Source organism: Mytilus galloprovincialis, chromosome 10 (genome assembly GCF_965363235.1).
Source record: "Mytilus galloprovincialis chromosome 10, xbMytGall1.hap1.1, whole genome shotgun sequence".
Taxonomy (NCBI): Eukaryota; Metazoa; Mollusca; class Bivalvia; order Mytilida; family Mytilidae; genus Mytilus; species Mytilus galloprovincialis.
The window spans coordinates 46,617,693-46,675,378 of NC_134847.1; the positions used below are offsets into that span (position 1 = coordinate 46,617,693).

The 57,686-nt window shown below is 31.7% G+C and overlaps 3 protein-coding genes and 1 long non-coding RNA gene across 5 annotated transcripts; 3 read left to right on the plus strand and 1 right to left on the minus strand.

Annotated features, from left to right (window-relative positions):
- Nucleotides 1-802: 802 nt before the first annotated feature.
- On the plus strand, nucleotides 803-3,505 carry LOC143047664 (uncharacterized). The gene is made up of 2 exons (XR_012969626.1): nucleotides 803-1,129; nucleotides 2,937-3,505. It is a non-coding gene; the product is annotated as an uncharacterized LOC143047664 (long non-coding RNA).
- A 4,528-nt stretch (nucleotides 3,506-8,033) lies between these two features.
- Nucleotides 8,034-30,561, plus strand: LOC143047665 (uncharacterized). Of its 2 annotated transcripts, none has more exons than XM_076220850.1 (2): nucleotides 8,034-8,149; nucleotides 20,741-30,561. In XM_076220850.1, the coding sequence occupies exon 2, from the start codon at nucleotides 20,766-20,768 to the stop codon at nucleotides 21,960-21,962; it is 1,197 nt and encodes a 398-aa protein (XP_076076965.1). In that variant the 5' UTR covers nucleotides 8,034-8,149; nucleotides 20,741-20,765; the 3' UTR covers nucleotides 21,963-30,561. The 2 variants fall into 2 exon arrangements, with proteins under 2 accessions (XP_076076965.1, XP_076076966.1); XM_076220851.1 differs by lacking the exon at nucleotides 8,034-8,149 and adding an exon at nucleotides 8,183-8,351.
- Nucleotides 27,309-33,261, plus strand: LOC143049500 (uncharacterized). Its single transcript, XM_076223113.1, has 2 exons — nucleotides 27,309-27,321; nucleotides 32,319-33,261. Exons 1-2 carry the CDS (start codon nucleotides 27,309-27,311, stop codon nucleotides 33,251-33,253), a joined length of 948 nt encoding a protein of 315 aa, XP_076079228.1. The 3' UTR covers nucleotides 33,254-33,261.
- A 6,249-nt stretch (nucleotides 33,262-39,510) lies between these two features.
- Nucleotides 39,511-54,867, minus strand: LOC143047667 (cryptochrome-1-like). The gene is made up of 11 exons (XM_076220853.1): nucleotides 54,540-54,867; nucleotides 51,161-51,269; nucleotides 50,357-50,499; nucleotides 49,814-49,998; nucleotides 48,826-48,914; nucleotides 45,607-45,747; nucleotides 44,732-44,902; nucleotides 43,761-43,901; nucleotides 43,178-43,329; nucleotides 41,959-42,161; nucleotides 39,511-41,546 (listed from the first exon to the last, which is right to left on the minus strand). The coding sequence occupies exons 1-11, from the start codon at nucleotides 54,707-54,709 to the stop codon at nucleotides 41,368-41,370; spliced, it is 1,683 nt and encodes a 560-aa protein (XP_076076968.1). The 5' UTR covers nucleotides 54,710-54,867; the 3' UTR covers nucleotides 39,511-41,367.
- Nucleotides 54,868-57,686: the final 2,819 nt, after the last annotated feature.

Here is a 57,686-nt window from a genome sequence, read left to right on the forward strand (position 1 = left end):
AAAACTAGTTATATCGTAAATCTAAATTGATTTATCTTCACAATGGTGTATAACATGTCTTCATTTGTTGTCGGAATCATCCAAAGCAATCCTACCAAAGTATGTCAATCGTAAGTAGTTTGCCAACCGCTGAAGAATTGGCAATAAACGCGTCATGGCTTCTTATATATCTCGGTTTCCGATTGGTCAATTTTATGGGAAAGTCTATATGATTCTCGGAGTTATCTGATCTTGTTTCATTTTCACACGTAAAGTCAAGAGAGAGTCTGAATGACATTAAGGTGGCTCACCCCAATAAGGACCCCCGGTAGAATTTTTTTATTTTCACATATTCTGTAGATTTTTTTATGCTGAATCCAAAAATGCAAAGAAAAAAGGGGGTCACCAGGCTCGTTTTCTCCTCAAATTGAAGCGAAATGTGCAATTTTGACCCTATTTCCAAACATGCCCACCCTTCCAACAATAACCGTTACATCAAATTCAAAGACTTTTAAAACCAAGTCAGTATGATTTTTATGTGAAAAAACATTAGAATTTGAAATGTAAACCTTTCCCTTGGTTGTTTTTGACTTAAAAATCCTTTTATTTTCAGATTAATGTCTAAATTTTGCATTTTCTAATTTTAGTTTAAGGCAAAAAATATTGGTTTAATCGATTTTTCGTAAAATTTCCCCGGTAGATTTTTTTTAAAAACAGATATGTCAAAGCTACGAGTTTTTCGAACATTTTAAGGTAAAATAAAATGGGGGTCACCAGGCTTTTAAAAAAGTTACGAGCTTTTGTTTGACCCCTCTACCCCATAAGGTCTAATTTCATTGCACTCCATTAATTACTTAATTGTGAATTCTTTATTGATGGCTTTGATAAAATAATGTTTGTAATTATATCAATAAACGATTGCTGAATATAAATGTGGTTATCGTATTACTGTTTGTTATCAAAAATGGAAATTTTGATTATTTTGGTGAAATACGGTAATTTTGTCTGGCGCGAGTTGCTTCCCTCTAATTTGGCGCCATTATCGGACCAGAGGAATTTCAAGGTCGCCATTGCCGAGCAGCATACTATATTGATGAATACGACCATGTACATGCATAACAGACATTGTGGCGAATATACAACGATGAAGGTAGAGTTATTACTTAAGAAAACATAGATTTCGATATATTAGGCAGCCAAATGTTATCTTTATAACGAAAAATACAAACTTGGGGGTTGTCTCAAAATACTCGCTACTGTTGAAAATCACTGCGGCTGAAACCCTGCACGGGCTCAATTTCTGTTCCATGTTTAATATTATAGATCGTTATAGCTGGTATCTTATTTATGTGTTTATTTTACCTTTTACAGACAAGTTGTAAACATGTCTGGCCAGTTTTGCGAAATATCCGTGTGAAACGGCCGAAGAGGAAGGGATGACATCTACTATTTTTACGCTACCGTTAGCAATGGTTAGTGTCAATGAATTAGTCTTTTTTAATCATCATTTTTAATAACTTATTTCGTAGCCAAGTTAGGTTCATATTAGTCCGAGATTAGCCCCAGCTTGTCTGGCAAAACAGCCGTTGGACGTCAGAGAAATCTCGGGACTAGGGTCATATGTATGTGGGGTACCCCATAACTTCCATCGGGACAGTTTCTACTCCTTGACCCCAACTATATTTCCCTTCCCATTTTACTCTAAACCCCCCCCCCTTTTTATTTCAATTCTTCCATCTCCTTGCCCCAAGACAAAATATATTTCAAAGATACCCTCTTTTCCCTGATCCCTCATTCCCCTGTCTCCTTACCCCTGTCCACCCCTCTATTAAGGTCTGGGGTTTGATTGACTTCTTTATTTTCTTGAGAATATGATATAATTGGCCTAATTTGTAAATGATAAACCCTACAGTAGGAGGCAAACGAAGGATTCATCTTTATCAATCACAATTTGTTTACCATTAACCCCCCCCCCCCCTAATTCTGTTAGGTATACAAAAATGTCTTAAGGTCTAGTAATAGAAGTATCAGGGTTAAACATGTACAGAATGTGGCCATAAGTATTTGTCACTTGAGATTTTTAGCTGTTCATATATATTGTATATAATATAAAAAAGAAGATGTGGTACGATTGCCAATGAGACAACTATCCACAAAAGACCAAAATGACACAGACATTAACAACTATAGGTGTATACATTTTTTCAAAAAAAAAAAATATTTTGGATTGATTTTAAGCATCCTGGTACCAATAGGAGCAGTATTATCACAGGTTTATTTTTTGGTTATATTTTTTTTTATGTCTCATTTTCATTATTTTCTGTTCAGAAATTCGATATACATGTATATTCAACCAAATTAAATTATAAAAAAATATTTTATGTTTTCTCAAGGGAAAACAAAATAAATGAAAACGAACCTATTATCAAATAAACACATATTAATTTAGACCATTTTAGTTCTTTTAAGGTTACCCTTGCATTGTCAGTCTTATCAAACTTGCATGTACATGTACCTCCCAAATTTGGTTTCTGTTCTCCAACTTCAGTTTGCCTCTACCAATGTTATGAAACTAATACACAATTAATGCATATATATATGCTTACTACATTGTACCAACAAACACACATGAAGTTTAAATTTTTGGTGGGGTCGCTTTTACTTTTCTAGAGTTATGCCCCTTTACAAATTAAAAAAATGCTGAAATTTTGTTCCTTTCTTTAACACAAGTTTGCTTCATCCAAATGTTCTGAAACTTATATGCAATGCTTACTACAACAACACTCAGATCAAGTACAAATTTGGGTGGTGTCACCCTTTTCATCCTTTATATGCAAGCGGCTGCTCATCTGTGTCCCATGGACACATTACCATTATGAACTAGTCTACATCTATATGCTTTTGAATGTCAATAATTGTTGATTTTCTGACAGAATTACTCTGATATTTAATTTCAGGCTGCAAGTACATTTGTACGTGTACATTGCAAATGGAAGGAGTGAGCTTGGAATGTTCAACTTTACTTGGAAACTATTGGCAAAGTACTGACAGAATTTCATGAGAAGCCAGTATCATATTCTAGTCTTGCAACCGGAAACTATGCGTAAAGTGCTGAAACTTAAGAACAACATTCTACATGTATATATGCAATATATGTTGCCACAATCCACTTAAGGAGCTAAGATCAACTATAAATTGGAACTACATGTATATGCTTTAGTGCTGTCAAAATCTTTAAAAAAATCAAATCAAAAGGACCTGCTTCACCTATATATATAGCTACCTGTCCCAATGATGAATACAGATCATATATATGAGTCTACTCTTATAAATAAAACAGTGAAGGAGAATAAAAATAAAGAAAATATAGAGCTGATCAGCTAATGATTGTACATGTACATGATGTATAAATGGCAACAATTCTTACATGTATACTAGTACATTGAAATTAATTATATTAATAGATGTTTTATAAATTTGATCTCATAGATATTAGAGGAATAAAATCAATCACGTTTCAAAAATTTGATTTAGTTGAGCCTTTTTTTTAACACCAGTTTTCATGACATATTATGGTATACCATTGACTGTCCGTCGTCAGCATGTCGGACATATACTCAAAAATAATAAATACTAATAGGTACATGTAGTAGTCAATATTGTGTAATCAATAGGTCATCTTCATGTATATTTGGTGTATAAAATGATTATTAAATGTCTTATCACAAATTAAAATATCAAATAAGAGGATGTGATATGATTGTAAATGAGACACAACAGACCAAATAACACAGAAATAACTATACCTGTAGGTCACCATATGGACTTCAATAATGAGTAAAACATATTCTGCATAGTTGGTTTTTAAGGTCTCGAAATGACAAATTAACAATTTAAAACATTTCAAATGAGAAAACTAATGGGTGATTTATGTACAAAATAATAAATGAATAACAAATATGTCTGTCTTGCAGGGTTTATCTGAACTTAACCTCATTTTCATGGACTTGAATTCTAAATATGTTTCAAAATATTTGGTTGATGGGATGATTGTTAGAGAGTCCGACATAGGGTGGGGGCTCATTGGTGGATTATATTGCAAATAACTGAAGCCAGCCCTGCTTTGGCAGTCAGTCCCCACATTGTCACTAGAGAAATAAAATAACTAAGAAAAACAAATTAAATCACGATAATTTCCTGTCGATATGCACATCTACATAGTATGTCCTTATTATCTACAAAGTTTCATGAAATTCTGTTGTGTGGTTTCAGAGGAGTTTCGATGACAAGCTGTTTGCAGTAGTATACTGCAGCAAATAAGTTCAAAGGGGCATAACTCCTAGAAAAATAATTCGTAATTTCCTGTCGATATGCACATCTACATGGTATGTCCTTATCTAAAAAGGTTTTATGAAATTCTGTTGTGCGGTTTGAGAGGAGATGCAGTGACAAACTGTTGCAGTAGTATATTGAAGCAAATAGGTTCAAAGGGGCATAACTCCTAGAAAAAAAAATATGTATATCTAAATAGTATGTCCTTATCTAAAAAGGTTTCATAAAATTCTATTGTGCTGTTTGAGAGGAGATGCGATGACAAACTTGCAGTAGTATATTGAAGCAAACAAGTTCAAAGGGGCATAACTCCTAGAAAAAGTTTGAATCATAATTTCCTGCCGATATGCACATCTGCATAGTATGTCCTTATTATCTAAAAAGGTTTCCTGAAATTTTGTTGGGAGGTTTGAGAGGAGTTGTGATGACAAGAAACAGGACTGATAGACTGGCTGATGGACGGATGGACGGGTCAAAAATGTTATACCCTGCGCCACTTCCTTGCGTAGGGTATAAAAATAGGAAGATGGGGTGTCATTGTTTATGAGGCAACTCTTCACCAGAGACCAATTTACATAGAAGATAACAATTATGTCCCCGTACGGACTTCAACAATTCATTAAACTGATATACCACATAGTCAAACAAATAAAAGTCCCAGAAATTACGTTTTTTTTTATATGACTGCACATAATGAAAATTAAAGTTGTGCATACTGAATGATCACTGGCAAGTATTTCAAGCATAATACGGATGAGAACATGCAGATAAGTATCAATTATGAAAGTTATGCAAAGTAAGACGGGAGCTAGATATATGGACTGCCATAAAAAAAAATGAATGGACAATTACGCTTGGTGCAAGTGTAGGCGAAATTCCCCCTTTTTACCCTACGAGGCTTCGTATGTATACATCCAGCTGTTTGAACACCCTGTATATTCAAGGGGTCATCTGTCAGATTAGTCATATTTCTATGTTAACCATACGATATGAAAATAAGCAGATGTGGTATGATTGCCAATGAAACAACTATCCACCAAAGTTCATATTTAAAATTCAATATTATAAATAAAAAAAACATTATCTCCTTTTATCATCACGCATAGATCGATGATTAGTTATGCATTTCTTTGCCACGGTAAGATCAAATCAGTGTTCACAAACAAAATTGTCATTCATATTTTTTTGCCGCTTTGACATCACTCAACTATATTTGTGATCATTTGTTTTAATCAAAAACTTTCCTTATTAGCTTACCTTTTAAAAAAGCATTTCAAAAATTTAGATTAAAGTTAAAGTTTGCCAACATCACCGGCTAATATAGCGTTCTTCAGGGCGTAGCTTTTAAATTACAATCCCGACTTTTCCTGAACCTAGTAGTAGTATAGATTTTTTTTATATATAAAGTCTTTAGTAGTGTTTGAGACTGCCCGGCACGCTGCCGTTGTATGTCCTAGCAAAATCCCGACATGGTGAAACCAAAAAAATTGCGGTTCTCCGCAAAGCATGCAGTATTTAGGAATTATATCATAGACCGATATATAAGGTCGGAATACTAGGCCAGTCCCGGTTACTTTTGACAGTGATGGATCCAGGGGAGGGTTCCGGGTTCCCCCCTTTTTTGGACGATCAATGCCTTTGAAAGGGGAAATATAGTTGGAACACCCCCTTTTTGTCCTGGGTTGGGAACCCCCTTTTAAAATGGCTGGATCCGCCCGATTGATCGTTGCTGGATCTATTAGTCTATTTTAATAACATTCAGTGCTCTGATTCAATTATTTTAGTTTTAATGCTGATATTTCTTTTTTTTTTTAATATGAACTCGGTTGACATATTGATAGATACAACAGAAAATTGCAAATCAACAAAATAACAATTCATAAAATAAGTAATAGAAAAGTATCATAAAAATAGAAAACATTGGTCCCGATGTCTTAGATTATAGGACTAAGTCTAGTGTTCCGGAAATCATGGAATTGTGATACGAGAAAAATTATCAGATGATTTTCGTGCAGGTAAACATATCTTAATGAAAATGTTAAGTATAAAGTCTGTTAGAAAATTGGCATTTTCAAATTTGTTTTGGTATAACTATAATTATCAAAATTTTGCAGTGGAAAAATATATCGCATACTCGGGAATAAACTCCTAAAAATACTTGGAAATAAAGATATTTCAAGTTTTAAATATATTTATGACAGAAACAAACTGTTATAAAACGCCAAACGAATTATATCATGATAACAAACCCGCCCCGAGGCGATGTTTTAAACCATACTATACGGGCAGAGACATAATATACACATATATGTCTCTGATACGGGTCACAAGTTTACCTGTTTTTGAAAGCTGTACGATGACATGAAGTTGTTTACATCGCTATCATTTGTTTACAGTTAATCATTGCGTCATTGGCAAAACATTTTCAAAAATAAATATCCCCGACATCATTTAATTCAACTGGTATTTAAGTGAATTCAAAATATGGTACGAACGGACCGAAGAGGCGACCGTGTAAGATGAGAATGCGTTTTGGGAGCGAAGCGGTACCAAATACCGTCGACGTCATACATGTGACTTTGTCAGTATTTATATATTCTTTTTTTAATGTTATGCTTAAATCATGTATATTTTTCTCCTTTTAAACTTTTATGCGAAAAATGAAGAAAGCACTGTGAATTTCTGACCGTTCGTATTTCCTGTTTTGAAGAACGTTTAGCCTCACTTGTTTACATCGTCAAGGGTGCTTTCATACACGCTCGCGTTCCAAGGTCGTCAAAGCTATTTTTGAGAAGACCCCTTAAAGCGACCGTTTCCAAGGCACTCGTCGTAAGAAACATGCGTTAAAATATGCGCATTGGTAAAGGGCCGAGCCACCTTAACGTCATGGGAAAAATTGTATCTGAAAAAGGAAACTCGTAATTTATTAGACATACCACAAATAACACTTGCGAGGATTTTTTTCAAGGTATCTTAAACAATTTAACTAACTGGGGATACATTCTATTCAGACAAAAAATAACATTTTTTTCTGCAAACAGTTTTTGTAATGCGAGACGTTTATTGCCAATTTTGTGTAGGTAGACGTTATAATTACGATTGACATACTTGGGTAGGACTGTTACGGAATCATCCGACAACAAAAGTAGGCGTGTTATACACCATTGTGAAGATAAATCAATTAAGATTTACCACATAACAAATTTTAGTGGGGTTGACAGCTGAGAAAATGGCATTTCGTTACCGCCTGACATTTTTCTAAATCACGAGTTAAGTACCTTGTGTTATATAAAGGTATATAGGATTTTTTTTCTGAGACGAGTGCCTGTGCATGAAACAACTGAAATAGCCTATATATTCTAAGAAAATAATTAATTTATTGATAACTGTACACTTGCAAAGAAGAAATTGTGTATTTAAGAACTTCAATTTTAATTAGAAAGATCTAGACTGACCAAACTGAGCACCATTATTTTAAAAATCACCTCATCAATTTACATTTAAATTTGACGATATTGCCCGAATCCTTCTTAATTCTTATAAAAAAAAAAGGCGTCGTACTTTTAACCCTCGTTTGAAATTAATAATTTTAAGATTTGAACATAATTATGTGTAATGCGTCTTCAACTTACGCTTTTAGACAATAGTACTCGTAGTGCTTTGATTCTAAGGGGTTTTGTAAAATTTAACACGGATTCAAATCGGATTGATGAAAGGTCAAGGTTAATTTAATCAAACGGAAGTTATTGACATTCTGATTTAAATGGGCATGTGTTATAAGATTTGAACCGCTCACCTGCATTATAATTAAGTGAAAATGATATAGTTTTAATTGCAGGTAAGCTCCCATTAACATATTTTAAAAAAAGAGATACGTCACAGTGTGTGACAAACCAGGGAATCTTAAAAATGAAGTCTGCCAACAGCTGATCATGACAGTGGTAGTGCTCAGTACTATAATTTCGCAAGCCCGTATACCACATAGCATTTCGTTGTCAGTAGATGAAGGAAGACGTTCCCCTCGTTGAAGCTTAGAATATGTGAGTAGTAGAAATATTCAGCTTGGCAACTGCTTCCATTATTTTGTAAATTCATGTTATAACCAGGAAAGATGAGGGTATGGCCTATGAAGCTATGTCATGTTACATGTATGTGTTGTAGACCTGGAGATATAAAGGTAGTCTAACTAGTTGATTTAGGGAAGATCTTCTTTGTCTCAATTGGTAAGATTGCTGCCTTGAGATCCCTTGATTGGGTGTTTGAATCCTGCTGGTACCATCCATGGATTTTCATGGCAATGGTGCTACAAGCATCTGCTAATGATACAAATCGTGTATGATCATACTTGCCAACTTTCACGATTTAGGCGTGTACTACACGATTTTGACCCTCTGTCCCGATTACAAGATCGTGATCGTCAAAATAGCCAAAAAACACGATTTTAGTAAAATTTACATGAAAATTATTTTTGTTCCCGATTTGAACTTTTGAAAGTTTTCCCAAGGGTGACAAATCGTGTCTGACAAATTTCATCCAATCAAAATTTAGTGATCACGCATTCACCAGTTGATTAATGTCGTCATAGTAAACAATCAAAGAATCCAAGATTATTAGGGATTTTTAGTTGTTTATCAAAAGTTATCACTTGCAAAATGGTTCCGTCACTGCCTAAGAAGAAAAAGCGTGTTGCTTCATGCAAATACTTGATTTGGGAGAATGATTTCAAGTACAGGGGCTGGTTGTCTAAATCAACGTTAGGATTGTCACATGCCTTTTGTAAAGTTTGCAACAGAGACTTTACAGTTGACCACGGTGGCCTTAATGATGTCTCCAAACATTCTAGTACTGCTCTTCACCAGAAGTCATTCAACGCACAGAACATCACCAAGGCTGTTTGACATTACAACTTGTGATATTGATCATATAATATATTTTGTGGTTTTTTTGTTATTAAATTATTAAAATTATTACTTTTTTAATTTGTTGACAATGTATCAGACAAACATAAAGTCACCTTACTGGTGTTTATCTCAACAAAAAGAATACAACAATCAAACAATTTAAAAAAGATGGGTTTATATAACAGCATCTTCAACTATCACCCCCCAAAAAAGAAGTATGTCAGCCACTTTTAGGAGCCAAATCATCACACGAAAAAATGGCGCGAAAAATTCTACCCTCAAAAATAGTGCCGCGCACAAAAACCGCCATGGCCATTTTCAAAAGTTGGCAGGTATGCATGATACTAATCGTGTTTATAGAAAATTGCCTGGCAGATCGATGTTAGATATGGTCATGAAGTTTGACCAGGTCATAGAATGACAGTTAAAGGTGTAGGGTGACATGCAGAGAACTGGCCCAAGGGTTTCTGAGGAGAAGTCTCAGGGTTGTACAGTAGTGGATCTGTGAGTTGCTCAGATGGATGGTAAGCAGCTTGAAAAAAGAAAAGGGGGAAGAGTGTTGTAGACCTGAAGATATAAAGGTAGTCTAACTAGTTGAGTTAAGGAAGATCTTCAATTTGTTAGAGCTCTGCCTTTAGATTCCGAGAGTGACGGTTAGAATCCTGCTGGTACAAATGTATCATCTTTTGATTTTCACAACATATGCATAGGCACTTGTTTTCTATCCATGGCTAGATCTACTAGAAAACAGGTGCCTATGGGCATGATTGGAGTTGTCATTTTTATCACAAATTTTAAATATAAATTCAGGCCTGGACAATAACCATAACATGCATAATGGAAATACAGTTTTATAGATCTTTATATACATGTTTATAAAGGTAAAGTAGATGTTGCCATGGATAGAAAATAAGTGTCTGTGAGCTGGGCCAAAGATTTTCAGATACTTGACATACAGCAGTTGCTTGTTTCTGTCTGTCTGAAAAAAATAGTAGGGTGTGGTCCCCAAGCCAATATGATACTTCCATGTGAAATTCTTTTTGTAACCACTGCATTTAAATTGCCTGCCTTGACTTGTGAGATTATCCCTTAGTGTGTTTATTTTCACTTTTAACTACATGTATGATATATACATGTATATATACAACATTGTTGATATTTTTGTCAAGTTGAAGATTTCATACATCATGTACATGTACATGTGTGTACCTCTGGGAAGTTGATCCAAACATTTATTTGTAATTTCTGAGTAACTTCAGTCTCATTTATAATTACCAACCATTTCAGAACTTGTATTTGGGTAGATTTACATGGATAAATCTTTTTTGCCAGGATATATCCTTTTTGATATTACCCATATTTCAGGGTTAATGTAACTTTGGGAAAAGATTGAAAATTTATACATGTCCAATGTATTTACATTTTAGTACAAATGTGGTTAAATTTACTTTGAAGGAAATGATAAATTTCCTCAAAATCTATTTTTTTTTCACAAGTAATTACTAACATGATGAAATTCAAATGAAAGTCAATGTCCACCATGATGTAAGGGAAACTCAAATTAGAGATAAATGTGAAGCAAAATTTGGTCTCGACTGTCATCTGACACTGTTATCATGGTTACATGAAGATCGATCACATTCCCATTCAGATTAATTTTTTTTGTGAAAAATTTGTCATTTCATACTTTTATTCAGTCTTCTAACTGTTTTTTTTGTTAAATGTACATGTGTTACAACCTTTTAGAGAAGACAGCTGTGTTTGAACAGGGAAACACCAACGAACAGCCTGTTATCATGGTTATAATGTAGAGGAACATGCTAAGAGGTTCTCAGCATGTTAAAGGTGGCAACTAACCTAAAAAAAAAAAAAGTAGAAAAGGAGGTGAATCATTTTTGTCTAGTGGGTCTCATTGGGGTCTATAAGCATGACACAGGATTGCCGATTTTTTGTAAGGGTGACACGTGAAAGTCAAATTATTGTGCCCTGAAAACGGGAAATGATGTCCTGCGGGATTAAAACAAAATTTGAAAATTGCTTACATAAACAGTGTAAGCCTGATACAAGAATCTGGCAAAACAGTAAGTGGGATCCCGGATTAGAACCCCCCTAATGAGACCCACTGTCTAGTTTTGGTTTCCAACTGACTATTATTCCAATTATAATAAAGATACATTGAGGGGAACTATTAATTTTCTGTTTAAAGTTTTTGATTGAGGTTATTTGAGTAAAAGTTGCTTCCATTTGCAACCCTAGTCTTCTTCTACTTCTTCTAAATGGTTAATCTTCAGTCGAAATTTCCACTTATGGAATGGAGGTTAACTGCAGGAATTGAAATTCCTTCACACATCAATTAAATTTGACTTGTAATACTGACTGGTAGACTTTTAAAAAGTTATTTTCTGAACAATTTTCATTTGGTTTACTTTTTCATTGAATACTTAATACCTATATATACATGTATGGTCAAGTGACATGAGTTAAGGATCATTAGTCAAATGTGCTCAAGAGAAGTCAACATTTTTGAGCCACATTTTTTGTAAATTTTTATTCCAAAATGTTGTTGACCATAAAATACAGTTTGAATTTTAGGTGGATTTGAAATTACTTTTTAAAAGTTGTGTGCCTCAAGCTTGCTCTTTCTATACTTGTTTTTTGTCAACATATACCTTGTACCTGTGGCACTAACCACATAATATACTCTTTTTGCACTGTTGTGTAATTTCAGTATATATTTTGTTGAACATGTATGCCAAAACATGTGTATTAAATAAGCAATAAAAAGTTGTCAATAAATGCATTGCAGATGGATTTAGCAGTTGTTGAAGGGACATCTCTCTTTTGCTTAACACTAAATAGGTTGATTTATTCACTTGTCCATCTGAAATACTTATAAATAGAAGGCCTTAGGAATGCTATAAAACAATTCTAAAGGTAAGAAAAAAGACTACGTCTACATTCTTTTTAAATTACCCTGACCTTACAAAAAACATGCATTCCTGTTAACAATATAATTAAGTAAGTTGAGGAAATAGATTATCTAACACATGGTTGTATTAATCAAGTATAATGATAGTCCAGCTAAGGGATATGTAGAAGTTATATTCTTGATGTGGTTACTGTAAATTCTGAAATTTTGCAAGGTTTTGATTATTGCGAAAAAAGGCAAGCTCAAGTTATAATTGCAATAATTCAATGTAATTTAAACTCACATTTTGAATTTTTTTCTACGAATTATACAAGACTTTTCTCAATACTGCAAAAATTGAAATTGTTTTACTCCAAAATGACAAAATCGCAATAATTTCTGAATTTACAATACTCTGGATTTGCTAGAAATTATGATACAGAAAGTTTTTCATATATATAAACTCAGGCCAAACCAAAAGATGATGATAATTATTTACAGCATTGAACTGGCTGAAAAAATATGGTAGGGAGCAAGTTGAAATGATTGAATTTTTAAAAATCTTTTACATTAACTATAGAGAAATGTTCTAGACTTGTTTTAGAGTCGCCATAAAATGTGTTACTGATTTTTTAACTTTTGAACAGCGGTATAGTTCATACTGTTGCCTTTATTAAGGAAAAGACATGAAATTTAGGGCCTGTCAAGAAGTAGGAAAAACAACTTTTTTATGCCCACTCTGTAGCCCAGGGAGCATTAAGTTTTACCCATGTCCTTTCATAGGTCTGTACATCACAAAGTTGGTTCCTGTTCTCTAACTTTAATTTGCCTCAACCAAATGTTATGAAACTTATATTCAACTAGAACACACCCGTATATCGCGGGTCCGTGACTGAATTAAAGTATATAACTATGCGCAAGCCTTATTTTAGTATTAGTATTGTCATCTGATAAAGTCATGCTGATTATAAGATACACAGTTTTCTCTGCTTTCAAATCTTTCTGTTTGAACCCGTCGAACTGGAACTTATCAATTATTGATAATATTAATTATTTGGAAAACAAAAGGTCCTGGAATGGAGTATTTTTTAATCAACAGCATTGTCCTATATTAGTTATAAATATTGAATTCTTTGATTCGCTGTTTTACGTCATGCCCACTAACAAATTGAAAACTGTACCTATATGCCTTATTTTAGTCCAGATTTTTTTAGTATTCGTATTGTTATCTTAGAAAGTCTAACTGATTAAAATACTACAATAGGTAACAATTTGACAAATAAGTAGTGTCAACCCTGTGATTATGACCCGTGTAATACTATATAGCATATTAATCCTGAATACACCGTTTGGTGGTGCGCCTGTCAGATGCGGAACGTACAGATAAGGTAATCGGTAACAGGTGAATATACTATTGGTATCGGTACCGGACTCGACCCGGAACTTCTTAATTATTGGCAATATTAATTACGTGGAAAACAAAAGGGCCTGGAGTGGTGTAATTTTTAATCTACACCTTTGTACTATATTAGTTATATATAAAGTTGAATTTTTTGATTGGTCGTTTTTACGTGATGACGGCTGACAAATTGGACCTCGTAATTTTAGTATTATAGATGCTTATATTACCACAAAATATAGATTCTAGTTAATACAAATAACTGTTCTAGAGTTATGTCCTTTCACAAATGTAAAAATTGGTGTACTTATGTATATATTTACACAATACTTAGGTTCTTATTACCACAATTTGATCTCAGATCAAATACAAATTTGGGTGGATCCACTTTTACGTTTCTTTAGTTATGTCCCTTTATAACTTTGTATGATATGCAAGTTGGGGCATTATCTGTGTCCCATGGACACATTCCCAATTTATTTACATGTATTATGTTGTTGTATAAATGACACATTTTCTGTCTGACCAGAACTTTTGTGGCACCTAGATCCTGAATCTTAAAGTTTATATGCAAGTCTGACTTGTCCTACACTCATATGTTGGTATATGGGTATTTCCACTTCATCAGGATTAGTCTACAACTAATTACCTGCTTCAGTTTGAGGGAGTGCAATTTTCAGAAGTGTTTTAACACTAAATAAAAATTATACTTATATTTTTGGATAACACCAGATACAAATTTATATGCCTTAAAGTATAAAAAAAAAAAGATCAAACATGTGTATACTGAACATTGTTGAAGTCCAGATAGTTGTGTGTGAAAATAATTGATTGATGGTTGCTTAACGTCCAGTGGCAAATATTTCATGCATATTCAGGAGGATGTGTGTGTGAAAATAGATAGATGTTATAATATTGCCTCTTTTTGTATAATTGTATCCTTTTATATATACTACAAACTAGCTTCAATCACTGTACTAGTACTGTTTCTTATTTAATGTCCAGCATTGTCTGTGTCCTACAATTGTCTTATCATTTAAAGATGATAGAATATCAAATATTGACACCTTGATAGTCCTAAAGTAAATTATACATGCCATAAAATCAATAAGACAATATCCTGTCTCAACTCACTCAACAATTTTTCACATTAGTTGAAATATTGTGGCCATTAGCTTTTACATTTATATATTATGGTACTTTCAGTCAAATATTTTATGGGTTTTTATACGACTGCAAATAAATTTTTGCATCATATAATGCTATATATCATGTCGTCATTGTCGTCCGAAAACGCATTTAGTTTCCGGACAATACCTTTAGTTTTAGTGAATGGATCTTTATAAATTTTTACCGGAAGGTTCATTACTACCAAAGGAAGGTTGGGATTGATTTTGTGGGGTTATGGTCCCAATAGTTTTGGAATTAGGGGCCCAAAATAAGCATTTTTGTAGTTTTCAAACAATAACTTGTGTTTTATGTGTATGAATCTCTCTGAAATTGTATCACAAGTTTCCATACCATAAAGGGATAGTTCGTATTGATTTTTGGGGTTATGGTTCAAATAGTTTAGGAATTAGGGGGCCAAAAAGGGGGCCCAAAATAAACATTTTTGTAGTTTTCAAACAATAACTTGTGTTTTATGTGTATGAATCTCTCTGAAATTATACCACAAGTTTCCATACCATGAAGGGATAGTTAGTACTGACTTTGGGGGTTATGGCTCAAAATGTTATGGAATAAGGGGCAAAAAAGGAGGAAAACTAGGTTTTTCTGGTCAATGGACAATTAAGACAATTTAAAAGCAGTGTAAGGGAGGTAATTCATAAACATTTAGCATACAATGTTGGGTATGTTTGGATTTACCTCCCTTAAACTACTTGTAAATAATGTATAAAGAAATGTCAGGTTTTGGACTAATTGCAAAAAAAAAGGGGGGGTGGGGTTAGTTATCAATTTTTTTTTCCAAATTTTTTAAAAGTTTGAAGAAGAATCTTTAATTGCACAATATTGTGCAATAGATTTGTAAGATCTTGACTTTTTTTTTGTGTAATAAACCCATATTATGTCAAAAATTTGATCACAATCCAAATTCAGAGCTGTATCAAGCTTGAATGTTTTGTCGATACTTGCCCCAACTGTTCAGGGTTTAACCTCTGCAGTCGTACAAAGCTGTGCCATGCGGAGCACCTGGTTTTAACAGGGTTTCCAGATCTATGTAAATCTGGATTTTAGTTAATACAGTGATGATGGAGGGCGGCCAGGGCCACTCCAGTTGTTTCAATCCAATAAATATTTAGAACCAATTTGACCAATGGTTTTCAAACTTTTATATGTTGTTAATGATGGTGGTCAAGTTTGGAAAAATTACCATTTTCACTTTTACATGGATTCATTATTATTCCTGGGATACCAATTTTGTTGATTTCGTGGGCACAGATAAACAACGAAATTAAATGTTCAAAGAATAACAATTTTCTTATAGACTTGTATGCAGACTTCAGCAAAACCACGAATTAAATGTCCACGAACATGTACAAGTTTTCTTTAATCCACAAAAATTGGTACCCAGGAAAATAAATAAATCCACGGTATACTGTATATTTAAGAATTGAATGCTTCTTTTTGTAACTTTATTGGGTGGTAAAAGCGTTGACCGAAGTACATTTTGTATGAAGCACAGAAGCGCTTCATTCTAAGAATGTGCACACGGTCAACGCTTTTACAACCCTATGAAGTTACAAAAAGAAGCATTCAATACTAATAATTACATTTTTAAGCTAGGATCATGAAAACACGATTTACATCAAGTTTTTATTTAATTTACATGTGCACTTTATTATGGGACCTCGTTGCATCATGAATGATAAGTTTTATTGTGTAATGCAACTGCTTAAGGAATAACACGTGATGTGCAGTTAGCCAATCAGAATAACGTATTATAATGAAACATACATCTAATGTAATTATTTGGCCATAATTTTGGTGAAGTTCGTTTTCATTATCTAATGGGTTTAACACAAATGCAAATTTTAACGATTTTAATTTGGTTAGAATACATAGCAAACTTTTCAAGAAATATTTTTCTTTGTGTTCACCTCGTCAGAAATTTAGAATAAGCATAAATAATATCATGGTCAAACAAACAATAAATCTTCAGACATTTCTGCATCTTATGGTATCTATTTTATAAAAATCGCTCAAAGAAGTACTTGGTAATATTTTTTTGAAAAATATCGATTTTAGTTGAAATGATAGGACATTTTTTGAGTGGGAACTCATTTTTGTCCAACTACTGTAGATGAAAGTGTCCAAATTGAACAAAAGAAAATAAAACATTCATAAAAAATTAGAATTGCAATATTTTTTATAATCTTAAGAAGAACAGAAGCAATTTATACTGATTAAATATGATATTGATTTAATTGGAGAATAGCAATGATACTAATTATGTAATATAAAGTAGGTTCAACACATCAATTCTGTGGGGTGAATTATTAACAGTTTAATTATTAGCTCACCTGGCCCGAAGGGCCAAGTGAGCTTTTCTCATCACTTGGCGTCCGTCGTCCTGCGTCGTCGTCCGTCGTCGTTAAATTTTACAAAAATCTTCTCCTCTGAAACTACTGGGCCAAATTTAACCAAACTTGGTCACAATCATCATTGGGGTATCTAGTTTAAAAAATGTGTTCGGTGACCCAGCCAACCAACCAAGATGGCTGCCATGGCTAAAAATAGAACATAGGGGTAAAATGCAGTTTTTGGCTTATAACTCAAAATCAAAGCATTTAGAGCAAATCTGACAGGGTAAAATTGTTTATCAGGTCAAAATCTATCTGCCCTGAAATTTTCAGATGAATCGGGCAACCTGTTGTTGGGTTGCTGCCCCTAAATTGGTAATTTTAAGGAAATTTTACTGTTTTTGGTTATTATCTTGAATGTTATTATAGATAGAGATAAACTGTTAACAGCAATAATGTTCAGCAAAGTTAGATTTACAAATAAGTCAACATGACCGAAATGGTCAGTTGACCCCTTTAGGAGTTATTGCCCTTTATAGTCAATTTTTAACCATTTTTCGTAAATCTTAGTAATCTTTTACAAAAATATTCTTCTCTGAAATTACTGGACCAAATTAATCCAAACTTGGCCACAATCATCTTTGGGGTATCTAGTTTAAAAAATGTGTCCGGTGACCCGGCCATCCAACCAAGATGGCCACCATGGCTAAAAATAGAACATAGGGGTAAAATACAGTTTTTGGCTTATAACTCAAAAACCAAAGCATTTAGAGCAAATCTGACATGGGTAAAATTGTTCATCAGGTCAAGATCTATCTGCCCTGAAATTTTCAGATGAATCGGACAACCTGTTGTTGGGTTGCTGCCCCTAAATTGGTAATTTTATGGAAATTTTACTGTTTTGGGTTATTATCTTGAATATTATTATAGATAGAGATAAACTTTAAACAGCAATAATGTACAGCAAAGTAAGATTTACAAATAAGTCAACATGACTGAAATGGTCAATTGACCCCCTAAGGAGTTATTGTCCTTTATAGTCAATTTTTAACAATTTTTATAAAATTTGTAAATTTTTACTAACATTTTCCACTGAAACTACTGGGCAAAGTTCATTATAGATAGAGATAACTGTAAGCAGCAAGAATGTTCAGTAAAGTAAGACGTACAAACACATCACCATCACCAAAACACAATTTTGTCATGAATCCATCTGCTTCCTTTGTTTAATATTCACATAGACCAAGGTGAGCGACACAGGCTCTTTAGAGCCTCTAGTTATACATTATGTGTCTCATTAGCCAACTCAATGGCTGGGTATTGATTGTTTTAATGAACATGTATATTTTATTATGTCATTATCAGTATTTGACACAATAATAAAATAAAATTTATTAATTATTCATTATGGTTAACTTGAAATATTGACTGATTCATTTCTTGTAATGATCAAACATTAGATCAGGGGAGTAATGGGGATACCTTCATGACTTATTACGGCGAAAATTCTTGCCAAATGATATTTACGTTAATTTTTGTTGCTAGACGATTAAATGTGTGCATTCTTTTAGACGATCAAAAAATCTAATGATTTTGAAGAATCACATAAAAAACTTTTTTTTTTAAAACGGTAACAATATTTATTTGAGAGCTCTGACGAATCATGATAAGGATATTATTTTCATGAATCAGTGTAAAATTTGATCAATTTGGAGGTAGCGGAAAATGACTGTTTGACGCCTGTCAGTAAAGCGCATTACTACCCTCATTACAATGTTAGATGCACTCAAATTCAACAGCTACTGTTTTGGGGGTAAAAACAGCAAAACTATTCCACTTTATTTAGCAGTTTAATCAAGTGAAAAATTCAATTGTATAATATACATGTATAATTAGAACAATACCTCACTGATTAAAATGTCACTAAAGGGAATGAAATCTAGACTATTAAATAAATATGTTATAGATAAACTGATATTGGTATCCTACTAAAATTTTGTCAGATTAGACCATGTGTATTCTTATTTTGATTTGTACTGTAGGATTTAGTCATTGTTAGTGTTTCATGTGGGTTTGTTTTAGCGTAGGCCAACCAATTTAGTTTAATGAGAATGTATAGACACCCGGGATTTGTTTTTCTCTCATAAATCTGACAAAAATTGTAGGCCGACCAATTTAATTCAATAAATATTTAAAGACACGAGGGATTTTATACATCTAACAAAAATTTTTTTATTATTGGACAAAATACAAGTTATTTAATATGTACAGTAATTTTTGTTTTCTGTTGATACTGAAATAGCAATGACATAAATAACTATTTTGGACAAATAATTTTGCCACCTGAAACAGTATCAGTCTATTTTGAAATGATGTATCATGCTTTCATCCTACAAGCATCATCATGTTATCTTCATATACATGTATTTTGGACAAAATTGAGATATTTTAATCCATTTAATATGTAACATCATGAACATGGTGTGGGAAATTATGACTATCAGTATATACCTATAAAGATTTATAAAAGTGCTGTCATTTTTATTCAGTCAAGTAGATTTTCATGAAAGTGTTTTGTTTTCATTTCATCAAGTATTTGCTGGATTATTGGATTTTATCTTTCAATCTATGACAGATACATTTTTGTAAGTTTGCTTTGTATATAGATATATTTTTTTTATTTATTTGAGACAAGAATGGAAGTTAATGAACAGAATACAATATTGTTATAATTTGATCAGATTTTCTAGAATATATATAATTTCATTTGCTGTTATATTTGTAAATGTTAAATTTAAGATATTTGACTTTTAAGCTGTTTTTTTCTTTTTCTGGATAACTGCTTGAAGGACTGTGCTTGGCAATAGGGTTTAAAAGGTTTGATTAACATTTGATTGGTTATGGATATCATGTGACTGATCTGTTGACCATCTACATTTTTTACATCCATCTTTTATTCATGTGTCTTCATTGAATGTTTATTTTTGTATAGTGCCCTTTTCTTTCTAGAAGTAAATGATTACTATTTGCTAGTATATATATATGTAGTATGAGTGTCAATGAGACAAAGAAGGTCAAAGTATGGTCCTTGGCTCACATCGAAGCATACAAGCCTTTTTTGCCTTGAAAAAAGGTATAACTAGATAAATTGTCAGCTATAAAAGGCCTGAAAATGACAAATGTCAAATAAGAAAACTAACAACACCGATTTATTTATAAAACAATGATCGAAAAAAAAATATGATATTCATCAACAAACAGCAACCATTGAATGACAGGCTCAAGACTTATTATTTCTAATACATGCATGCAATATTAATATGTTTGAAAACTTGTTATAGGATGTAGTCATGAACAGTATATATGAGGGTAGTAATGCCCTTTAATGTCGGGCGTCAAACAGTCATTTTTGGCTACCGTTAGCGTCAAATTGGTTAAAATTTTACCGTGTTTTGTCAAAATATCCTTATTGTGATTCATCAGAGGTCTCAAATAATTATCGTTACTGTCATTTTTGGAAAAAAGAAAGTGTACATTTTATCGTCATACACCAAAAATTAGTGTTAACGTCATTTGGCAAGAATTTTTACCGTTATTCTTCATGAAGGTACCCCCATTACGACCCTCATATATCTACATAGAATAAATGGGCTTTAAAGAATAATCTAAAATTTTCCTATTATTTCCCTTTATTTTACAGATACATGAAGTCAGTGTGATGAAGAATGGGTTGTATTTTGTCAAAAAGAGACGGAGGGAGAAATTCATTGGTATTCAGAGTTTACAATGTTGATGAAAATGGTATAAAACACAATCCTGGAAAAATTGAAATAACTGATACAGATCTTATTCTTCGTCAAAAAGGCAGAGACCATATTACATGGCCATTACGGTGCTTAAGACGTTACGGATGGGAGGAAGAATTGTTCTCTTTTGAAAGTGGGCGTCGCTGCTACACTGGGCCGGGAATTTATGCTTTTAAATGTAGACGAGCAGAGACTTTGTTTAGAGCTGTTCAGGAAAGTATAATGAGAGTAGGACAGGGAGATTTGTCTTCCAGTCGGGCATTTGATAACCATGGACATTCAAACAGTAGACCACCATCAACAATTGAAATGAGTGATTTGATGGCCTTTTCTATTCCTAATGAAAATACAGGACTTTCAAGTATGCGTGAAATGAATTATGTCAATCAGACTGTTGTAAACGAACATGAACAACACACATACCAGAATACAGCTCCTGTAAGAGCCAATGGCTCTGCAGCGTCCACGGCAGATACTGCTGCTTCTGCCCTGATAGACTTTCTACACAATCCATTGCAACAAACTGATCCAAAGTTAAACTATATTGACCCTGACTTTCCTACCAGTACTGAGAGTTTAACAAATTTAAATTTGAATATGAATGGACAAGCTTCTGGTGCAAGGCAGGACCAAACAAACATAAAAAGACGATTAGATTCTGACGGGAGACATCCTTCTATAGATATTATTGACTGTGATGACACAAACATGAATGAAGTTTTTGATCAAGATTCAGCGTTTGAGTCGGAACGACCAGCAGAATATATAAACGTGGGGCCATTACAAGATAATGGACGACTGGAATCCAAACCTGCAATACCCCCTTCTCCAATGATAAGGGAACCAGAATATACAAATATTAATCCTAAAAACACAGCAGTTCATCAGTTAAATTATATTGAAGTGGGTCCAGGAAATTTTTCAAATTCAAAACCCTCAACAGGGATTGTTTCCCCTTCTTCGATCGATGCAACTGTTCCCTCAGCACCAGGACCCAGTTCCTATGCTGAGATAGATTTTCATCGGACTAAAGCTCTTTCCAATCGTCAAGTGCTTGAACAAGATGAAGGTAGTCGAAAGACAAGACACAATAGCTCTATCAGTAATGCATTTTAATTTTGCCAAGTTGTTGTTTAGAAATTGATGTGTAATGATTATGGTGCTTTGTGATCATGCAGTACTGCTACATTGTACTATGTATGTATAGGTTCTATGTGTATACAGGCATTTCTGCTACACATATGTATTATTTATTATCAGGATGTATTACATATGTACATGTGAGACACAGTCTGTTGTCTCCATCACTTGTTCAAGTAAAAGTTCATTTTATGATAAAATAATATTGATTATATGTTTTGTTTCTTTTCACTTTTAACTGATTCATTTTAATGTAATTGAAACATAAATTTAACTGTTTTCACTCAACAAAAAGAGTTATAAATTTTATTATTTTATTGTTACTTGATTAAAGCTTATGTTTCTTTTTTTTAAACATGTTAAATATCTGTTTTATAAATCCAAAATAAATCTTGCAAATACAATATTTTTGCAGTTATAATTGACCATGTTGACTGAATATGGAAAGATTAAAGAACATTTGTGTATTGTAGTTTTGTGACAATGACATCAACATATGTATTAATTTTACAACATATGTTGTAATTGCTAATTTTGTTTTATATTTTTTTAATGCCAATTTAATTTTGGATTTTTTGCTACTCGATATGTTATGCCTTTAATATTAACATTGAGATTAGGGATCTCCATGACCTGTTTTATGATGGCACACCACCATCGTTAAAATATCTTCTGCCACTTTCAAATGATCCCTGCCACGTTTAATTATCTTCCACTATGTCAAATGATCCCCGCCATTGTCAAAATTTGTTGTCGTTTTTCTAGCCTCTGCCATTTCTGTTAGCAATTATAATCAATAAGAATATCTTTTTATGTCATATTGTTACTGTTAGGTTTAATAGTGAGAAATATAACATTTAACAGTTATCAAGATGTACACAATGTAAATTTTTACATGTTCAATGTAATAGAATTCCTGTGTTTATATTATATATAAAGCAAAGAAAAAGAAAGACTGTGTTGATTTACTCAATATTCAAAGTTAATTGAACATGTTGAAGGTGAATCCATTTCTGTTTATTTTGAAAAATAAATGTATAAATTAATATTTTACTGAATTTATGATTAGTATGAATTATTGATAATGTAACATTTTATTAATTATTTATCAGGTTTGTAAATTAATGTTTGGAGTTAAATGGGATCCTTAATGTATAATGGGTTAAAAGTAGAATTTATTATGTAGTAAGGGCAAATGTCATTTGAAGGTCTTAAAATATTATGGGAACAGTTGAAGACATAAGAAAACTTTGTTAAACATAACTTCTGCTCTCACAACAAAATGTCTGAAATTTTTTATAATTTTCTGCATGTTCTTTCAGAGGTGGATCCAGTCACTTTTAAAAAGGGGGGTTTCCAACCCAGGATAAATGGGGGTTCCAACCATATGTCCCCATTCAAATGCATTGATCTTCTGAACAAAAAGGAGGGGGTTTCCAACCCCCAAAAATGCCCCACCCCCAGACCATTCATTAGGAGGCTGTACCCGGTACTTTTACCCTCCTATGCTATTGACAAGTACCACCTAAATGTATGAATTTTTATATATGATATTCATGGAATAAATTGAAAAGTACCACCTAGAAACGTGGAAAGTACCAGTCAACATGAAAGATAATGAAACCCCTGCACCCCCTGGATCTGCCACTGTTCTTGAACACTTTTTCAAACATTTAATCAATTTTCAATCAATCAAAAAGAATTAGAATTAGATTTTAATATTGATGGTGAGGCATGATTGCTTTGATTTCTATTCAACATTGACCTCTTTTATAACCAATACTAGTTGTCCCATAATAATATGTTTGTAGGTCAATTTTTTAAAGTTAATTTTGATCTGCAAATGTCAACTACTTGTAACACTTTTAACAATGCTTAAATGTCGTATTTAATCTGTTGATCCTATTTGAATTGTAACATTATCACTAGTATGTAGTTATAATGTTACATGGAGATACAAAATAAATTGCTTTTATTCCCAAGACAACCATATTTAATAGGTGTAATTTACTCCGTAAGATGATATGTAATACTATTCTTACGAAACTTCTGTAAGATCTATAGGATCCTACGTCTAGGCTTTAACAAGGAAAATTTCAAAATATGGAAATGAAAATTTGAAAAAACAGACACTTCAAGTTTCAGTCAGCTATTTTCAGTTTGTGAGTTTAGTTGAAACCCATCTTTATTAAATTGATATTCAGGGGTGGGCCTGCTGGATTTTGAAAAATAAATTCTGGTCTAGTAAGACTTGAAAATAAATAACCTTGCCTGCAAACAGAATGAAAATGAATATTTTGGTCCTTTAAGAATCTAAAACTAATACCCTTGCCCAAAACAGAATGAAAATAAATATTTTGGCCTGGTAAGAACTGAAAATAAATAACTTTGCCCAAAACTAAATAAAAATGAAAATATATTTGAACAAAATAAATATGTACTAAAGTATGAATAAAACAAGATTTTCAAAAGGGGAAAATAATTATTCCATCGGAAAAATTGAAATGGTCACCTCCTTTATACTTACAAATGGATGAATATGTTTAGATAAATAAATTTGTATTAACGTTTTGTTTTCAATTATTATATTAAACATTTAAATTACCCATTATAGTCTGAATTCTGAATTAGTGAATTGGAATAGAGTTTGGAATTTACTGATTGTATAAAAACATTTTTGATACAATATAACATTTTTATTTGTTTGTGCATTTTACAATGGTCTAGTCACACAAGTTACAGTGTTCAATCAGTTGGTTTTTTTTTTTTAAATCATTTTAACATTCAGTTTTATAGTGCTTACCATGTATTAGAAATTTAGGAATATTTTTTTTACATGACAATGTTTAGGTTGTATGTTCACGTTGTATTATGACTTAATTTTTCGTTTTACTTTTATTATTGATTTTATTTGCTTGTACATTGTACATGTACAAATGTATATAATTTTTTTAATACCTTATGTAGGCCCATTTTGATAAACTCTGAATTGAATGTGAAACAATATTTCTACTCTTTGAGACAGATAAATTTTCAAAATAAAAAAATGTCAGGCTTGCAGAGCTTGTTAAATAATTAGAAATTATACTGTTATGAGTTGAAAAATGTTTTTTCACACAAGATATGGTTGTAGAATTTGTTTCTCTAATGATTTTTAGACAATGTGTTGACAAACTGTTTCTTTCTTTTTTAATTCTCTCTTGATAACAACCTCCTCTTGCTGTCCATCCATGTATGTATCAGTCACCAATTCGCCGTTTCAGAATCTAAAGGACTATGGGTAATGTCATTGTTTGTACACCAAAATGAAAATAATGTTACGTACGTCATTGGTTGAATTTTAATTGTTTAGAACATTTTTCACCAATCACAACCTTTTGGTGTACGCTTATGAAAACATTTCCCAGAATGCATTAGATTCTGAAACGGCAAATTTATCTGCCTATTCTTTTGTACGATATTCATTTGAATTATGTCTAGGGAGTTTCAGATCAAATTTTGAGTCAACAGACACAAACACCTTGATTAAAATTGATGTGATTCATTTAATTTTCATAAAATTTTGACAAATTTTTTAAAGAAATTGAACCACACACTTTAATATCAGAAAAAAATAGTTAGATATAAAATGTACTACAGGTTGACAAATACTAATTTTAATCATTGAGAAGCTTAATATATCTTTAACAATCGAATGTGATTAAAACGTTGAGCTGATTTTTACAGAGTTATCTCCCTGTAGTATTATTTACCACCTTTAAACACATTTGTCTTAGTAAGGTATTTAATCGTATACTGTGGATTCATTATTATTCATTGGACACCAATTTACATGGATTTCGTGGATAAAGATGAAACACGAAATTAAATTTTGAATGACAAATTTTCTAAAGGCTTGCATAAAGACTTTGGCAAAACCACGAAATTAAATGGCCATGAACATGCAAGTTTTCCTTCACTTATGAAAATTGGTACCCACAAAAATAAATGAATCCACAGGTAACCCCTTTTTGTATGGTCACATAATGAAGTTTGAATTTTATTTCTGAGGGATCTCAAAAATAGCTACTAGAAATGTTTTTAAATCATTATACCAAACATATTAGGGCAAGCATTGTGTGATTATACTATTTTTAGTTGTTTAAATCTTTGTTTTTATTTTATTGTTTTTCTTGCAGCTTTTATTGGTTGTGTGTCCCTTTCTATTAATGTCATTTTCTAGGTTGTGTCATGTTACAATGTGATCATTTCTGCTCTTCCAATAGTTTGATATTACAATGTATTAAATTTCAATGCATTTAATTTGCAATGTATAAATTGTATGAGATCACTTTTCCCATTCAAAATTATAAAATGATATCAAGTTTGACAATTCTCCCTTTCAAAAATGATTTTTGTTTATATTTGAAAGGAAAGATGTAACTGGTTGGATGATGTTTTAAACCAATCAACATTTCAGTGTATACTTTTGAAAATATTACCCAGAATGCATTAGATTCTGAACTGGCCAAATGATATGAATACATTACATGCATTGACATTTATTACATCAGAAAGTAGTAATTTGAACTAGTATGCCTTTTAATTTTGATTTTAGTTATTAATAATTGTATCAAAATTAATTCTTTCTTGTATCATAAAACAGCATATATCTTTATCATATTTGTATTATTGGTTTCATTATTTGAAAATGTATTGTCACTAAGGAAGAATTATGTCATCCAGTTTTACAATAATACTCAAATTTTCTAGCTTTTATAAAGGTCTTAGGTTCTGTGAACTAATCGTTGAGAATGAAAAGTGCAATATTTTTAGACGGTACAGGAAAGATGAACGGTGTGTTTATTTTTAGCCTACTTTCTTTTTTTCATGTGTGTTCAAACTAATGTGCAATAAATGTGCAAACTATCATCTACATCTTCATATACTTCTACTTCTATGTCAGTTTATTGATCATACTTACAGTATCATTTCAGAAAGAGATTTGTTTCTGATTTCTAATGACAAATAATGTGTCTAACTCTTTATTTTATGTACCAATGTTATCATAAATTTTATACCGCATACATTGTTATTATACTGTACAAATTGGATGATTCAATTAAAATCCACTCCGTGGGGGATGACACATGTGTATGGGATTTGGGATGTAGGGGGATGAAAAGAGGGATCTCAGAAATACAGGAAGAAAGGGGGAGGGTTAATAAAAAAGTGGGATTTGTGAAATGAGCACTGCTTTGTTAAGCCCTCTGAAAAATCTGTCTAACTAAAGTATCTAATGTGTAAAACATAAATTGAACTATCTCTAATATTAAAGTTTAAATGGTTTCAAATGGTAACTTTATATAAAAATAGAGATATGTTGTGATTACCATTTTATAGAGATATGTTGTGATTACCAATGAGACAACTGTACAACTAAACCAAATGAATCCTTCAACATTGAGCAAAACCCATACTGTATAGTGAGAATAGGTCTTGTAACTGTATACTATGAAATGCAATTCTGGTTTGAATTTCAATATTATCACATTTCTAACAATCAGAGTTATGCCCCTTGTCAATGACTGATTGAACAACTGAAAGTACCTTAGTATCTTAGCCTGGCTTTCCATCATTATTTATTATTTATACATGTATAACACCTTTGTATTTAAGCAGTAGTATCTTACTCTTCAAAAACATTTTTTAACTAGGAACCATAACTGTTTTCTGAATTTCAAAGGGATTTTTTTTTTCATTTGGAATGGAGGACTCAAAATTTTTGCAAAATACATTTACATTAATTGAATTCTAGATTATGTTGAGTACTAGGAAATACATTAGAAAAAGCATTGGTCAAATTTAGACATATTTGCTGCCTTGGATAGAAATCAATCTTGTGCAAGTGCATGTTTACATTAAACATACTTTGATTGTTTTATAACATTCAAATAGGAAATGAAAGCTGTATTTTGATCTATTTTGTAGGTTCCTTATATCAACGTAACTCTGAAACAGTTGCATATTTTGCATAGAGATGTTTTCATCCCGAATTCTAATGCAATTATTTTGTAACAATCGTTCTGATTGGATGACAGCAAGCGTAAAATTCTCTATCTCCTTGTCTGTAACTAAGGAAGCCGACATTTTGAATTTCGGAACGTATTGACATGTTATTTCTACAATAATAAGCAAAAAACTCACTTATTGCGCCTAAAAATCTTCTTTTTATCAAATTTTATTACATTCTGAAGCGGCACAGAAGCCAGAAAATGCACGGTGTTTGTGTTTGACGCCGGAAGCATACCTATGACGTCACCTAGTGTAGGGACCAAAGAAGATAACATCTTTTCGCGGAATTTTCTTTAATGAAGATTTTACACTGAAATAATGATTGAAATTTAATTATGAACTTGTTTTGCATTAAAATAGAGATAACTGTATTGTATTTGAAGCTTTGCGGATGTCAATCGGTAGTTTAACTGTCGCAAATACCTGTTTACCTGTCTCTGCTCCGTGTCGCCAGGTAAACTAATTTTGCGACAGTAAAACTACCAATGGACGTCCTTAAAGCTTCAAATACAATACAGTTATCTCTTAAATGGTTAACAGATGTATTGATGATCATTTGCATAAGTTTGATTTTTATAAGACGCAGCTCATATGTTTATTGTTTGTTTAATTTTTGAAAGAATATGCAGTTTTGTTTAAAATTCAATATGACTAGCCATTTGCTAACCTTAAGGTGGCTCGTGGGTACAAAAATTTCAGCAAAAATTAAACTTTTATTTTTTCACTATAAATTTTATTTATTACACTATTAGTTATTACTTTATGATATGGTACAAAAATCAACCCCAAAAATCGATTTGGTTTGGCCCCAGGTGACTTTTAAAATTTTTTATATCATTGAAAAAGCTCCAAATTATCTCTCTTTGGTACAAAAATGCCAATTTTTGGCATTAAATTTGAAATATCTTTTTCAACTCATCGGCGACCTATATTTTTTATCATTGTTTTCAAATAAGGTGTACATAAACTAAATAATTGTAAAATTTAAGTGATTTCTGTAATTAGGTTATTTTTTTATTTCGATATTACATGTACCTTTATTTCTCCTATTAGTTCAACAGAAAAAAAGGTCATTAACAAAAATGTATGCTTCTTCCGGAGGCAGAATGTGAGCTTAAATGAACGGTGACCCCATTTTTTTATTTCATTTTTCTTTTAAGTATATGATAAAGTTCATTTAAAAAAAAATATAGCGAAATCCTATATTAGAAAAAAAAATTGATTTATACCCAGGAGCCCCCTTAATTTTTATAAGACGCAGCTCATATGATAATTGTTTGTTTAGTTTTTGAAAGAATATGCAGTTTTGTTATACTTCAGTATGACTAGCCATTTGCTTACCTCAACTTAACTTTGGTACATTTGTACTGTATATTGAGTGAAATTGTGACATTTAACTTTTTGTTTAAGATGAACTTCTGAACAAATCTGTTGGTTCTATTAGGAATAATATTAAGACAAATATCCTGTTATCATAAATATTTATACATTTATAATATCTCTTTAGGGAAATTATAAGATTTAAAAAATGGTTTCTTAAAAATTGATTGTGCAATTTGTTTATGTACAGTAGAAATCATTAATATAATCCATGACATATTATTTCATTTATTGTTTGAATGAATTTTTTGAAGTGATACATATTAGAGGCATCACGAGAAACATAAGTTAAACTTGGTGTAAATAACAGAATTCAAACACCTACGTATTATGTATGTGTAATGTGCAATTGAATCAACATCATTTAGTCTTTGGTGGATAGTTGTCTCATTGGCAATATTCTTATTTTTATAATGAAAAATATTTCAAATGGGGTTATCTCCCCTTTACCAGAAAAATTTTGCAATTAGAAATTATGTGTTTTTATTGCGAATATCATATTCGTTACAGGTATGGCTGATGAGTATGTAAAATAAGTAAAGTACAACTTGTGTCAATTCTCAATATACCTCTAATATAACAAAAGGGCTAATGAACAAACATTAGACTGATGCTTGTATCAAAGCACTATTAAATATAACATGTGCCAATCAGCAGTTTTATTGATTAGGACTGCTTTATTATCTGGTGCAACTCAATGGGAAGGAAACTAGTGTTTTCAAACATAGGGCTTTTTATTTTATGTTAATACTGCTGTTTTTTGAAAGTCATCCCTTATAAATTATAACTTCAGTGAAACCTGTTAAACTGAAGTTCTTCAGGACTTTCAAAATTTGTTCTGTTTTGACCAATGCTCAGTTTTTCAGGTTTGCAACGCATACAATTTGATATGACTGTGCTTAAGAACATGTTTGGTTCATGCAGGTTTTCAGTTTAGTCAGGTTTCACTCTATAATTTGTAGATGTTTTGAGAACTTCAGAATTTGTCTAACATTACATATTGAATGATTACAATATAAATGTGATAATTGTGTGTTACATTACAATATAAATGTGATAAGTGTATGTTGTAAACCATACTGATATTAGTATGATTGTTCTTCATTGTTTAATCAAGCAATAAAATCATCAAGTGGAAAAATCTGTCAATTTTTGTCCTCCAATTAGTACATATTACAAATTAAACATCGTCCATTGAACCTTAAAAATGAGGTCAAGGTCAGATAAACCCTGTCACATAATGATCGAAGTTTTTAACAACCTTGAATGGCTATACATCCCCCATACTTTCTGTACCCTGCCAGACCACTATTCTATCATTCCATACACCAAAAATATTTGACCAGTAGCTTGGACTATTAAAAAAAAGACAACACCATGAAAACTTAAAATCGACCAATGAACCATGAAAAATTAGGTCATGGCCGATGAAACATGCCAGACACATACATCTTTCAATCATTCCATACACCCAATATAGTGATCTCATTATTTATAGTTGATGAATCTGAAAAACAAACAAAACCATGCCAAGTCATTCAAACTAAACATTTAACAACAAACCATGAAAATGAAGTCAAGATCGGATTAAACCTGACAAACATGTACACCTGACAATCATTGACAATCACCTGACACCAATTGGAACATCATTGCTTTTTGTATCTGAAAAACAAGTGCATGCACACGCTGAAAAGTCTTGCCTTCTTTACTAACCATTGATATCATGTTGATAGTCCTAAATAGAAAGCTTTACTACAACTATCACATTAACTTAACATGATCCAAGAAAATGAGGTCAAGGTCATATAAATCAAACGAGAAATACATGTACACCTTACAATCATTCCATACACCAAATATGCTTTAAACATAGTTAACCTAAATTAAGTTGATCTATTGTTTATAGTTTCTAAGAAACAGACAACCAAGAAAACTAAACATTGACCAATTAACCATGGAAATGAGGTCAAAGCTAGATGAACCATACCAGTCAGGCATACACAGCTAACAATCCTTCCATACAACAAATATAGTTGACCTATTGCTTATAGTTGTAAGAAAAAACAGACCAAAACCCATAAACTTAACACTGAGCACTGCACCGTGAAATTAATGTCAAGGTCAAATAAAAACCTGAGAGACCATCATATAATATTTCATAAACGAAATATAGGTGATCTATTGCATTTAGAAAAAAAGACCAAAACCAAAATACTTTACTTTGACCACTAAACCTTAAAAATGAGATCAAGGTCAGATGATACCTGCCAGTTGGACACGTACACCTTACACCAATTTTATTTCGTTGTAACACTTCCGGGACCAAATGAGATTGTGCTGCGCATGTCTGAACTTCAGTGTGCTGATAGCTCTTGGGCAGTTCGGACGTGGTTCGAATTGTCCTAACTTTAGATTAAATTAAATCAACAAAGTTGATTTTCATTCTATCATTAATAAAAATTTGATATAAAATTTAAATAAAAGTTAGTAATCACCGAATGTAATTCGGGAAAAAATTTACGACTTTTACCTGTTTTCGGCACATTGCCGTAAACCAGTTATTATAAAGAAAACACATGGCGGAGAAAATGATAGAGAAGGGGTCCGCCTCAAAAAGAAAGTCTTCGCATGAAGACGTTAGTATTACTGACGAAGATGAACTTCTGTCTGAAAAGTTTAGTTCCGTTTCCAGCGCGGCTGGAAAAAGGAAACATGACTCTACTAAGTCGAAAGCTTCCGCGAGTGGCGGAGCTAACACTTCAAATAATTCAAGTGTAAAGGGTAAGAAACCAGCGAAGGTTAATACTAATACTGAAACTCAGAACCCTGGCCCTTCTACATCTGCAAATATATTCAAACAAGATGCAATCATGACAATGTTGGTATCAATTTAAGAAGGTCAGAAAAGGCAGTCTGACGATATCAGGTCTTTAAAATACCGTGTAAAAGACATTGAAGAATATGATGAGGGTAATAATTATGATGATAATTATGATGAAGGTGAAGAAAACCCCCATGAGGATGGAGAAAATGTAGACAATGAAAATGAACCACCTGCTAAGAAGCAGAACAAAGATGATAATAGGTTTTCATCTATGTCTAAGAGATGTAGGGTTCAAGAAATTTATGATGACAAAATTGATGAGGTCTTGGCAAATAATGTAAATGAGTTGTTCAGGAATGGTATGAATGAGGAACAATACTCTGTTTTAACTAAAGATGAAAACAATGCCAGACCTGAAAATTGTGAAGGTTTGTCTGTAGTAAGAATAAACCAGCTCATGTGGAATGTAATTTCACCAGGAGCACAATCTGCTGATAAAAAATTACAATTTCTTGAAAGAATTATTGTAAACGCAGCAACAATTCTAACAAAAACTGTCAACAAAATGGCTCTTGACGAAAACGACAATGGTAACTCCAGTAGCGGAGAATACATTGACAAATGTAATGATGTATTGGCTTTGTTGGGCCATGCAAACCGCCAATTAAATATGACTAGAAGGGATTTTTTAAAGACCGAAATAATGGCAGAATATGTGCCTCTCTGCTCACACTCTGTTCCTTACACAAACAACCTTTTTGGAGATGACGTCTCCAAAGTTGCAAAGGACATTGAAGATTGTTCCAAAGTGGGAAACAAGTTGAAGTTTGGTAATGGCAGAGATAGAGGCGGGGGCTTCTTCAGAGGTGGTAGAGGAGGCCACAGAGGTACATTTAGCAGAGGTGGCTACCGTGGAGGAAGAGGTGGCTTCGGAGGTGGAAAAGGTCGAGGTTCCAGCCCTATTCCAAAAAAATCCCAGAGAGGAGGAAATCTACAGAAGTATTAGATACATCAAATGAAGTAAGTCATTGTTTTAAAGCTGGTGTATTGAAAAAGTTTTCCAATGAATGGGAAAAAATTACCTCTGACAAATTCATTTTAGATATTGTAAGCCATTGTCATATAGAGTTCATAGATAATGTTGAACCTAAGCAAGACATTTTTAATGTAAAATCTGTCTTTAACTCAAAAGAAAGATATATTGTTTCAAATGAAATTCAAAAGTTACTGGCAATTGATGTTATTAAAGAAGTTCAGTCAATGAAAGACCAGTTTTTATCGCCTATATTTTTAAGGCCAAAAAAGAATGGAGAATATAGAATGATTTTGAATCTTAAGAAGTTAAATGAATACATTGAATATCATCATTTTAAAATGGACACTTTTGAAAGTGCCATTAAACTTGTAACTTACAAATCATATATGGCTTTTATTGATTTGAGACATGCTTACTATAGTGTTCCAATTGCAGAGGAACATCAAACGTTTTTACGGTTTTATTGGAACGGAAAACTTTTTCAATACACATGCTTACCTAATGGGATTTCCTCCGCACCTAGAATATTTACTAAATTATTAAAACCTGTTTACTCTAGTCTTAGAGTTTTAGGTCATGTGAATGTTGGTTACATAGATGATAGTCTTTTACTGGGAGAGACTATAGAAGAATGCAATAAAAATGTAAATGACACAATTGAATTAATGTCAAAATTAAGATTTGTCATACATGAAGACAAATTGGTTTTTCAACCATCAAAACAAATAATATTCATGGGTAACATTATTGATTCAGAAAATATGATTATAACTCTTACTGAAGACAAAAAACAAAACCTAGTAAACATGGTAAAAGAATGTAAATGGTTACTGCAGAGAAACTTAGCTAAGATTAGAGATGAAGCAAAAGTCATTGGACTTATTTTTCTCTTTTTCTGCAGTCGAATTCGGTAAATTGTTTTATCGTAACCTTGAAAAGGAAAAAATTATAGCTCTAAAAAACTCAAACGGAGATTTTGAACAAAGCATGCTTATTTCTAATCAGATGAAAGGAGATTTAGAATGGTGGGTTGCTAATGTGTCTACTGAATTAAGATATATAAGCCATGGCAGTCCACAAATTGTGATTCAGACAGATGCCTCATTATTAGGATGGAGTGGCATATTAAGTGATAATGAAATTGGAGGTAGATGGACAGATGAAGAATAAAAAAATCACATAAATTATTTAGAAATACTAGCTATATATTTTACATTAAAATCCTTTCTTCGTCTGATCATAAATAAGCATGTGAAGGTTCTTACAGACAAGTCCATAGATTGCAATACAATTTCAAGACAGATTTGGTTGTAAAGATAATGACATCTGGTTGACATGCACTCATATAGCAGGCAAAGAAAATCTAGCAGACAAAAATTCTAGAGAATTTGATGACAAATTAGAATGGAAATTGGAAAAGTCTGTTTTTGACCAATTATGTGCTTTGTGGCAAAGGCCAGACATTGATTTGTTTGCATCTAGATTAAACTTCCAATTAGAAAATTACTGCTCTTGGAAGCCAGATCCATTATCTGCATTTATTGATGTATTTAGTATAAATTGGTCATATTTTCACTTTGTCTATTTGTTTCCTCCTTTCAGTTTATTTAGCCGGTGCATTTTCAAAATCAGAGAGGACGGTGCAAGAGGAGTAGTAATAGCTCCATTTTGACAGACACAAACTTGGTTTCCAAGACTAATGCAGTTGTTAACAGACAATCCAATCGTTCTTCCAAAGAACAAGAAGATTTTGAATCTTCCTCACGATCCACAATCTATTCATCCTTTATACAAGAAAATGAAACTAATTGCATGTCCAGTGTCAGGAGTAGCTTCAGAGAACGAGGATTTTCTAAAGAAACAACCCACATACTCATGTCGTCTTGGAAATCAAGTACAAAGAAACAGTACCAAGTGTATATCAGGAAATGGTTCAAATATTGTAACAAAAAACAAATCAATTGCTTTCAAACTTCTGTAGGAACAGTGCTTGAATTTTTTACAACTTTATTTATTAAGGAAGGTAATTTAGGTTATAGTAGTTTAAATCTAGCTCGAGGAGCTCTTTCGTCTTTAGGACTTACAATTGACAGTATTCCAGTTGGACGTCATTCAATGGTGATACGATATATGAAAGGAATTTTTAATCTTCGTCCACCTAGACCTAGATATGAATCTACAAGGGACGTTAGAAAAGTACTTCATTTTTTGCGTAGCCTATCACCAGTGAAATATTTAAAATTGAAAGATTTAACATTAAAACTTACGATGTTAATAGCGTTGACAAATGCAGCTCGAACTCAATCAATTCATTTAATGAATGTTAATCATGTATATAAAGTGAAGGGAGAATTTATTTTTGTTTTGAATGAACTTGTTAAACAAAGCCGACCTGGTTATAAGGAGCCAACTGTAAATATACAGGCTTACCCTCCAGATTAGGAGACTTTGTGTATATACTGTGTATAAAGAATATGTATTTCGTACCAAATTGTTTAGAGGGAAACATGAACCGTTACTTTTAAGTTATGTGAAACCACATCAGCCTGTTTCAAGAGATACAATTTCTAGATGGATAAAAGTAGTAATGGCAAAAGCTAATATGGACACAACAATTTTCAAAGCTCACAGTGTTAGATCTGCATCAGTTTCTAAAGCAAAGATGAATGCAGTGCCTATTTCTCGTATCTTACAAAAAGCAGGATGGTCAGATGCAAAAACATTTGCAAAATTTTATAATAAAAAGATTGAAAAATATGAAAATTCTTTCAGCTTTAATGTGTTGAAGAATTAATCATAAGGTAAGACATTATATATTTCTTATCTTCAGTATTCAGTTTTATCAATATGGCTTTAAAGTCTCATTTGGTCCCGGAAGTGTTACAACGAGTAAAATTGAACAATTAAACGAGTCTTGCCTTGGTAAAAGGCGAAGTTTAATTGTAATTTTATGAGTTGTGTAAACACTGAAGGGATTAAATGCCACACCCTCCATCCCTAGTTAAGGGAGACCATTATGTAGTTAATGTGGGTCATATAGATGTATTTCGTTGTTTGTCATACTGATAAAACTTCACTTTGAAGACTGAAGATCACACATGCGCAGCACAATCTCATTTAATCCCTTCAGTTTTTACACAACTCATAAAATTACAATTAAACTTCGCCTTTTACCAAGGCAAGACTCGTTTAATTGTTCAAATATAGTAGACTTATTGCACACAATATAAGCAAACAGAGCAAAACACAAAAACTTAAATATAACCACTGAACCATGTAAATGAGGTCAAGGTCATATGACACCTGCCAGTTGGTAATGTACACCTTACAATCCTTCCTTACACCAAATATACTAGACCTATTGCTTATAGTATCTGAAGTATGGACTTGACCACCAAAACTTTACCTTGTTCACTGATCCATGAAATAAGGTTGAGGTCAGTTGAAAACTTGTGATGGGCACGAGGACCATGCAAGGTACGCACAAATCAAATATAGTTATCCTATTACTTATAATAAGAGAGATATTAACATTACAAAATTTCTTAACTTTTTTTTCAAGTAGTCACAGAACCATGAAAATGGGGTCAAGGACAATGGAAATGTGACATACGGAAACTTCTTAACATAAGGCATATATTTATATATATATATATAAAGAATGCAGCATCTATGTCTTGCACCTTCTAAAATATAAAACTATTAAGAAGTTAGCTACAAATGTAACACTGCCGCTTCTGGATCACTATCCCTATGTCAAGCTTTCTGCAACAAAAGTTGCAGACTCAACAACAAGAGAAAGCACAAAAAAATGTGTTGGCAAAAGTACATAGCCCTGTTCTAATGCAAACAAAAAGCAAAAGTTGTCCAGAAACTAAAAAAGTAAGCATCCCTCTTGAATATAAGGGTAAATTGCAAAAGGACCTGTACTCTAGTCCATAACAACATTTCAAATTTCAATTAATTTTGTGAAGGTTTAATGATGGTCTTCTGTGGAAACCAAATGCTTTGCATTATCAATAGGCAAGACATTAGAAAGCCAAATTGAAAACATTCAAATTCAAACTTAACTGTGATTAGTGGTCTGCAACTTTTTCAAATTTCAAATGATTTGGTGGAGCCTTATTTCATGTATTTGTGATCAAGTAGTTTTGTTGGATCAACAATAGTAAAATTTATCAAATTTAAAACAGATGTATAATAGTCCCTAACAACATATACACATCAAAAGATTTGGTTGAACCAAAATCAAAGTTGACACAAGGTGTATTTGGCCATTTCATTTTAGGTCAGTTTTCGTCATATATTTAAGTTCTTATACACCCTTGGCTACAATTTTTAATTTATATGTTCATGATGAAGATAAATCTAGTGAAACACTGCTGACACAATACCTTTTTTTAAAGTGATATTTTAATCATTTTGAAGAGGCATAACACCAAAACAATCATGAAATTTGTTAAATTGGAAATGGATCTATGATTAGAGGTGTGTTGTAACATGTTTTAATGATTTTGTGGAGGTTTATTTAAGTTATTGTGTGGAAACATGTTGCTAATTCTTTGTTGTGGTAGTAAATTACTCAGGTCCAAATCCAACACTTGTGAAATCTGTAAACAAGAACTAGATTGGTGTTTTATAGTGGTCCTTTACAACTTTTGTTAATTTCAAATGATTTGATATGTAAGCCAAGTAAAATTACTGATCAAGTTTGGCTTCAAGTGACCCAGTGTCTACAGAGGAAAATATTTTTACAGAATATCTGTTTCAGATGATATTGTATATGCTCCTTAAATCATAACTACAATCTCGTTCACTTTTCACGAATATGAGCTACGGAATTAGACTATTTACAGGGTTTGTAATAGACATGTTAGATAAAAGATTACTTTTGACAAACAACAAACGAGAGTCGAGAGACGATAAACATTTTAAAGAGGTTGTCTCAAAAGATGTTTCGATTTTTTTCTATCGTTAACATAATGCATTATGTAAAGTCAAATAAAGCATGATAAAGTAATGATTTCAATATTTTCAGTCAATTATGTTGTGCCCTCTTTCTACCAAACTAGCGCAAAGTCTAACAACATTTAAATCTGCAAATAGCATGTTTGACATTATCTCGTAGTTACTGGATAACAATTAGCATATATTTCATCCGCTAATATAAAAATGATCTCTATCTCTTGTGAAGAGTTGTCTCATTAGCAATTATACCATACCTTCTTTTCTATATCTATGAAATCAAGTTGAAGTCTGTGTTCTATTTCTGGCATCGAGTTGAATTGTTGTGCATCAATTTTGGTGGCCAAGGAAACGGCTGCGTACAATATGTACAAGTCGTAAGTGGTTTTGGTTGTCAATTAAAACCTGTTTTGTATCGATCTAATAAGTTAAGCCATTTTCAAGAGATATTTATAGTTTGTTCTTATGTTGTGTTGTTACACCACTTTCCCAGGTTAGGGGAGGGTTGAACGCTCACAAACATATATAACCCCGCCGAATTTATGTGCCTGTCCCAAGTCAGGAGCCTTTAGTTTAATGGTTGTCGTTTGTTCATGTCTGTCATAATAGTTTGGTTATAAATTAGGCAGTTAGTTTTCTCAATTGCATATAATTTGCTTCATATTTTTCATTTCAGAGCCTTTTATTGACGACTAAATGGTATGGGTTTTTCTGATTGTTGTAGGTTGTACGGTTGCCTATAATTGCTTACATTCACTTTAATTGACAATCATTATACCTCATCACGCTATTTTTTTACTGGGTGTAAATAGAGTGCATATGTCTGTGTACGGAAAAAACTGTTCCTGTGGTTCATTTTGCAGGCCAAAAAAAAGCATTAAATGCATCCCGTTATTTGGCTGTTTGTCTTTTTCATTTTCAGCAATGGCGTTGTCAGTTTGTTTTCTATCAATGAGTTTGAATGTCCCTCTGGTATTTTTTGCCCCTCTTTTTGAAGTTTATAGATAGTAATGTCAGACAATAAATAACAAATGATAGTTGGCACTGAACCTGTGCAAGGTGAGTTAAAACATTGATAGTTAAAACCTTAATAACTCTTGCAAAAGGTCACAGGAGTGACAAAAATAGGTTGAGGTAATCTTATTTTAAAGGTATAATTTTAATGTACAGAATTCCATAATTCCAATTTAATTTTCGCATTTCAGGATATTTAGGAAATACTCAATCTATCTGGGATTTTCTACAATTAAAAGACAACAATAAATAACTTATTATTTTATTCAACTATAACAAGCGTGTTGTTGTTTTTTAACCACAACATAATAAAATACAACATGTGATTTACATCTGACCATGTCGAAGATAACCATATATAAATGTGATTTGTTGTAAATTTATATATAGATACACACATATAAATGTGAACTGTCAACATTTATCAATTAATTGCCGTCATAAAATTAAAGGCCAGGGCTGATATGCATAAAACTAATAAAGTTAAGATTTATTCTGAATAAAGAGATTTTCTACATGTTGGGTAGGATATCTTAAATTAAGTGGTTTTATACATATCAGCCCTGATCAAAGATTGTCGACAGGTATTTAATCATGTATAATATAATAAAACTAATATACTGTGCATTAGCACAGGAGCACAGTATTCTGTATAGAACAATAATATCAATGTCAAAGATAGACCACTTTAAATATTTTTTTGTTCAACAAACCTAAACATGCATTTTTTCATAGAGCAGGGATAAAAACAAGATAGATAATTCTGCACCATATATTACACAAATATTACTATCTTGTTTTTACTCTTCATAATAATCATGGAGGTGTTTTAAATGGTAATGTTATAGTAAATTAAGTACATACAATTATTTGAGATAAAAAAAAAATGTTATCAAGAATTTAGTCAACATTTTCCAATATTGCTGTCAATCACTATGAGAAAGTTATAAAATCTTTGAAGATGTACATGGTTAGTTATATGACTCTTTCCCTACTTGACTTATAAAACAATTGTGGGTTAACATTAAATTACCACAAGTAAAATTCTACATGAAATGATAAAATATTTAATACACATAGATCTCAGTAAATTTACAAGCTCGATAGTATACTTTCATATTCTGTACACGTTGGACCAACTTTATATATAATTTTTTTTAGTAGCAAATAATATCAAAGCATGGCACAATACAAAGATGTAGTTTTTTTTAACTATAAATGTAAATTGATTGATTGTTGGTATTTTATCACCTTTTAAACCCCACACTTGTGCTATTTCTTGATGGCCAATTTTATTGGTGGGAGAACCCTAGTGCCCAGAAAAAATCACCAACCTTTGATAGGAAAACTGACAATCAGTCAGTTAAGATTTGAGTTGAGTGTTCCTGCACGAGCAGGGTTCGAACTCACAACCTCAGTGTTTTTCTAGGTTTAATTTCCTGTCATAATTCTATGCTTTAAAAAATGTGCTTTTGACAATGCTTTAAACTCTGATAACACTACAGAAAGAAGTATTCAATATTAAAATCAATCATTATGTAAGATGCTTCTATAATATTCTGCCAATTTCATAGTTTTTAAAGACAATTCAAACTAATGTAAATATAAAATATATATACACATATTTTTAAGGTTTAACATCATTTATAACTATACATCAATAATTCGCCTCATCACAGCTGTTTTCCTCTGTAGTATCTGAATTGTTCATTTAGTTGTTAGGTTGTTATTACAACTAAAAACTTCAGAAGTATCGGAATACTTCAATTAGTTGTCATTCCAACTACAACTTCAAAGTATCTGAATTGGTCATTTAGTTGTCAATGTTGTTATTAAAGCTAAAATCTTCAGAAGTATCAGAATTGTTCAACCAGTAGTCATAACAACTACAAACTTCAGAAGTATCTGAATTGTTCAACTAGTAGTCATAACAACTACAAACTTCAGAAGTATCTGAATTGTTCAATTAGTAGTCATAACAACTACAAACTTCAGAAGTATCTGAATTGTTCAATTAGCTGTCATACAACTACAAACTTCAGAAGTATCTGAATTGTTCAACTAGTAGTCATAACAACTACGAACTTCAGAAGTATCAGAATTGTTCAATTAGTTGTCATGTTATATCCTCTGAATTGTTGCGGCTGATTTTCCTCTGATGTCTGACTGTGTGTATAATTATTTCCAACAGCCATCATGGGCATTTTGGATGGATGGTTACCAGACTTGTGACCTTTACCATGCTTGGCAAACTCTTCATGTAAAGGCTTTGGAATAGATGCAGCTGGAAAACAGAATTTAACATAAAAAGAAGATCTTCGTTAAGTTATACAGTATTTTGTTTATGTATGCCTTTTTGTTGAAGGTCGTACAATATTTTGTTTGTATATACTTTTTTGTTGAAGGTCGTACAATATTTTGTTGATATATGTTTTTTTTGTTGAGGTTATACAATATTTTGTTTATATATGCTTTTTAGTTGCAGGTCGTACAACACAGTTGTTAACTTCTATGTCAACTTGTATCTGGTGGAGCGTTGTTGTCTCATTGGCAATCATACCACATCTTCAAAATCAAAAGACATCTTTGCCAAAAATGAACCTTGTTCTTATACTTTTTTAGGGGTAACACACAGAATAAAAATTTGATTACAAAGTTCCAATTAAATTCTACATGACATGTAAAACTTGACTTACCAGCTGATGCTCTTAAAGCCAAGTGTTGATAGACTTGTTTCATTCGTTCTGTGTTAACTTTACTGACTTCAGCATGATTGACCATCGGTAATGGGTAGTCTTTTCCAATGATACATTTTGCAGCTTTCTGTACACTTTCAGGAGCATTCCACGGCTCATAGATATACTTTGGAGGAAAAGCCTTAAGAACTGGTAAATATTTTCTGGAATAATAAAATGATAAATGTTAATGATGATTACAAAATAATTATGATTCTTTAATATTTCACTATGACGAAGTGACAATTCAGATATTTACCATGTACTATGAAAGTACTTTTATTCCTGGGTACCAATTTTCAGGGTTTGAGCAAAAGTTCTATGTTCATGGGTTTTAAATTTGTGGATTTTAGAAATATGTTCTTTACGTGGCTTAATAGTTGACAACAGTTGTTATCTTTCCTTGAATATTTAAATTTGTGGATAAAGCCATCCACAATAACCACTAAAATTGGTACCCAACAAATAAAAGTAATTTCACAGTAATTTCACTAAATAATCATGATAATTAAGAAAACATAATTGATTTCTTTAACAATAACCTGAAAATAAGTTAAGTAGCCAATAAGCAGGTATTTTATATAATGTGTATTCCCATGGGATATAATTGTGATACAAGATTAGCATCTAATAAGTTATTTGATTGGATGATAATGGCATGAAGAAACGTAATGTGAATAGCCTCCACTGATCCATTGGCAAGGTGCTTTAACCGTATAAAATGAACTGATAAATGACTGATTATTTGAACAGAAATTTTTATCTCAATTTTCTGTAAATTCAGAAATTAGTGTGTGCATTCATTATTGCGATTTTGTCATTTTAGACTCAAATGTGATTAAATTTTTTGTGATATTGAGAAAAATATTATGACCCTGTCGTATTTTTCGCAAAGGAAAAAAACATCGTAATAAATTCTGAATTTATAGTACATGTCTTAAATAATGGATGAAAACATTCACTTGTATGATAAGTTTCTGTTTGTTATGGTATTCTTATTCTAATATTTGCTTCTGCACAAAGTGATACCAATGACTGGTTTGAACAGCTACCATTGAAGTTAGGTATTGCTTATAGGTAGATAGATATTTGGTGTTTTAACACCCTTTTTAAGCATTTTTATTTTTAAGGCTATTTTGTGGCGGTCAGTTTTTATTGGTGGTATTGCTTATATAATTACCTGATGAAGTCACCACTGGGATCAGCTCTTCTTCCAAACCCAACAGGACAATAACAATGGAAAAATTGTTGAAAAAATGAACTACATGATAACCACATCCACGTGCCTGCATTTACACTCCAATCAGCATCTAATAATAACTCATCAAAAACCTAAAACACAAAACAAAACAGGGTCATGCTGTTAATGTTGGATTAAATGAGTTGTTTAATCTATACAAGATGAAATGAGAATCCTGAATAGAAATTACAAGCAAAGGAAGATTGGGTCTAAAAAAAAAACCAAAGAACTTTCTCATTATTTGATAAAAGTGTAATTTATATCATGCTATTTATTTCTTTTTAAATATAATAACATGTATGTGTGTCACAAATCTCTTTTTTACACTACACATTGTGCAACAACTGTTTGATAAACTGTAATATAAAAAAATATCATAAATGTAAGCTAATATAACAAGCAAAAATTGCATGTACTTTGAAACAAATTTGCTTATTAAATTTCCAGTTATAAAACTGAACATCATGTTTTTAAACAACTCATCATGTAGCTAAGCAAAATAATTGAGTTAATAAATAATTACCTTCATGCCTTCCTCCCATGATATCCACAGATCTCCTCTCGTCAGAAAACATGCCACTGAATGTCTTGCAAGATGATGTATCCACCCCACCTGTCGTAACTGTGTCATAATTGCATCTATCCACGGAAAACCGGTTTTGCCCTAAAATGTTAAATAAGGTATTCGGTCAAAAGTAATCAGATTTTAATTTCTTTTCTTATGTTTTTGATGTTTTTTTGTTGTTTTTGTGACTGTTAGAAAGCTGATATTATTGTTTGTATTTTTTATTAACTTATTTAAACTTAAAAAAGAATACTGTGGATTCGTTATTAATCAATGGATACTAATTTTCGTGGATTTCGTGGGTATACGTGAACCACAAAATTAAATGTTCAGCTAGTAACAAATTTTCTATAGGATTGTATGCACATCTCAGCAAAACCATGAAATTAAATATCCACAAACATATACATGATATAAGTTTTCCTTAATCCACGAAAATTGGTACCTATGAAAATAACTGAATCCACAGTATGTGTCCATTGTACTCCATGTCCTTCCAACAAACAAATGTTTCAAGTTGATTTGACTACAATTCAATAATAAACTTTCTAAAATCAAAGTTTTAATCAGATAAGGAACTGACAAACAGAGGGAGTCTAACGTACTAACACACAGAGCAGAAAACAATAAGCCCTTTTTTCTATTTACACGTCATGTGAAAGTATCAGAGAGTCACCAGCTAGTTTTAAAGTCTTACAGCAAAATGCATTGTGTGTGTAGGTCCAGGTTAATGGTTGGTTAGCTTGCTTGCTAGCTCAACCGTGAAGTCATTATGAGTAAGGTGTAATACCCTCCTTTAAAAGTAGACTAGTCTGTCAGATAACCAATCTATCTGTCTGTAGGACTAGACCACTACGAAAGGAGGGTAAATCATTTTTTAAGTTTGAATATAGCATTAAAAACATATACAATTATGTAATGATATTTACCTCTGCCCATTTTGCTAAAGCTTCTGGATTTTTATCCCATGGAACTTGTACACATATAGGATTGTCTGTCATCTGGTCAAAGTTAGGGTTATTTGTGGCAGCAGAATAAAAGAACTCCCTCCAAAGCAACTGCCCATGTAATGATAACGGAGGATCACTACTTTTCTTCACCTAAAATAAAATCATGTAATCTTAATGGTTAAATTTTCTCATATTTATTGAAAAGTATACAGGATAGCAATATACAATAATATTTTGAGCTGATCTGGGATGAAAATAGGTATATCAAATTCTGTATATACATACACAATACATAAATTATTCATGGTGTGTTGATTTTATCAACAATGAGATCACTGAAATGACTCATTTGCTTTACTGATTAAAATTGAATTCTATGCTGATTTTTTTATAAAGATCAAGGTGTAACTAAAATTGAACTTTTTGAATGTATCTGGTCTATAGTTTCATGATTTTCTATTCCAAACTACATTTTTCTTCATGGTACACTAGCTAGGATGTTTGAACTGGTGAATTACTAACCAAATTTTTCACAACTGATGAACATAAAACTATTTCGAAACATGGTTGTTGCATTCATAAATATGAAATTATCTTAAAAATTTAATAATGAACATGGCCTAATCTATAAAAATAAACAGAATATTCTTATGTATGAATGTGCATTTTTTACACTAAGCCAATAGCCCAGCTGCCTGGTCTTTTAATTTACTATCCTGCTATTAGGAGTGTCTTCTTCAGGCAACTAGAATATATTATATATACAATATTTTACATAAAATCAGCATTGGGTTTATGGCTGCAAATGTTATTGTTTAGACTACATGTGTTAATAATTACACTGTTATAATTACCTTTCTAAACAATTCCCTCAGCTTCCAGTAGAAAGTTCGTGAAGACAGACAACCAAACCTCAGGTAGGGACTTAAGGCTGTCTGACTGGGAAACAATGACTGTGTTGTCATTTTTGGCTTCTCAAAACTGGCAACCCATGCCTATAATAATATTCATTTATGGATATAAAGCAATATATTGACAAACTTAAGATTTAAAATGTAACTATAAGGTACTGTTGTTTCTATTCGTTTGATCATGGTGTTGTTTTTTCCTCTGCAGTATATTTTTTCTTTATTTACTTGATAATTCTTCCCCTTGTTTTATTTTTATTGACTATTTTTCATATCATACTCCAAAATTAAAATTACCAAATAGGGTGCTAATTAAAGGATTATAGATATAGAATAAGAGTACAGTCAAATCTGTATACAAATTTAAATGTCAATTTTGGGACAAGAAAATAACGACCTTACAAGTTTCAAATTTTGATAAAGACAAGCAAAATGACAGAAGTTTACGTTTTAATTTTTTTTAAATTTACTCTTCAACGAATTTTTAGTGTTAATTATTAACACTCAAAATTTGTTGAAGTGTAAATAGAGTGTTAATAGATTACTAGTAAGAACTAAATCAATAACAAATTACAACATCCAATTACATTACAAAACAGCTGTCATGTGATAAATGGGTTATTACATTCATGACATTTATGTAAGTTATCAAATTGGGTTATGTAAGGGATGATAAAGTAAAACATATAGGGTACCCAGGGTAGGTTCTTTGAAAATAGGTTACAAACAATAAAAGCCATTTACCAGTTAAGGGTCTAACTTAAATAAGTTATTAGAGAAAAATAACATGCATATGTTATTTCAGACACTTTCTTGAGTTGTCTACTCTTTTTTCCTTAGTGTGTAATAACATATGTTTATTATCAGTTAAATATATCATAAATATTTTATCTTTAATGAGCACTTGGGAATTCTTAAAACTTTGTGCAGTAGCTTAATATATTACCTTGATAACTAATTTTCTAATTCCATTAATACAATTTTGATGAACCATGTTAAATCAATGAGACAAGGCTTTTAAGGGCAAACTAAGCTGTAATTACAAGCATGAAACTTACTATATGAGAGTAAATGAGACACTTGGAATCTTGCGCAGTGCCTCATTACAAGCTCTGATCATCATTTCTTACAATGAATTTAAATACATTGTTATGCAAGTCAGAGCAAAGCCTTTAAAGAGAATAGAGAAGCTGTAATAACCTCCCTTTTGTTATTGCAGGAAAATATTTTCTGTAATAACATAGGTGTATTTTGCATAATTGGTAAACTATGAGCTGTTATATCTTTGAAAAGATTAGTATACTTAAAGAAAATTATAATATCAATAGAACTTGAGAAAAATTTAACAAAATAAAGGTTGTATATTTTCCCTTTGAAAAATGTAACATACATATGTTATCAGTTTTTTTTTATATTTTAGCTCACAATAACAACATGTATGTTATGTTTCTCTAATAACTTATTTAAGTTACACCCTCGACTGTTTACATACCTGTCAACTGACCAGTATTCTGCGGGTGTGACCCGAGATTTTCACAATTCTGAGGGATCACCCGGGACACCCGACGGGTCATTGAATAACCCAGGAATTCCGAAAATGACCCGTTTTCACCCGTATGTCTTAGCCTCCAGATTGATTTCATAAGTAATATTCCTTGAAATATCGGCAAATTCGCAATTCTTCCGTGAACAGGAAGTTCATCTAGCTGTGTAAACTGTCAAATTAAGTGACCCATTAAGTGCATGGCTTCACTTGACAGCTTTGGTGTCAAACACACTATTAATTAACACCAATTACCTTCACTTTAGGTCGTAAATAAATTGCACTGCTGTTTTACAAACATATTTCAACTAGAGTTACTTCCCCTTGTTTGTCACCATTCAAAATTATTCCTTATATTTACGCTTTTGGGGTAAAAAAGATTAAATCTTAAAAAAATAAAATTCAAATACATATTGAAATATAACTTTTTATTATTTTTATACCTTTATACAATTTTGAAAAAAAAGTTGAAAATTACTTGTTAATCTATACTTCCTTAAACTGTATTACTATATTTTATTATAGTCTAATTTCAATGATAAAACTAGTAGTTATGAAAAGTACTAGGATTATAATTTAGCAGATGTGATTCAAGACTAAATAGCCAGTGAACATTTTAAAATAATGAAAAAATATATCCTAGTATTTGATGTTTGAGATTGCATTACATCATCACAATAAGTAAAGAGCATAAAACTGTTTTAGTTTCTTTCCCAGATCCTTTTCAGTAGGATTTTCGGCTTTCCTCTACCATAGATACAGCAGGGCATTTGGTAGTGTCGGCTTTGATAGATTTTGTCCTAACCGATTCCTCGTTATTACCTTAGACGTATTTTGCCAAGGCATTTGTGGGGCATTCAGGGTGACCCTTTCCCATTTAAAACACACAGATATTTAAAAAAGGATATTTGATACATAGAAAAAATACACTTTTTATACTTTTGAGGACTGAGCGAATCAGGTGCGTGCATGAGTTGGTATGTTTTATTTTGTTATATTGTATTATGTTTAGGGAAGGTTAACTTTCTGGTAATAAGACCCGTCACAGCCTGGCTGGAAAATTGGATAGGCAAATGCTCACATTAATCTGTACCGATACAGGCTCCAAATGCTTCTTTATACGCCATAACTCATGGTGGCGATCCTTATAAAGGATGCTTATACGGAGACAAGAAGAAGAAGTCACACAAATTTATAAAAATCTTTTAAAAGTGCAATGAAATAATAATTTATAAGATACAGAATTACTTAACCAAGTGAACATCCATTGATGTTTTGGTAAATTTGATTTAAATTATCAGAAAAATGTACCATAGATACTAAAATTCAGCTCCAAAAAGTTTGTACGCGTTATGACCTGAGATTTGATTCTTCAATGCAGGTCATGACCTGCATTTTTATCGTCACAGGTTGACAGGTATGCATTTACAAATTGCACTTTAATCACTGTTTAAAAAAAAGGTGTATGACATCCTATTATCATTGATAATTAGGGCTTTCTCTAGGTCCCATGCTATATGTTTTTATGGAACCAGCCTTAAAAAAAAGAACATTCTTCTCATATACTGTGTGGGATATCTGTTTGATATGTCCTCATCATAACATCTATATCATTAGCTTACCTTTCTCTCCAAATGTCTCTCTAATCTGGCTAATGCTTCTGTTTCACCACCTCTGAAGATTGTGGGTCCAAGACCTTCTGTGTCAAAACCTACAGAAAAATATACATGTTCAGGAAAGGGTTTTAGACAATAGTCCAAATAAAATAAATTGTTCAGTTGAAAAATTTCTATCAAATCTGTATAATTTCTTTTTTTCAAATTCAGTGAAAAATATTGTAGCCATGCCGTTTTTTACTGGTTTCTTTTAATTTTTCATTTTATTTCAAAATAAGGTGTATTTTCTGATGTTGTGATTTATTTGATTAAGATGTTTGTAAACAGCAGAGTAACATATTTTTCAATGAAATTGTTTTGACCCACAAGTTACATTCAAGATTTAACTTATAATAAAGTGAAATTTCTTCTAGAAAACTTGCAAATTCAGAAATAATTGCTTGCAGTTATTTTTGTGATTGTTGCATAACACATAAAAAAAAAATCCTACAAATACTCAATCTGTGATCATATAAATGTTAACTTGAATTTCATTGTATTTTTTTTGTAATATTAAAAATTTGCAAACAATTCTAGTGCATCTTTTTAACTACTTGCAAAAACAAATATGTGCTACTTTTCCCCATATATCATAATATGCCTGAACATTATATCTTTTATCGGTAAAGAAAGAAAGTTTATAACTACATTTTGTGGATTCATTAATAATTGTTGGATACAATATTTCGTGGGATTCATGGGTACAGGTGAACCACAAATTTAAATGTTCAACGAATTATAAATTTTCTATAGTCTTGGTATGCCGAGATTGAAAAAACCACGAAATTAAATATCCTTGAAAATGTAAGTTTTCCTCAATCCAAGAAAACTAATATCCGCAAAAATAAATTATGTCCACAGTATCATATTGGTATAAACGCACAAACAGCCATTATTAAAGGAGAACGATAAGAAGAAGAAGAAGATATTGGTATACAAATATAAGTATACAAACCTAGTTCTTCAAGTGATGGTACACCAAACTTGTCGTCATGGTCTTCTGAAATAGGTGTTTTGGTATGGCCAATGAATTGTCTAGTGATAGTGTCTTCTGGCTGTTTGGGTGGGTCCATCTTTGATAGAATTGCCTGGAATCGTTTGTATGTGAGAGGAGGTACACCATTATTAAAGCTTATTATCCTAAAAGAAAAATTAGATTTTGAATTATATACAAAAAGTAATTAACAATATGCAAGTAAGAGGACAAAAATGTTTGTAAAGGGGCATTACTGTAGAACAGTTAATGTGAAGCTACTAAACATGCTAAAATCTAGACTTGATCTGTGTTTTGTGGTAAAGAGCATTTTGTATAAGTTTCATAACATTTGTTTGAGGCATACTAAAGTTTTAGAGAACAGAAATCAATTTTAGGACTGACGTACAAGGTTATAACTTAATGCCCCCTCCCCTACGGCAGGTGCATAAAAAGTTAGGTACAATGTAATATATAAAATTCACAATGAAGTGCTTGGAAGAACTGATTTTTTAATATTCTTACTTTTGTAATTCATATAATGTATGTGAGGTTTTGACAATGACTTCTACACCGGCTTCCTTGGCTAAATGTCTGATAGCACCATCCCTTTCTTTACCAAATGGTTCTGGGTCCTCCTCAAAAGACAAAGTTGTAATGTTCCATTCCTTCAAAGAAATATTAAGACTAATTAAAATATATCAACACAGCTGAATTTAAGTTTACTCCAGCTCTTAATAAGAGTTATGATCTGTCAAAGATTTTTTTACTCAATTTTAGCAAATAATGCCAAAAACTATAATAGATAAAGAATCTGAAAATGCAAAACATGATGAACTGATGCAAGATAAAAAAAAATAAAGTTGTGGCAGCCGATGTAAGATCAGCAAAAACAAGACATATCAGTCAGAAATTATTTTCTAGTTTGTAATGTTAAGAGTGTCAGACCATTGTTGAAAATGTATATATAGACCAGGTGAGCCTCTAGTTAAGCTTTAAATTATCAAATTATTTGCATAAATGTGCATACCCTATCAATTCAAAATATAGTGTTATTTAGCATTAATTCATAGTAAATGAATACCAGTGTCTTAAGAAATCTTTGAAAGAAATTTGTGCCCTTAGACATGACTTTAAAAAAAAAATTAAAAAATTATAACATGAATGATAATTATTTGCTACATTAGAAACTGTACATGTATTATACACATGTTCATGTACTGAAAATACATAAATCCATATAGTTTTATTCTACATCTCTTAAAAGCTATAATTAATCAAAAGTTACATCTAGAAATTCACTGTAGAAGATTAGATTTTGAGTATTACCCTAAATATTCTAGGAAACACATCTGTTGGTTGTCCTCTTATGACAAAAAGTCGAGAGTTCAGTTTCCTTAATGCTGCATCTAAATCTTCTAAACACTGCAGCAAAAATCTGAAAATGATAAATTATGATTTGTTATTATTGTCTTACTACACAATTCAGTAGATCCTCTATTAAAAAAAAACATTGAAAAATCTGCCCCCGAATGCTTGCAGCTGATCATTACATATACATGTACATGTATCATTACGTCTGAACCAGTGACAACTCTTCAACAAATTTATCCATCAGATCACCAGCAGTGATTGTGATACATGTACATACATGTATCCTCTACATTCACCTTTCCTGCACATTCCTTTCTTTCCAAGTTTTTGAAATATTGATGATCTGTTCTTTTTCAAAATTGATTGCTTCTGATGAACTACTGATCAAAGTTTTCAAATGATTGCTGATTGTCTTTTTTTTTTTTTTTTTTATTTCCATTGAAAGTATTGAAAAAGCAATAGAATTAAGAACATGAGTCAAATTATCCAAAAGCAGGAGATTTTATCCTGTGTGGTAGTGGAGATTTCATGAATTTCGTCCTAAGAGCGGGAGGGTTGGCAATTTTTGCAGTTGTATAATAATGCAACTGAGTAGGTTTTAAGTAGGATATAATTGGCTTACACAACAAGCTAAATTTATCATCTACAGATTGTTTAATGTTTCATGATGGCTACAATTTATATAAATGCTGTACTTTTACAGCAGATTTATAGTCATGACAGTGCAAATTAGATAGTAGTATTTCATCTTTTATATACATTTGTATCTCACCTCATTATGCAAAACAACATTATTATTCAGATACCATATTCTATAATTTTGAGATACTGTACAGCATGTACAGTCAAGGGGATTTATTGAAATAAGATATTTCCCTGTGTCAAGTTTATTTCAATATACATTAATAATCATGATAATTACATTAAATATATGTTTCATTATAAAACGGTATTCTGATTGGCTAACTGCACATCACCTGTTATTCCTTAGTCAATTGCATTACACAATAAAATGTATGATATCATTCATGATGACATGAGGTCCCACATTAGAGTGCACTGGTAAATTAAATAAAAACTTGATAAAAATCGTGTTTTCATGATCCTAGGTAAAAAATGTAATTATAAGTATTGAATGCTTCTTTTTGTAACTTCATAGGGTTGTAAAAGCATTGACCGTGCACACATTTTTAGAATGAAGGAAACGCTTCATACAAAATGTACTTCGGTCAACACTTTTACACCCCAATGAAGTTACAAAAAGAAGCATTCAATTCTTAAATAAAGAATCTAGCATTAAAAATGAAAATATTTAATCCTCCAGAACATATTTTAGCAATAACTATTTAAGAGTTAATATTTAATCCTCCTTGAACTTACAAAATATTTGTACAAGAAGTTCAAGGCGGATTAAATATTAACTCTTGAATAGATTTTGCTAAAATATGTTCTAATAATTTAGTAAATGTAGATAATTACCGATCTATAGTATTTATTATTGTAGACATATTCCTTAAAGTCCTTACAAGTTACATTACCATCAAGAAACAGATATTTCAAGTCCTCATTATAAAGATCAAGGGAATGTATATATCACAGAGAATGTTACAAAATTTGTCTTTTATTTAATAGATCACTTTAAAGTTCTTAACTTTTCTGTCAAAAACTTTGGTTTCAGTAAATATCAGTCATGTGTTTAGGGTCATCATCACTTCCTCCCTATGTTGAGTGAGTGGTTGAAAAAGTGAGAATTACAGGAGGTCCCCTCTATCTGGTTATTGACATCACAAAAGGACAAACTTATCAGAATATTCAAAGTTTTTTCCTGAGTGGTCCTTGAAGAAAATATTGCAAAATACCAAGTACATGTATGTGTTGGCCCTTTGCAAAACATTGTGTTGAAACCTACATGTAAGTATCCAACCATTGCAAGGTTTTATATTTCAACGCCAAATTAAATGTAATTGTATGTATCATTGTCCATAGAGCATGATTCTCATCGAAAAATCATCTTGTCTCATCTAGGACTCGACCTCCGTATTACAAGTCTGTGCTGTAACCAACTGAGCTATTAATTGTATATATAAATAAGTACCTCCCTAGCCCAACGTTAATGTCTAGCTATCAGAATCTACTACTGAAGTGGAGCAATGTATCATGATGTATTGTCATCACACTGTCATTATTATTTATGTGAAATATTTAGTGACTTAAAGATTTGCTTATTGTCACTATACAAATCCTTGCTTAAAGCATAACATTGTCAATCTTATCATATATACATTGTATACAATGTAGTCACTATCAAATATACAATGTAGTCACTATTAAATATACAATGTAGTCACTAACCCATTACTAAAAGAAAGTTATACATGAAGTAAACACCTTGATTTACAAGGAATTCATACTTGGTCCACTTTTATCAAAGATTCAACACAAGAAATGAATATTGATATACAAAAAGTAATGTGTGGTCAAAATATGGTACAAGTTAACAAACTAAAGACTTGGACTAAGAATATTACAAGCAAATTTTATTCAGAACTGCTGGAAAATAAAATAAACAGCTTGAATGAAAATAACAAACTTTTTCTTTACAAAAACATTAAAGTCAAACTAGACCCAGATTTTTGTCTAAAATATCAAAATTTTGAAACTAAATCTTTATTTACAAAAATTAGAATTAGTGACCATAATTTGTTCATTGAGAAGGTCAGATATCTAAAAATACCTCGAGACATTATAGAACATGTCGAACTTGTAAAACCTTAGAAGATGAAAATCACTTTCTCTTCCACTGTCAAATTAATAATGTTTTACGTATAAAATTTTTTAATGACATATGGCAATAGATATATATAATCCTATGTTTCCAAATCTATCTGATACTTAAAAACTAGTAGTCCTACTAAATCATGTAAATCCTTCTAATATAAACCAAGTGAAAAAAAAACAGATTCCTTTATAAAACAGTCTTTAGAGCTGAGGACCGGGGACTCTCAGTTAGTTTTACTTGTATATATATATATATATATAGATATGTGTGTGTTCAACTCAGTTATTTTATAATTTGTTGTTGTTACTTTTGTTTATGTCACAAGTATAATGTTACTTATATGACAAATAAAGATATTTTAAATAATTAAATATACAATGTTGTTTTATATATACACAATGTTGTCACTATATATACAATGTATACATTGTACATGTAGTATGACATTGAATATCACATCAACAAAATAATTTATGCCAATGATTTGAATTTCAGTACCTTAAACTTGAAACTTATTCAACTACTACACAGAATATTTAGACATTAAAAGCTTACCTCCACTTAGCAATGCCCACTTGTGTAGATCCTGCAAACCAAGGGTCTAAAATGTATACACAACGATATGTGTCGGCTCCTTTTAAAGCCTCTTTTAGTGCTGGGTTGTCGTGCAGCCTAAGTCCTTTTCTAAACCAATGTAAGATCTGCTTTTTGTTATTTCTAGGCATATTTTATCCAGTGTTATCGTTTTAAATTTAAAATATTAGTGTAATATCGAATGTAAACTGTATAAGACCGTATAAGATGAAATGTTTCTAAAGAATCTAAAATCTAAACAAACATACTGTAAACATGCTACGATCAACGTGACTTGAAATGAAATGGTGGCTGTGGTTAAATTATTCATTCTGATTGGTTAGTTATTTTTAGAAACACGTTGCACTTGGCATTGAAAATTGTCAACGGCGAAAGTAAAGCAACAATTATCGATTCGTGAAAGAATTGTGAACATCATAACTACAGAATCTGAATAAGATGCTTAAACTGTACTCGGCTTGTTAAAATAATAATAAATAGTGGCGTTTTGTCCAGCGATGGATCAAGAGTAATTATGTAACATGTTTATTTTAGGGTGGCTCTTAATTAAAGATCATTAAAATATCTCACGGCAAAAAAATAATAGCATATTTCTTTAGACCGGTACCAGAAATAAAGTGGATTTGTTGGTGGCGCTTGAAAATTGAAAAACACAAGTTATTTTTCTTGCATTTATAGGTAATTTAGCGGAATCAAAGTTAAAAACTATCTTGTTTGCACCTGGTATGCCTGGTATACCTTATAGGCAATTCAAATATCTGATTATTATTTCAATGGCAAGTTTAATTTAAACAATTTTGAATTTTGAAGCTATGCAATTGGCATTGTTCATGTTGTTATATATTGTATAATATTTTATCAAATTTATAATGCAAAAATGAGATTTTTACTCTTGTTTTTTATAGCATACCGTGAGCTAAAAAGTCTGAGGTTTTATACTTATGCATGCATGTAGCATTATACTGACTGATTATGGAAATAATTTGAACTACATGCTTAATATAAATGTGATTTCACTGCAACAAATGAATGCCCAATATTTTAAAAAAAATTCTTGTGGTATATAAGTAATTATTTGATTCTTCAAGTAATATTGACAGCGCACGTTTTCATAGTACTTTTTTCAAAAAAAGTAAATACTAAATTGCACTCTTTACAAAGATCCAACAAAATAACAAGTCCACTATATAACTGGTGCCGGTCAAATAGCCATTTCAATAGAAATAGGCTATTTTGTCGGCTTGAATTACGATATTTTAATCAGAGCCGACAAAATAGCTACCGACTCATTTTTATTATCTCAATTATTTTCGCATTTTTCGTTATCATAAAACTACAAATAACTTGTTTACTATCAATTCCAAGTTTACTCTCAATGTCCGTTGTGGATAGTAAACTAGGATCGATGCTTTTTGTTGTAGCATAGTTTTCAAAAGATTCTACTAGAATGTCATTTTCGGTACAATTCATTATTTTATATTTTGAAAATTTCTCAGTAGAAAATATTCAAATTTTAATGAGGCTGTAAACGATCTTAACACAATTCTTCAGGAAACAGCTTTTGCATCCGACCCAAATTTATTTAAGCAATAAAATATTGGCTCCAACACTAGAATCAAACTGCCATCTTGCCATAAACATATACAAAGCAAACTAAAACTGGAAAAAAATTCTGGATGAAAAATATGAAAAATTTAAGTTCAAAACATGGATTTCATTTTATTAATCCGAATCCCTTTGATAACAAAATTTATTAAAACACATGCATTCAAGAGAGATGATTTCAAAGGCTGACGGACATAAAACTAAAAAGAAAAATTAAACTTCTATAATATACTACATATAAATTCGGGACACTGAAATATAACACCCTCATATGTGGATCTAAATGGATTATACAAATCCAAATGTGATAGATCTGATCAACATTATTATGTATATGTTGAGGATAAGCGATCATACTTATATCTGTTACAGCTTTTACATTAATGCTAGCAAGACAAATCTTTGTTTGGCTTGCTTGCTTTGTTTGTATCAGTGTTTGCTCAAGCATGGCAATTAAGGTAGGCGGGGCTTCAGCTTGTATACATCATACTTAAATTTTATTGGACGTTATGTTTGAAGTTAAGGACACCTAATTTTAAAACATCACATGACAAATATTCTCACATGTTTCCTCACCTGTAAAAATACAATAAAATTTGTCAATGTAAGAAAAATATAAACTTTTTTCTTGTATGAGGCTGAGAAACTGGCCGTCAGCATTGACCTAATATTGTTTTTTATAACATATCAATCTATTAGTTCAGTCAGTTATTTCCATGTCTGCCCTTCCATTATGTATAAACTCAAGAAAATATTCCAAAAAATGGGAAACAATTGTATCGAAAAGAGGAAATTGAGTGTACATTTTTTATGTTAGGGTGTGTTTGAGATGAATATTTTGTCTTGAAAACGTACAAAGCAAGAATATTTGATACATCATCTCGCTTCAGATTGTATCATTTTTATATAGCAAAGCTACAGGTTGACTTTATAACATAAAACAAATCACAGTACTAAAAGATGAAATATAGGGGTGAAGTGAAATACTTATCCAATGGATCACAAAATCAGAGTAGGTGTGTTCGAATAGCTATTTTACTAAAAGTGCTTGACGATCGACAGTCTTTAAGTTGGATATTTGAAAAAAAAAAATTCTTCCATTTCTACGATTGTGAAAATGAACTGGCGTAATGGGGAGATAATGTCCTTAACCTCAAACCTAACGTCCAATAAAATTTAAGTATGATGTATACAAGCTGAAGCCCCGCCTATCTTAATTGCCATGCTTGAGCAAACACTGATACAAACAAAGCAAGCAAGCCAAACAAAGATTTGTCTTGCTAGCATTAATGTAAAAGCTGTAAAAGAGGGCGATATTTAAATTAATTGAAGCAGGTTATGTCTTTCCTGCAACAATGATGACATTGAAGATGAACTACATTTTCTTTTAAAATGTTCATTCTATAAATATTTGAGAGATCATTAAAATTAAATAATGTTCTATTGAACAACAGATTACTTTCTTTATCAAATATCTTGCTGATATCAATTCTAAATAGTTAT

Coding starts and splice junctions, on each gene's coding strand:
- LOC143047665 (XM_076220850.1), top strand. CDS start 20,766: ATGGGTTGTATTTTGTCAAAAAGAGACGGAGGGAGAAATTCATTGGTA.
- LOC143047667 (XM_076220853.1), bottom strand. CDS start 54,709: ATGCCTAGAAATAACAAAAAGCAGATCTTACATTGGTTTAGAAAAGGA. Junction 51,270..54,539: donor GTGGGCATTGCTAAGTGGAG/GTAAGCTTTTAA, acceptor TATCATTTTCAG/ATTTTTGCTGCAGTGTTTAG. Junction 50,500..51,160: donor TGTTTCCTAGAATATTTAGG/GTAATACTCAAA, acceptor ATTTCTTTGAAG/GAATGGAACATTACAACTTT.